Raw genomic sequence first — 72089 nt, 5'->3', positions numbered from 1 at the left:
TGCTAGCTGGTACTTCTAGAGGCCAAATCAAACTGCCTTGCTGGCTGAAGCAAGACCACAGGCTGCCATGCTTTGCCTTGGCACAGTCTTGAAAAACTTAAAGGATACAGCTGATATTTTGAATTTTGCTTGTTAGAATGCTTTTACCTTAGTATTGAACTCGTAATTCTCAGGGTTTCTCCATCAACCCCCCCCCCCCCTTTTCCTTTAGTAGCCCCTGAAGACCTTTTCCCGTTCAGCAATATGGAAATAGCAGGTGCCTGAGATGCCCTGACATGAGTTCATGACTCCCTGGTTGAAAAGCAAAGCACCAGTTGTGTTGCTAAAAGACTGCCTGGGCTGTCTGTGAGGTTTTGAACAATTCCAGCTTTTGGGAGGATTACTGCTTCTGTCAGAAGAGTAACTCGGAGTATTCACGATTTTGAAGACACATTGTGCTTCATATAATGCACCTACAGCACAAACGAATAACCACAGAACAGGAAAGTCAAATCTAAGCAGAATCCTTAAAGAATGCAAAACATTACAGGGAAATTAAGAACTTTGTTATCCTGTGAAGTTGGGTATGAGAATCATCCTTCCTTTTGCTTTTTAAAAAGTCAGTAGCTCTTCCTCACATATGCAAATAATTCTCCACATATATAATGTAATTCAGGAGTATTTTTTTATTTTATTATACTTATTATCAAAATATTTGTATAAAACCATAATGTCTCTATTTCTTCCCATTTCTCTTATGAAGAGTTTAAGTTATGAAATGCATTATTTGTTACATTTTAATTATAGCATCACACTTCTCAAGCCTCCTAAATGGACTAATTTCAGTGAAATAAGCAGAAAAGGCAGATATATATATATTTTGATCATAATCTCTTCCTCTTTTATACAACTCTTCAGCCAATGACGCAAAACTAATTCTGGAAAATTAGAAATTCTCACAGCAATGCTGTAAAATAGATAAGTTACATTATCCTTATCTGAAAAATGGAAAAACAGCGACATGCCCTGTGTGACTAGCCGAAGACAGAGATTTCACAGCAAAACCAGAAACAACTTTTGAATCCCAAGGGGGCTGTACTTTCTCCCATCAAACATCTTAAACCTGTTTTCTGCCAAATAATCCTAGCAGAAAAAAGTAGGGGACAAGGTGTATGTACTGCTAAGAAAATGTTCAACATTTTGTGTAAAATCTTGTTGGAGGTTTCATTTGTTCATGACATGATCTGTTTCCCTTAACTACTGAGAAAACAAGAAAATATAGCAAGGCAAAACTATGATTCAACATGAATATTTGTTAATTTTATTTCTCTCCCTATGACTGAGCATTAGTATTTACTAATTTTATTTATCTCGCTTATTTGGGAGCTCTTTCCCCCTCCACTCTAAGCTCTCTCTGTAGCAAGTGACTGAACCACCCAGGACCCTCAAGAGAGCACTGGGGTGTTGTATCAGCAGGAGTAAGTCATGACAGAGCTGGCGCACCTCTTGCTGAGGACCTGAGCTAAAGCCTAATGAGGTCAATAGGAATCTCAGTTACATATACCCTTTGCAGAACCCTAGCTCAAGGGATAGGCACAACTGAAAACATGAAAATAAAGCTTTAACAGGTGTAAGCAGGGCATGGACTTAGGAGAGTCACTCACTAAAGAAGGAAATTTCACTCCAAGGAGAATCCTACTATTTTGATAATCCTTTCTAACTCAAGGGAAAAAACCAAACCTCTTAGCATTTCCTAAAAATTTGCATTCATACAAATAATGTGATGAAATTGGAATGAGCCATCTGAAATTTTTTTCAAGCACAATTGGCAAACAAAGTGTATTTTTTTCCCAAGGCACTTTACCGAAGGAAGCATTCACTGGCCTTTTATCCTTTAAAGTCTGGTATTTACAAGTGAAGCTGCTGGCTGTCTAATTGCAGCTCACAAAAACATCACACAATCTCATCTAATCTCTCTTGGTCGTTGCTATATTTAGTTTTCTGTGGGATAATTTACATATACCTGAACTGAATTCTAACTCAGGTTAGAGGGAAGAAGAAAAGAAAAAGACTAAAAAAATCTCTAATGTGATTTGCATGCAAAATTTTTCTAAACAAAAAGGTAAAGAAAACACTGCTCTGTGCGGATACAAGAATATCTATCCCTACACTACATAGAAAATGTCAACAGACAGGAGCCAGTGCCACTGCCTTCTAAAACAAGTGATAACTTTTCCTTTTATACTTTGAGTGGGAACAAATCCCATTCACATCAAAACTATCATACATATGTAAAGGGCTTTAAGTCAGGGCAGATGAATTTCGCAGACCTGTCCAATCTTCTGGTCCATGTGAAAGCCTCACTCAGATGGCCTCCAGCGCAAGCTCTCCCTGGATGCTGCCTTGCACCTTTGCAGCACCATGTCCTGGCTTGTCTCTGGCTTTGGCCAGTAGAAAGCCCAAGCTCTGGTTATCCAGTGTTGAGAACCAAAGTTGTGAAAGAAAACTCACTGCTGGTAATGGCTGTATACAAAGCAAGAAACAGTCCCCAATGGGTAAATGCAGGGATCAGTTCACCCCTTCATTGGCAGGAATTACTTTTATTGACCAAGATCACATCTTAAACTCGATGAATGAAGAAAAGCCTTCTGAACTTGGACCTTTCTCTGTATGGATGGAAGAAGATTACTGTCCCTGATTAAAATATTTCCCCGTCCTTAGAGTTCCTGCCAAGCACCCCACCAGTCTGGGGAAATGCACATGGTGGGAGAAGAGGGAGATGACATGGCAGGGAAAGGAAAGTGGTGGTACGTAAAGGGAGTATGGGCCTTATGGTATTTTCCTGTGGGACAAATATCACACTCCAGCAGAACATGCCTGTGTGTGGGAAAGCTGGTGGGGAAGAGAATTTCACTTTCAAATTCCCCCGAGCAATTGAAAGACAGATGAACAGAAATAGCAAGTGGAAACCAAGAATCTGACTTCCGCTCAGTTTTGCAATAAAAGATTTTATAGTGGAATCAACAGAGATGTATATCAGAATTAAGAATCTAGCTCTGAATGAATGCTTTTTGCTTTTCAGGAATCAAATGCAGTTCATTAGTATTAATAACCTAATAACCTTTTAAAACTAGTTGATTTTTCCTGGGTATCTCTTTCACAGCAGATGAACTTGGTTCCATTTGCAGAGTCAACACATGCTGGTGATACATGTGGAATGCACATTCGAAACAGGATTTTACAAAACAGCAGTCATGTGTGCTTGACTTTTCTTTCAGAATGTATGTTATTGGTTTGCTTCCTGGCTGTCTGTGTGATATTTTTAGATTTTCTAACTATCCATTAAAAATCTAGACAAGCCCTGGGTCCTTTTGTCTTTCAGGTGCTGTTTTCTTCCTGGTAATCTTAATCTGATTATTATTTACTCATGTTTATCTCTTTAACAGTAAATTCTGGTTTATGGGAGTTTATTTGCTAATAGAAATTAGGTGATGTATGGTTATAAGGCACAATAGGCTGGGAGATTAAATATGCCACACGAAGAATTATTGCAGCATCTCTATTTCCTGTAAGTTCATCTTTGACCATTAGTGTTACTGTAATTAATATTTTTAAAGATTCTGCTCTATTTGCATGTACTACTGCCATAGGGCAGCATTTAAAAGCAAGCTTTCTATTATTTTTTCCAACACAGTTATGATGCACTGATGTGAGAGCTATGAAAATTACTGTTCAGCATGTTGTCAGTGTTCTACTTCACAACACTTCAACATCTACCTATCCTCATTTTGCTGGCCTTCAACTCTTTCCCCAATAACATACATCCTAATTCTTTCAGCGGAAGTTCCTGACCCACCAGCCACTTTAACTTTATTTTTCTTATAAAGACTAAACCTGAACTCTCTTAGAATGGTCTCTAGTGCCATATGTTGTTCAAGACTTCTGTGACGGTACTTGAAATGGAAGTACGAATGCAAAATATGGAGACACTTCTCAAAGTACTTCTCTGAGATAATAGTTCCCTCAGAGAACATTGTGTTTAATAACTGCATTTTGAAATGATTTGGTATACTTTTTCAGGAAATGCAGAAGGGCTAGTGCAGCTTTATTGCATAGGAGCTCACTCTGTTGACCATAATAGGAGTTCCAATTTATGGGCAAAAATGCTCTTAATGACACATATGATTTCAACATACACATTTGCTTTTGATTAAACTGTGTAACACATTGGTACACCCATGTAGAACTGACATTTGTCTTTATGAATCTCATGTAAAATGACACTTTGAGTCATGCATAAGGAATTTACAAGAAGAACATGACAAAACAATGTCCTTTTTGTGAATAGAGCCCATATTGTAAGCTTTTATTGCTTTACCAGTAATACATAATTAAATATGTCTACAAAGTCTGGCTTTGATCCTGGGGCTTTCTTCCCTGGGTTTAAGCTAGATACAGTTCCTGTATCCATGATATGACTACATAGTAGGTAAGGTTCATGTCCAGCCCATACTTTTAAAATCAAGTCTCTTGTGAGTTCATTGTTCTCTAAACGTAATTTCAAAGAACAGTTTAAAGCTACAATAACATTAAGATTTAAAGTCAAAAGGTCTAAGAAGAGATTAAGAGTGGAACATGATCGCAGGTGGACAGCAGCAGATGGGATGCATCTTAAAGAGCAGTTCACAGTTGCTGAAAGGCGGTATGTACCACGCGGCATGTTCCTGCACAGCCAGGCTGAGCTACCTGTTCAGAACCAGCAAAACAGCTTTGCTCCAGGGGCTCCTCCGCTGGCACAAGAGATGAAGCTCATCCCCAGTGAGGTTATGGAAAACCTGAACAGGGGAAAAGAATTTGGAATTCTGTAGAAATAGAATGGAGGATTCATTAAAAAGTAATTCATTCATGAATCTTCACCCTTTCCATGTCATTGCTTGGCCAAATTCTTCTTAGACTGAAAAATTATTAACAGCTGACACTTATTTTGGTTTTAGCTTGTCCTGAGCAATCTCTTGACTGAGAAATTCCGTGGGGCAAATTAGAACAATTTTGACGGAAGGCAACTAACTCCATCTTTCCACAGTGAGAAGTGGTTTGATTTTCAGAAGTATTCAGCTTCTGGAGTTCCTTCATAAAACTTCTGAAGGTAATAAATATCCATTTATTTTCTTGACCAAATTTAGTCTCCAGTACCTCTATTATATTTTGCTTCATAGTATTTACTTTCCAAGACTGATTGGATTGATTCTAACTATTTGATTCAGACTTCTTGAGCAATTAATGTCACTAATTAATTTTCAGGTATCTGTGTATGAAACCTGATCCTCCCATGTACACTGACTGCAGGTATTTTGCTATATTTACTCCAAATTCCCTGTTTTGCAAACATTCCTAGTAGGACAGTCAAGAGAGCAAACAGAAGAGAGGATGTGAATGCTGCCAAGAAGAATTTGCCCAAGTACTGGAACATCTGCAAAATCCCCCTCCTGCCCCATATTTTCAAGGCTGCAGTGTCTTACTTCTGACCTCAGAGACAGCCAGACTCTGTATGGCAAGGTGGGGAATAGGAAAGGTGATGGCGGCAAAACTGAGTAAGAGAGACATTTGCGTCACATGTATGGAAACTGAGACATTTCTGTATCATTGTAGAGCTTGTTTTTCTCTGTTGGTTGGATGGGTGGGAAGAACCAGAGGCTGGGGAATTCAGAAATACCATCACAGGCAAAATGCTGAGTGTTCATGGTCTGTTTTTTCTTATGGAGAGAGTGTGAGTGCTCTTAAGGAGGATCTCGGACTCTGCAGAGCAGCAGGCTTCTTGCAGAGAACCTTTACCAGCACTGCCTCTTTGTACTCCAGGAAATTTGAGCATTTGATGAAGTTAGTAAAACTTTCATTTGTTTTTATATTCAGGGTTCAATGTTCAGTTTATATTCCATGTTCAGGGCTGGTTGCTAATTTCCTCCGGAGAGACAACCCACAGCACCAGGTCTATTCATCTACGGCAAAAGCTGGAGCCTAAAATGGTGCTGAAGGCTAAGCTTGCCGGGAACCTGATGGCAGAAGAGGAAACACAAATGAACAACTGAAAATTAATTCATGACTCCAGGAAAACACCTGAATTTGCACAGTTACAGCCATCAGACTGTCTGCATATGAGTTTTGATCTTCATTTTAAGTACTGCAAATAGTACTGTGTACAGCTAAGGTTTCCAACACCTCCTAGAAGACCTCATTGTCCATTGTCCCTGCTATTCAGACTTACACTGTTCACACCAAATGCTTGTGTATCTGCCTTCGACCAATGTTTGGAAATTTTAGCACCAGAAGTTAAGCTATTACATTAATGAAAAATATGTTGTTTTCCCCAAAGTAAAAAATAAAAACCCCAATCTTAAATCTTCTTTTTGGACGAACAACTTAAGACTAGCAGAGGAGTTGTCCTTAAGTCAGGGATGTGCTTTTTTCCAGTTTGTCCAATAAATAAGCCTCTTATTTCACACATCCTGAGTGGCAATGTGTAAATAAATTCTCTAAAGATCTACCTGCCGTGAACATGCTCCACCTCCCCACAGCAGACCTGCTCCCTGCACTGCATCTATACATTTTTAGAGGGGGTTTGAATATACTTTCCCCTTCCATTGCAATTGTCTGTAGCTGTAACCGTGAATCATGCGGACCCAGGCCATGGGACTGAGAGCTGGGACAATGTTTCTCTTGAATTCCCAAGTTCCCAGTCTCTGTGCAGACAGTATGGGACAGAAAGGATGAGGACATGGGAATGCCTATGGAGGACGTTGTGTGCGAGAAGGAAAGTTTGAAGTAGGTTTGCTTGTGATGCCAAGAAGATCCAAGTTTAAAAAAAAAAAAAAGTGAAATCTTCATGTTTTCTCTCAAATGGTTGTCCTGACAACCCATTCAGATTATAATGCTCAATTTCTTACTTTTACTGTTTTTTCTTTCCATCTACATCAGATCTTCTAGGTATAGCCAGAGCAACCTACCATGGCACATAGTGTTCCCTCCTGACTGCATTTCTATGCTTATTCTGTGTTCATGTTCTTCTTACTTGTGCTTTATTTTATTGGATTTGCAGTGCTTTTAACTTTGTTAGCTCCTCAAAACAGGTATATTCTATTTATTACTCTTTTACTTAATGAACAAAATCCCTTATGTTGCTGATATAATGGGAAAACATCAACAACTTACAATGTTTTGACATGATAAGAAAAGCAGAACAAGCCATGTGACCATTCTATTTTTAATAAATCCCCTTTTACATAGTTTCCTAATTCTATAGGAAGCTGCTATTGGGGTCATTCCCTCTAGTCCCCTGAGCAACCAGATTATTTGTATGTTGCAATACCACCTTTTTTCCAGTGTGCAGTTTCCTTTTCCAACATTTTGCTTCAGTTTCACTTGGCCTGGATGCAAAATGTTCTGATGTCTGCTTCTCTCTTTTAATCCTTCCAGTCTCAATTATACTGATAAACTTGTCAATTTACATGAAAACTGTGGCAGTCTTCAGATCTGGCATTTCTTTTGCTAGGTGAGTATTTCTCAGGGTCCAAGGGATGCTGAGCTACACTTGCACCCCTCCTTCACTTCATCTGGAGAACTGCTTGCCTCTGTGGTCACGCTTCTCCCTTGGAGTTTAGGCACCATTGACACAAGTACTTTTTCTTTCTTCTATATCAAAGCTATTACAGGACTTTTCTCATTTCATAGACTTGGGAGTTTCTCATAACTCTTGGTTCTCAGGTTTTGCGGGAAGGAGGCTGGATGCTGGAAGTTATCAGTGAATTTAGGGCTGACTTCTAATGTGTTTGTATGTAGGTCATTTATTCCCATTACTTTTAATTAAAGCTATGTTTCCTCTTCTTAATATCTTACCATATTATGTACATACAGTGGCCATGAAAAATAAAATGTGATAGGCTAATGTTTGTCTGGGAACAGGAAAAGCAATAGACTATTCAACTGAGAGATGTATTGTGTAGTGAAAAGTACAAGATTTAATACTAGCAGTATAAAAGAAGCTCCACATAAAGTTGTCTCCTTCCTTATAGAAATATGAGTCTACAAACAGCCTGTGTGACATCTTAACATTAGCAACTGAAATGCGTGTACAAAGCATGAAGGTTAAATACTTACACTTCCAAAGACACTATCATTTTCTCATAGGACAGAGGACATTTTTTACTGTGTTAGTAGCTGGCACTTAAAATTAAGGAGAGTTTAAGAAATATGGAGAAAAAAATCAGTTAGGTATTTCTGCAGGAATATTTATTTTGTAAAGATTGCAAATGTACCTGTGATTTATCCTAGATAACTCACACTGGAACTAATAGTTAAGCCTTGATCTGGTATTTTTTGATAGAAAAAAAGAACTCTTCAGCTTAGTTTGAGTTTGGGTATTTCAAAGTGGGTATTTGCAAACTCAGAAAAAAAGACCTTTTCATTAATCCATCATTTTGGAAACAGTCACACTAACCCACAACCACATACAAATACAAAAATCCTAATGGGACTATTTTCTTACTAAGCCTGTAATAGTTTACATTCACCTAATGGCCTGGGGTTATAAGCAAACTACTCAATTAGAGAATTTAGGCTGGTTGCCCACATATTTTAGAGCAAATTATCCCTTCACAAATGCAGAACCCCCTATATAAAACGCCTAAACAGTATTTCCTGTTAAAAAAGCAAAAATACTACTCCCTAAATTCCCACCTTAAGCCTACTAAGTATTTCTCTTTATGCTAGTATAGCCATTTTATGGAGAAATATTTGTTTTTGCCTCACATACCTCAATCTAGACCCTTTTGCTGGAATGTTTTTAACCTTCTAAGCAGCTAAAAAATGCTAATGCAAATTTTTTTTTTCTCAGAGTAAGATTTTAAAAAGTGGTTTCCCACTCTCCTTATTGGTGATACTGGAACACAGAGGTCTTCTGAAGGCCTAGCATTTTGAAGCTTCAGGGATAACAAATCTTCCTCTTCTAAGGGCACTCTGAATTATCTTTTAGTGCTTACTATTTCTTCTACTGCTTCTTTCATTTAAAAGAGAGGTTGATGTTTTCAACCTATAAACACCCATTAAAAGTTCCTCACCCTATAATGCCAAGCTGCTGCTCCTAATTGTATGCAGCTGGGTGGATCATTGAATTCTCATTTCAAAGACAAAGATTTTAAAAATACAGTGAACCAGATACCAAATCCTCATAACACACCCGCTTCTGAAACGGAGATGTGTGGTTTTGACTCTGTACAGGGGATGAATGTCTCCCTCAGAGTGTTTGATCATAACAGGGCAAGTCCAGCTCAGGCCCAACGTGGGTTATCAGTGTCATGGGTCCAATGGCACCAGTGTGTTTTGAGGCTGTGGATGGAGGGTTTCTCACCTCTGTTTCTCCCATTCTGCTGTCTGCTTTCATGGGCAGGTGAAAGGACTTTCTGGGAGAAGCAATATGAGCTGAAGGAACTGTTGGTTGGTGGATCTGCAAGTGGTTGAGACACAGACCCCTTCGCAAATGAAAATATTTTATATGTGTGCCAGAGTGCTGTCACAATTACGACAGCCCTTTCTCTTGCTTGAGATCTGGGGTAAAGTATGAGGGTGCTGCTAGCTCTTGCCTTCATGGTCTTTTTGGAAGCTTATGAACGCTTTTTCCATGATTTTGGTCAAGGCAGAAGCTTTGTCCTCTAGCACAAGAGCGAGTAGATGGCCTTGTGCAAAATTCTGCTGAAGCCAAAGAGCTGGCTGTGTTCATCTGAAGACAGAATTTAGCTCAAAATGTGACAATGTATGTAGTGTGATTTAAATTAATAACTGAAAAGCCTTTTAGTAAAGCAATGAGATAGTGAGGAAATGTGAATACCCAAGGAAGACTTTAGAGCAGATGAGACTACCATTTTTACATGCTTAATATTTTCAGTTCTAACTGCCTCCCCTCAATGCTTTATGTAGTCCACTCATCCTTAAAAGTCAGAATCTGTGGGATTTCTTCCCTATGGCACCAATACAAGCTGACACTTTTGAAGGGATGGGTGTTGTAAAATTAGATGAACAGAACAATATCCTGGACCAATGCACAGCTCAGATAATACAGCAGCAATGACAAATAAAAAAAAAAAAAAAAGTTGTCTTGCAACTCCGCTAGTCTGCAAAAATTGCGAAGAGCAAGAGTAGAAAGAACAGATTAAAATTGCCAAGTAATGAAGGAGATTTGTGTTGCAGAAGTATCAGAGGGAATCAGGTCTCAGTCCTGCATTATGTGTGAACCTCTACAACTGTGCAGAACCCTAACAAAGTTTTGGGGAAGCATGCAGGTAAACTATCCCACTTAGACTCTGATGAAGGATTAGGGTCTAATTTCATCCAATGCTCAAAGAATAGAGAAGATGTAAATTCTAAATTTGTTAAAGAACAAAATATGACATCAGTGGAATAAAAGCAGTTAAGCACAGTGTGAAGAAGCAAATAATTATTTTAGATATATATGAATTAATTTAACAAATAGATGTCAATGCACATACTTTTGAAAGCAATGCTAAAGAAGTGTTTTCAGGAGAGCTTTAAAATCAGCAGACTGCAGGTGCTATTCCAGGAGTAGGCTGTTCCTGCTTTTAGGGAAATCAACAGCAGTTCTACCAGTAGGGAATCATATACTCAAGAAAATCCTTAACATCACCAGAAAAAACAAAAGGCAAATATTCTTTGTTTTCTCAAATGTGCTCATTAAGCAGGATTTCTTCTATTAAGATGGAATTTCCTTATTAAAAAGTATGGTAAATCACTTGCACAGCTAAGAATAATATTAAAGGAATATGCAAGTATTTCAGGACTCAGGATCAGACTAGAAATTCTGGAGCAAACTGGGTAAAAACAAAATGCCCAATCTCTCTGTGTGATAGAATTTGATTAAGGTTTATTGGCTTTTTACTACAATTTCCAATTTGACAGGCCCTACTAAAGCTAAAATTGAATTTCATATACAAAGCTTATGTGGTTATGTTTGTTATTAGCATTGTCTTCCCCAGAGATATTTGGATTTTGTTTAACTGAAAAATAAACAAGTTAAATGCTGAATTGCCTGGCTAAGACACTTATATGATGTGGTCTTTTCCTTTCATTATACAGATTGTGAGTTTTGGGATACATGCTTAGGAGTTTGTGGTTACTTTACTTTAAATCTAATACTATGGACTTATAATGTTTTTGTTCAATGTTCTGGTCTTTTGATATAAAGTTCTGTGTCCTGGCCAATTTATGGCCAGACCTATCCAATAAACAAGTTTGTAGGAATGCATTTATAGATTGTTAGAAATATGTGTGGTGCCTGCACTTTTCTCAGCAATAATGTAATGATTTACTTTTACTGTTAATTTTTAGTTATATTACAACAAAAAGGGAAAATAATTTGCATACATCAGAAGTTATTTTCCTAAAAATTAGGAAAAATAGGAAGATCCATAGGTAAGGGTTAAAAAAATACCTATCAAGTATGGATGGATTCCTCTGCTCTTGGATGCCAAGCCCAAGACATTTTAAAGAGACTTGATTTTCAAAGGTTAGACAATTAGTACTTTCTGAAAATCAGATCCCTTGCAGTATCTCACCTGAACTCACAAAACCTTTCTGAACGTTTTCTTGGTAAATCAAAGAGTGAGCAAAGAAAGCCAAATAGGAAAGCTTATGATTTGTCAATACATACATCAGATAGGTATAATTCAGTACATTGCTTTACAGAATAGGAGGTGGATAGTTGCACCGTGGAAGCTTCCAGGAATCCCACGACCCAATTTGCTAGCCATTAGTCATTCAAGCATAAAACAGAGACAGTGCCAAACTGTTTACATCTTAAATATAGGGAAAGAAACAAACGGCAAGTGGGCCACCAATAAGACAATATTGTTTTATTAGCAATGTGCCAAATACTGTTATTTTTCACTGATCTTCTCAGTGCACTATGGTATTAGATCCTTTGTGAAAATGAAGAGAGGTGGTGATGTTTTGAAGAACAAATTGCTAAGACAGGCAGCTAGCAAAATGAGAAAAAGTAAGTTGTCATTGTATATTAAGTTAAGATGTTCGGGATTAGCATCCATCCATCTTAAAGTGAAGATAATTAAATGAATCTGTAAAATTACTATCCTTCATAAAGAACTAAAATTTCCAACAAGCACAAAATGTATTGTAGTATTTTTTTCTGGTTTTCTGGCATGAAAGAACTGATCTAGTATTGATAAATGTATATTACTTAATAAAATAACTCAGACATAACAAAAATATATATTTTGCCCTAAAGCAAAACTCCTAGACTTCACTACATGCTATTTCTGTTTCCTGGTAACCTCCTTTATTCTCAGTAGGACTCAATTTGATGTGCTACTTGTGCTGGAAATTGAGCCTTTCTTAGCACATTTTATTCTGGTTTGTTTTGCTTAAAGAATTGAAGTTATATTTCAGATTTTTCTCTTCCCCCACATCCCATCTGCACTTTACCTTTGACTCATTACGGCTTTATTATTGGCCTTACTATTCACTGGTTGATTGGTTGATTACGGGTCAGTTTATGGCTGGAACATGAAGAGTACCCCAAAAATGTGCAGCAGAAATCCAACTCACTGCTCCAAAATGGCAGTTCCCAAATGTGTTTTTAAAATTCAAGACACATTAATTTTTCCTAAGTACCCCTGCGTAGCCAAAGCAGGCTTGGAATGACCTTGAATCCTATCATTTGAGGTTGTCGGAGTGACTACAGTAGAAATTCTGCTTTTTGTCCATCTTCTATATGTATTTAATGAAATAGCATTATTTTAAGGAAAAGAATATTTTTTGACATCCTTCTAACATAATTAATTCAAGGTCTGCTTCAGACATTTGCCAGTATGACACTACGAGAAAATCATGTTGCCTGGGAGTTTTGCATGTGAATGGACTGAATTCAGATCTTAAATTATCTAAACCTGAAGCAGTAATAGCTGTAGTAAAGGATACTCAGTAGCTGAAATATGTTATGAAATTCTGAATGCTTTTGAATTTCACATTCTTTGAAAAAGTTATTTGAAAATCACGTGTGTGAAAAGACTAACAGAGGTTATACCATTAAATGTGAACACAAAGCAACTGTTGTTCATTGTCCTTCAGCTTGCAAGATATATATTTGCTTTCAAGGGGAGCTCTAATACTTGTCATCTTTAACTGAATGAAATCACAGATACTTTTACATGTGGATTTTATTATATGAATTGGTTTATAAGCCTGCTATTTAACATGATTATATGAATTACGAACTGTGATTTTATTTCTTTTATAATCTTTGTGGAGCTTGCCATATTTTTACATGTCTATGTCTGGCATTATGCACCTTTGAAACTGTGCCAAAAATATTTATTGTCCTATTTCTGGCATTCTGGGACTCCACGGTTCCGTTTGGTTTCCAACCAGAACAAAGCTTATTAGCAGAATCAGTTCTCATACTTTGCTGAAAACAATTTTATATGTAAATTTAATACTTCATTAAAGTAAGCTCTTGTAACAATCAGGAGTACGTATGAAATGGACTTAACGTAGGTAATGCTCTATCTACCATTTTGAGCAGTTACCAAAAGCAAAATATGTGTACTAATTAGAACTTTCCTTCTCATTGCCTGTCTCCTCCAGCTTGACTAATAAGAAAGCACTAAAATGCAGTCAGGTTGAATAGAAATGGGATACCATTCCCGCCCCTGTCTGTGCTCTGCACACACATGCAGCACCCTGGAAGGGAGGCTCGCTGCAGTAAGAACAGCACACTCTCATTCGCCCCTTGAATCACATTTACTTGGTTCCAAATTCCATTATTCTTAATCAAGTAAAAATCCTCTTAAGGTCAACAGGAGTTTCATTCAAATTACTTCATAATTTGGCCTTCATTTTGTTGGGTTAGTTCCCACTTTGCCCAGTAGGCACAACCATATTAAAAAGGCATTCTTTATTTTATTTAGCTTCAAGGAAATAGATGTTAATAAAATTTAAGGATGTACTTATGTGTTTATTAAAGAGAAGGAATCCTGTTGAATCAGAACCCTAATTTGTTTAAAGGGCAAACTGCTCCAGGAAGCAAAAATAATATAGCTGACTTAGGTATTAGCACAGCTCAAATACTTTCAGTGAGAATAATCATGCTTTCATTTGGAGACTAGGGAAAATTGATTTAGTATGGTTTTTTACAGAACATTGAGTTATTGTTTACACAGTCATTTTTCTAACTATAAACATATATTACTCATTATAACCATTAAAGAGTCAGAAGCTTGAAGTCATGCCCATCAGGGAAGGGAATGTACTTATATGTGTATAATAACTGCTTCTAAAACTTCATACATTATTTGAAGCATAACTTATCTCAAATAGAGGCAAAACCATCTTTTTGCTTCTCATGTGACAATTTCACACTAGGCTTCTTCTGTTTGTTCATGAGATCTTAATGATAGAACAAACACATACATTTCAGTGTTTTATGAGAAATCACTTTCCTGATTCATTGTGCCATGAAAATAATCCAAAGTTTATCCATGTTCCTAAACATACTGTCAGAGATTTATAGTACTCAAATGAAGATGAGACTGCCATTCCTGCTTTAAACTTCATGGTTTTTCACATATGGAAAAGTTCACACTCTAGGCTATCAACAAAGAGGTTTAAGTCACTAAGAGGTTTTTTGATTTAAAGCTTTTAAGTGTTTACATTTTTTGCCACAGAACAATAATCAGCAAAATAATAATAGTAATAATTGTACTACTAATAATAGTTATATAGTAATAGGGATAGCAACAGTGACAGTGATAGTGAAAGCAATGGCAACAGCAAAAGCAATAGTAAGTAATAGTAATAATAGTATTAGCAATAATAATAATTATTATCAAAAGCAAAGGTCTTAATCACAACAAGAACAATTTATGTAATGGAAAAGTTGATCTTGGCTTTTTATAGAAAAAGATTTTTATATCAGCCATTCCCCTGAAATGATACCTTTTTACCTGATGGTTTATATATTTCTTTTTCAGGTAATAATTTATCAGGAAGAGTCAGATGCAAAGGACTTCATGAAAGTGCCAGAGCACTGAAATGTCCTGCGTAATAAAATACCGAAAAGCTCAGGGAATAAGAGTTAACTGTAAGAATACAGATATCTGACACTGCAAATATTACAGCTGGATCAGAACATCAAAAGAAGCATATAGTATTGCATGTAAAAAATTAAATCAAAGCTACAATATCTTCCTCAGTGCTGCTGTTGCAGTGCTCATTTCTGAAGCGCATCATGCCAAAATATGGCATTAAAGTCACCCCACCTCAGGAATGCCACATCTTTTGTGTGCTCTGAAATGATTATAATGTCATGAATTAAGCACAATTTATTTGGTTAAACCATTTTTAAGCCTTTCTTGCAGCTTCGAGGTTATATCTGCCTCTTGGCTTCAAGCCTGAACTTTCTAGCTCACCAGTTCCCTCTACGAGGGCTCTGCCAGTCCCTTGGAATCTGAAAAAATTTCTCTGGATCTTTTCCCAGTCCCAGTCCTAACTGAAATTTGCAACAAGACAGTCTGGAGTCATTGCAACCAGTCATGTCAGTTAAGAGTAAAGTGCAGGTTTGATGTAACTTTTACTACAGATATGCCCACACAAGGAAGTTATTAATTACATATGTGCTTTCCTCTATTGGTAAAAAATAAAATGTTCCTATATTGCTTTATCAAATACATTATTCACTTTTTTTTCTTTTAACCAAAGCTGAAATACACGGGACATTCATAAATGTGTGTTAATTACTACGTATGTGTCACTTATGAAGTGCCAGCATGCACTCATTCTGTTCAAGATGCAGAGGAAGCAGAGTCCAGGCCCTGAGAAACACAATCCATCGTTGGCTTGATTCAGTTTTGGCTTACGCTAACACCACTGGCTGCGGTACGTTCAGCTGAGGATGAGATGTAAGGATGCTGTAGCATTCCAAATGCCGACACCGAAGCCCATTCCACCGGTGGCAACAGAGTAGCTTTGCAGGTGGAGAGCAGAGCCGCAGCGAGGAGTGCCTGGACTTTGTCCCTAACAGCTCGGGCTTGCTTTAATCACTGAGGTGCCCACGGGGCGTGAGGAAGTGCCCTGAAGAGAAGCTGTGCTCTTGAGGAATCCCCTGTGGTGTACAGCAATGAGCACAGAACAGCTAACTGAAACAGTGTAAATGGGGCACAGTACCCCGGTTTTGGTCTGAGTAACGCAGCATACAGGAACACCTAATTCTCAAACCGCATTGACTAAACAGCGTGGTGAAAAAACTGGTGAGATGGCAGCACACGCAGACCATAGTCAACAGTGGTACGGGTAGTGGAGTTTGTGATCTTAAAGCTATCTACGTACCCTCCTTTGCTGCAATCACATCTCCATTTGCAATGCTTCTGTTTCAACATCTACATTCCCAGCATCTAAATGAGTTAAACTACATGGCCTCACTAGCCAGAGAAGTCCAAAAGGGTCTGCTCTAAAAGAAAGCTGAACATACTTTGGAAACCTAATTAAAAACCTCAAGTAAACACAAATTAGTAAAACTAAGCTTCTCTTAACCAGATAACATTTTCCTAAGGAGGTACAGGACCATATATTTATTTAGAAAAATAAATCAGACCACTAGGCTACATATATTCCTAACATATATGAGTGTTATGAATGTTACCACAGGAAAACTCTTCTTCAAGGCAAAACAGTCTTAGGGTGTGAGACCAAAACATTTTAAAAAAAGTTTATTACCAATTGTTCAGTGTTCTGCATATAAAGGGACCAAAAGTGCTAAATGCTATCTATGATGTTGGGGAAAATTCTGGAGAGGTACGCTGCTGTTAGAATGGTTACACAGAATCAGGTTAAACACCAATCCCCTTGATAATGAAGGATTTTGAAAGGAATTTATTTATAGTTTTAAATACTCTGTAGGGGGCAGTTTTGAACCAGATTAATGAAAATTTTAGGCTGACTGATTCAAAGTTATGTTTTTATCCTCACCAGCTACATGGGCACCATTTCTTCTTTCAGGTAGATCTTGGCTCTGAAGCAAACAGGTAGCTGCATGCTATCATATAACATCACAAAGCTGAGAGACTTACCTGCATGTGAAGTTCAATACTAGTAGTTAATAATACCTTTTTGAAACTACCAGTTAAATAGATTCAAAATTGTATAGCAGTGATTAGAACTTCATGGAGGAGCCTTGCATAAAAATCAGTTCTATAACAAGGCCCAAGGACATGAGTACAGCCTGGGATCTCCCTCACAATTCTGGTTCAGCCCTGAATCAGGTCTGGATTTTGTGGTAACTTGAAAAAGTTTATGACATTTCTGGAAAAAAAAGGGGAGAAGATTCTTGGAGATGCCCGTATTAGCTATAGCATTTAAAAAAGCCTTTAAATATGTTATCATCATTTGGGTTTAAGTGCATACTATGCTAAACCATGGAAGAAGATGTTGGTATGCTTAAAAATACTAGCTTAAAGATGAGGATTTAAATCAGCTTCTCTCCAGCAACACACCACTTCCAAGTATCAAAACCAGGGGTGGACTATAGCTGTATTTCACCTGAAACCAAAAAGGAAGACATCCTCTCAGCAGAGGGATAGTTGTTGCTATAAGGATTTAAGCAGATGTGGCTCTAGAGTGCAGGCTGAAGTGAAGGAAAGACAGTCACCAAGTCTTCCACTTGGAAAGGAAGGAACAGTCTAGGTCTCAAGGAGGAAAATAAAGCTGTAGATGTAGGTGTTGTGGTTTAACCCAGCAGGCAGCTAAACACCACACAGCTGTTCACTCACTTCCCCCCTCCCCAGTGGGATGGGGGAGAGAATCAGAAAAAAAAGAAAAAAAAAGTAAAATTTGTGGGTTGAGATACAGACAGTTTAATGGGACAGAAGAGGAAGGGAAAATGTTAATAATAATAATAATAATAATAATAATAATAATAATGATAATGATAAAAGAATATACAAAACAAGTGATGCACAATGCAATTGCTCACCACCCGTTGACTGATGCTCAGCCAGTACCCAAGCAGTGGTTCCTGCTCTGGCTAACTCCCGCCAGTTTACATACTGAGCATGACGTCATATGGTATGGAATATCCCTTTGGCCAGTTTGGGTCAGCTGTCCTGGCTGTGCCCCCCTCCCAGCTTCTTACTGGCAGAGCATGAGAAGCTGAAAAGTCCTTGACTAGTGTAAGCACTACTTAGCAACAACTAAAACATCAGTGTGTTATCAGCATTATTCTCATACTAAATCCAAAACACAGCACTATGCCAGCTACTGGGGAAAAAAAAAAAAAAACAACAACCCTCTATCCCAGCCAAAACCAGGACAATATCCACCCCTTATTCTATACCATCTACATCATGCCCAGGTCCCACACTTTCCAATACATCCCAATTAATCACCACCACTTTTCCTGTCTTTTGATATATACACATAGATATCATTCCCTTTCTCTATGGGTCATCCCCCTAAAATGTCCATTGAGTTCATTCAGTCCATGACTTTGGGCTCTATCTGTCATAACAGTCCTTCAGGGCAGGAGAGATGGTATGTGGTGTTGGATTGTTGCATGCTGAAGCCAGTTCTTGTTCCATCACCACTGCACTTTGCTCGGTTTCATCAAAGTTCATTCTTTATTAACGTGGGTGATTCATAGAATCATAGCATCATTTAGGTTGGAAAACACCTTTAAGATCATCAAGTCCAACCATTAACCAAACACTACCAAGTCCACCACTAAACCAATTAAGGGGAGAGTAATAATTAATTTCATGTTTCCTGGCTTGGTGGCTGGATTATTTTTTCATGAAAGTAAAACTAGGAATCATTAAGGTTGGAAAGGACCTCTAAGATCATCAGTGCAACCATCAACCCAGCACCACCATGCTTACTAAACCATATTCCAAAGTGCCACATCTACATGTTTTTTGAACACTTCCAGGGATGGTGACTCCACCACCTCTCTGGGCAGCCTGTTCCAATGCCTGACCACTCCTTCCATGAAGAAATTTTTCCTAATATCCAATCTAAGCCTCCCCTGATGCAATGTGAGGCCATTTCCTCTTGTCCTATCGCTAACTACTTGGGAGAAGAGACCAACATGCACCTCACTACAACCTCCTTTCAGATAATTGTAGAGGGTGATAAGGATCCCCTCAACCTCCTCTTCTCCAGACTAAACAATCCCAGTTCCCTCAGCTGCTCCTCATAAGTCTTGTTCTCTAGACCCTTCACCAGCTTCGTTGCCCTTCTCTGGACACACTCCAGCAACTCAAGGTCTTTCTTGTACTCAGGGGCCCAAAACTGGACACAGTTTTGACGTGCAGCCTCACCAGTGCCGAGTACAGGGGGACGATCTCTTCCCTGCTCCTGCTGGCCACACTATTCCTGATAAAAGCCAGGATGCTGTTGGCCTTCTTGGCCACCTGGGCACACTGCTCGCTCACGTTCAGCCAGCTGTCAACCAACACCACCAGGTCATTTTCAGCCAGGCAGCTTTCCAGCCACTCTTCCCCAAGCCTGTAGCGTTGCATGGGGTTGTTTTGACCGAAGTGCAGGACCCGGTACTTGGCCTTGTTGAACCTCATACAGTTGCCTTGGCCCATCGATCCAGCCTGTCCAGATCCCTCTGCAGGGCCATCCTACCCTCGAGCAGATCGACACTCCCACCCAACTTGGTGTCATCTGCAAACTTACTGAGGGCGCACCTCAATCCCCTCATCCAGGTCGTTGACAAATATATTAAACAAGACTGGCCCCAAAACTGAGCCCTGGGGAACACCACTTGTCATGGTTGCCAACTAGATTTAACTCCATTCACCACAACTCTCTGGGCTCGGCCACCCAGCCAGTTTTTTACCCAGTGAAGAGTACACCTGCCTAGGCCATGAGCTGCCAGCTTCCTTAGGAGAATGCTGTGGGAGACGGTGTCAAAGGCTTTACTAAAATCCAGGTAGATGACATCCACAGCCTTTCCCTCATCCATTACGCAGGTCACCAGGTCATAGATGGAGATCAGGTCGGTCAAGCAGGACCTGCCTTTCATGAACCCACGTTGGCTGGGCCTGATCCCCTGGTTGACCTGTTGAGCATACTCAAGATGAACCGCTCCATAATCTTCCCTGGCACTGAGGTCAGGCTGACAGGCCTGTAGTTCCCTGGATCCTCCTTCCAGCCCTTCTTGTAGATGGGTGTCACATTGGCAAGGCTCCAGTCGTCTGGGACCTCCCCTTAATGTGGCATATAGCAACCACAGAAGTGATGACATACAGTATTATATAGCAATGAACATCATACAATTCAGTTCATTGGCTATTTTCACCCAGAATCAAATCCCCTTGAGGTAAACATCAGGCTTCCCATCCTTTCGCATTACCCACCAAGTGCACCCAGGTCCCTGAGCAAAAGCAATCCCATGAAGGGGTTTGCCTTTGCCTGAGGCAGGAATAACCCAGACTGTCTTTCCCAGCATATTTTTTATGTGCACTACAGGGACTTTATCCCCTTCCACAGTACATAAAAGTTTTGACTGGGCAGGGCCAGCTCGATTGGCAGATCCCCTAGTGTTGACTAACCAGGTGGCTTTTGTTAAATGTATATCCCAATGTGTGAACATCCCAGCACTCACTGGTCTCAGTGTAGTCTTTAACAGTCCATTGCATCGTTCGATTTTCCTGGAGGCTGGTGCATGATAGGGGATGGGAGATACCCACTCAATGCCATGCTCTTTGGCCCAGGTGTCTATCAGACTGTTTTGGAAATGAGTCCCATTGTCTGACTCAATTCTTTCTGGGGTGCCATGTGGCTATAAGACTTGCTTTTCAAGGCCCAGGATAGTGTTCCAGGTGGTGGCATGAGGCATGGGATATGTTTCCAGCCATCCGGTGGTTGCTTCTACCATGGTGAGCACATAGCGCTTGCCTTGGCAGGTTTGTGGGAGTGTGATATAATCAATCTGCCACGCCTCTCCATATTAATATTTCAGCCATTGTCCTCCATACCAGAAAGGCCTTAACCGCTTGGCTTGTTTGATTGCAGCACATATTTCACATTCATGGATAACCTGTGCAATAGTGTCCATGGTCAAGTCCACCCCTCGATCACAAGCCCGTCTATATGTTGCATCTCTTCCTTGATGGCCTGAGGTGTCATGGGCCCACTGAGCTATAAATAATTCACCCTTATGTTGCCAGTCCAGCTCCACCTGAGCCACTTCAATCTTAGCAGCCTGATCCACCTGCTGGTTGGTGTTCTTCAGTGGCCCGACTCTTGGGTACATAGGCATCTACATGATGTACTTTTACAACCAGGTTCTGTACCCAGGCAGCAATATGTTGCCACAATGTGGCAGCCCAGATGGGTTTGCCCCTGTGCTGCCAGTTGCTCTGCTTCCATTGCTGTAACCACCCCCACAGGGCATTTGCAGCCATCCACGAGAGTATAAAGGACTGGCCATTCGCCAACCAGCTGGCTTTCACCTCTGCAAACTGACTTGATCAACCTTTTCCTTCAGCAGTTTCTGCAACTTGTTGTATAGGACTCCATACAGCAGCCTTCCACCTCTGATACTTTCCCACAATACAACAGGACCCATCAGTGAACAGGGCATGTTGCTTCTCATTTTCTGGTAGTTTATTATACAGTGGGGCCTCCTCAGCATGTGTTACCTCTTCCTCGAGTGATATTCTGAAAGCTGGCCTTCTGACCAGTCCATGATCAATTTCAAGATTCCTAAGCAACTGGGATTTCCTATTCAAGCCTGCTGTGTGATCAGTGCGACCCACTTACTCAATGTAGCATCAGTTGCACGATGTGTACAGGGGATCCTCCCTTTGAACATCCAGCCCAGCACTGCCAGTCAGGGTGCCAGGAGGAGCTGTGCACTTCTGAAGCAGCTTGAACCCTTTCATATGCTGCCAATATCTTCTTCTCAGTTGGAGTATAGCAGGACTCGTATCCTCTGTATCCCCCACTCCAAAACCTAGGGGTCAACCTCGAGTCTCCCCTGGTGGTTTCTGCCAGAGGCTCCAGATAGGGCCATTCTCCCCAGCTGCAGTGCAGAGCACATTTTTAACATCTCGTCCTGCCTGGACTGGTCCGAGGGCTACTGCATGAACTATTTCTTGTTTAATTTGTTCAAAGGCTTGTCGTTGCTCAAGGCCCCATTTGAAACCGCTCTCCTTCCAGGTCACTTGATAGAGAGGGCTTACAGTCAGACTGTAATTTGCAGTATGCATTCTCCAAGAACCCACAATGCCTAAGAAAGCTTATGTTTCCTTTTTGCTAGGTGGTGGAGACGTGGCTGTTATTTTGTTGATTACATCCATTGGGATCTGACAACATCTATCTTACCATTTTATTCCTAAAAACTGGATCGCTGGTGCAGGTCCCTTGACCTTACTTTGTTTTATGGCAAAACCGGCCTTCAGAAGGATTTGGACTATTTTCTTCCCTTTCTCAAACATTTCTTCTGCTGTGCTGCCCCATACAATGACATCATCAATGTATTGCAGGTGTTCCAGAGCTTCATCCTGTTCCAGTGCAGTCTGGATCAGTCCATGGCAAATGGTAGGGCTGAGTACAATCTCATGACCAATAATTTTATTATACCATCAGCCAGGGTTACACAGTACAGCAAAGCCATAACTTTAATCCAACTCTCAGAGGTGATAAACAGCACCAGAGGGAGTGCATACGGCAAATAAGGTGTTACATAGCACAACTCTGAGAACAAGCACAACAACTCTGAGAGCAAATAAATCAACATTGCGACCAGTGACTATTAAACTAATATAATGAATGCTTATCACAAATTTGTTTTAACACACTCAGGTCAGATCTGTCGTTATCTTGAACCCTTCAGGCCCCACACTGGGTGCCAAAAAGGACTCTTGTGGTTTAACCTGGCAGGCAGCTAAACACCACACAGCTGTTCGCTCACTCCCCGCCTCCTCAGTGCGACAGAAGAAAGAATCAGGAAAAAAAACTTCTTTACTTACTTACTTTGTCAAATTTGTTGGTTGAGATACAGACAGTTTAATGGGACAGAAAAGGAAGGGATGATGATGATGATGATAATAATAATAATAATATACAAAACAAGTGATGCACAATGCAATTGCTCACCACCCGTTGACTGACGCTCAGCCAGTACCCAAGCAGTGGTTCCTGCCCTGGCCAACTCCCCCCAGTTTATATACTGAGCATGACGTCATATAGTGTGGAATAGCCCTTTGGGCAGTTTGGGTCAGCTGTCCTGGCTGTGCCCCCTCCCAGCTTCTTGCTGGCAGGGCATGAGAAGCTGAAAAGTTCTTGACTAGTGTAAGCATTACTCACCAACAACTAAAACATCAGTGTGTTATCAACATTCTTCTCCTACTAAATCCAAACACAGCACTATGCCAGCTACTAGGAAAAAAAAAATAACTTTATCCCGGCCGAAATGAGGACAGCAGGTTACAGTTTTGACCTCTGTAACTGATAGCAGAGCATTTCTAGTATAGTTAGTGGCTCTGCATTGACTGCCATTATTTTGCTTTTGCCTTGAATGAACTTACTTGAAGCCCATTCTGGACTGTAATTTGCTGCTAAAGTTGTTGCTTAGCTGATACTGGAACTAGCTAATAATGTAGCAAGATTCACTCTCAACACTGGCAGAAACTAAAATAATTAATTTTCCAATGTCAAAACTAAGAATGAATGCCTGGCAGATGATCGGACTCAGCAGTTCTACTACTTAAAGCTTGAGGATGATTGTGTTGCCTGAAAAGGTGGCGGGATATCTTGTTTGTCCTTGCCTGGCCTAAAAGCCTTGCTTAGTCTGTTTGGATTTGAATTATTTAAAAAATTGATGTACTGGATCTGGCTGGGATGGAGTTGACTTTCTTCATAGCAGCCCATATGCTGCTGTGTTTTGGATTTTGTGACTAAATCAGCACTGATAACACAGCAATGTTTTGGCCATTGCTGAACAGTACTTGCACAGTGTCAAGGCTTTCTCTTTTTCATGCTATGCTGCCTTAGTAGGCAGGGGGTGGGCAAGAAGTTGGGAGGGGAAACAGCCAGCACAGCAGACCCAAACTGGCCAAAGGGGTATTCCATACCATGTAACATCATGCTCAGCAATAAAACTGGGGTAACAGAATAAGAAGGTGGGGGGTTTTGTCTTCCAGGGTAGACAATTGCTCCAAGACTGGCTGGGCATCAGTCTGCTTGTGTGAGGTGGTGAGTTATTTCCCTTGCAATACTTTTTTTTCTTTCCTTCACTTACTAAACTCTCTTTTAACCCAACCCATGAGCTTTCTTACTTTTACTCTTCCCAGGCTCTCCCCCATCCCGCTGAGGGGGAGTGAGCAGAAGGCTGTGTGGGTGTTTCTCTGCTGGCCAGGGTCAACCCACCATGATTGGAAAAACCCCAACATTTATAGGCTGTGTTATGGTGCATTGTTACATACGACAAGTTCAACAACGTGGAGTCAGCTGAAGGTATACAGCTTCTGCATAGGAATTTCTACTTCAGGGAACCCTGAAGGACTTTCTTCCACATCTGTGCACACACTCCCACTTGTGTGGCCGTAGTGGTGAAACATCTGAGCAGGGCACTGAAGACCTTGTGGGAAAGACAGTGCAAACAGAGCAAGTATTGTCTGTTCCTCAGTCCTCTTGGCATGGGACAAGTGATGACGGGTGCCAGCCAAGAACGAACTCCATGTAAGAAACCTGATAAGAGCACCAAGAGTGAGGGCGCGGTTATTATAGCAATGTAAATTAGTGCAGAGAGCTGCATCTCTCCAAATAAGTTCAACGGCTGCCTACTGGAATGAAGGAGACAGTGAGAGCGGTCGTCGTCTGTGGCCGAGGAGGCTGCAGCGCCTGCCGCCGAGAAAAGGCATCCGGCACAGCGCCTGTCAGCACCTGCTTCGCTGCCAGAGGCTGAACACGAGAGCGTCAGGAGGCTGCTGCAGGCCTTCACACCACAGTTTGACCCTCATGTTCCTAGGTTTTAGCGTTAGAACACTCTTTTTTCTGTAAACCAGAGAGAGCCGCAGGAGGACGGGCTCGGCCTCCTCAGCCCCGCGGTGGCGGCGGACCGGCGGTGGCCCGCCTCCGACACCCGCCCGCTTCAACGCGGCTCGGCACAGCCCCCCAGGGCACCGCGCCAGCGCCGGGACGCGGCGGGCTCGGAGGCGCAGCGGGAACTGCCCCACGGCCGCCCCACGGCCCCTGCCCCACCGCCCGCCGCGCCCCGGCCACCGCCCGCCGCCTCACACAGCGGCCCGGCCCCGCCCCAGCCACCGCCCACCGCCCACCGCCCACCGCCCACCGCCTCACACAGCGGCCCGGCCCCGCCCCCGTTCCAGCGCGCCCCGCGGCAGGCGAGGCGCTGATTGGCGGTTGGGGCCGCGCGGGGCCTGATGGGAGCCGAGCGCCGCGCCGGCGGCCGGGTCCCTCCTTCGGCGGGCGGCGGCGGGATGCGCGGCCCGGCCCGCGGCAGGTGCGTGATGGCGGGGGAGGAGCGGCCTGCCCCGGCCCCGAGCGACTCCGCGGTAGGGACTGGCTCCGCCGCGGGCGGGGCGGCGGCAGAGGGGCGCCCGGCGCTGCCCGCGACCCGGCTCGGGCCCCGCGCCCCCGGGGGCCGAAGCGGAGCAGCGCGGCGGCCGGTGCCCCCGCCCTCCCCCGCCTCGCTGCGGGCAGCCGGGCGGCGCCTGGGGAGCGGGGCGGCGGCGGGCCGGGGCGCAGCCTCGGAAGAGGAAGCCACCGGGGCCGGGGAGGGGGCGGCGGCCGCCGTCCCCGGCCGCCCGGAAGCAGGGTGGCGGCGGAGCCGTGAGGTTTTCCCGGCTGACGGGGCGGCTGGCAGGAAAGGCAGGCTCCGGGAGCCGACGCTGACCTCTGCCGCCGTGCTGCCGGCCGGCGGGCTCGCTCCCCGGGCCGCTGGCGGCCGCTCTCTCGGGCTTCAAAACAAGGCTGGGCTTCGAAAAAGGCGCCTGACACCACCCCCCCACCCCCCCACCCCCCCCCCCCCGCTCCATCGCTCTGGAGTCTCTGTGTGGGAACTAATTTGCCTTTTTAATTAAGGCTTTACAAAGCATAGGGCCTCAACAGGATGCTTCCAAACCGAAACGGCTGAAAATGAAGTTTAAATTGAACAAAATTCAGTGTCTTGTTTTACCCGAGAGGTTCTAGGGCAGGCTAGCAGTAGGCGATGGGTGATGCTCCTGGTTTTGTTTTGCTTGTGTCCTTGTCCACGGCGCTCATAGCTGGAGAAGCTTTTTATGGTCACTGGGGGAGTTTCTGAGGTCAGTAAATTGTGAGAGAATATGAATTTCGGGTGGAAGCTTTGTGAGCAGAAGTGGAGGTTCAATTTGAAATGTAGAACTTGTGTTCTTTGTAATGGTAAATGTCTGAAAATATTTATATAAAATGAAGTCACTAAGTTTACAAAAAAAACTCACTTAAAGAGCATTCCCCCTTCCTTCAGGGGAAAGGTCTATATGTCTGTATGCAAAGCCTTGATTTCAAGTTTCTAACTTCCTTTCTTCTTTTAATATGACTTGTCCTGATGTTATTTAGTCTTGAATTTCAGCATGCTAGTTATTAAAATCTATTTTGGAGACTTTGATTTTTTTTTTTTTTTGTTTGGGAGACCTTTTAATCTTAAAACATCAACAACAAGCTTGAAGAAATTTGGGACTGACTTGATAAAAGTGTAATGAGATCATCAAAGTATTTTCTCCATCTGGATGAATAGGTTGGTGGATGACTTCTGTAACTGTACATGATTTATCCATTTTTCAAAAGAGGAACTTTCTGCTCTGGTAGTCTTACTGTGGCACTTTTGCTTTGTTTTTTACTAATTAAATTGCATATTTTTTGGGTAGAGGAGATGCTATCAGGAAATCCATATTTTTTTTGAGAGTTGGGTAATAAAATTGGTAATAGTGTTTTCTTAAGCTTCTGCATTAAGTGTTTTTTAATGCTTCTGTTATCTATTTTAAGGCTAGGGCTAGGAAATATTGCAACCATCTTATTTGTGTATTAAACCAGTGATAATATTTGTGGAAATAAGTCCAGTTGCAGCAGTGCTCAGTGAGTGGAAAGGACAGCTCTGTGCTAAAGAAGTCCAGTCTTCAGAAGGAAAAAGTGCTGTGCAATAATTTGATGGTTAGAACATGGGAAGGAAGGAGACTTGTGGAAGGAGGACTCTTAACCATGAACAGTAGGCTATTAGTGGTAGGTATGTGAAGTGGCAGGTGAGGAGGAATGAGGAGAGTTTGAAGCAGTTGAAGACAACTTGTGTTGTCATGTCAAAGGAGGGAGGGAAGGAAAACATCTGAGGCACTCTACAGAAACCATAGAAAATTCTCAATCTCCTAAGGATTTGGGTTTTGGTGTATTACTGACTTGCAGAGCAGCATATGTAAAGCCTGTTAGTGTCATAGTTCATGTGAAATTATGCGCATGGTGACACTTGTCAAGCCTGTTTCTCTTCCAAGTGTTTGCCAGATAGTTTAAAAAACATATGTAAAGATCGCACTGTGAATGTGTTTTTGACAAAGGTTGGTGTCACCAATAGCTCATGGATAACCTATGCCCAAAAGATACTCTTAACGCTTCTACTGCAGAGGTTCTCAAACTATGACCTGAAAGAAAATGGCACACAAGAAGGCTGCATGAGCATCTCTGTGTCTCTATGTGTCCACAGCTGAGAGCTACTGTTGCACCTAACAGCAGTGGCAATGCTAGAGAAGCAAACTAAGCTAGATTTGGGAACCTTGTGCTAAGTTTACAAACGTCTTAATTGGCTATTTGATGTAGCTTTCCTGTTGTTTTGCAATAAGATACTATCTGTCTCTGTAGAAATATTTGTGAAGAAAGTGTCTGCTCAAATCTACTGCAATACCTGTCCTGCAAAAACTCACCTGTAACTGCAAAGTGACAATTGTATAAAATTCTCAGTGTTAGATTGCGTATTTGAAAAATAAAAATATTGCTGCTGTTTTACTGAGGTGAGTTACTGTAGTAGTAGTGATTATTTTGAGAATTTACTCAAGAGTCGAAGGGGTAATTGTGCTTTTTCTGTAGCTTACCCCTTTGTGCTAGTAATTTGGCAGTAGCAGAGCTCATTTGTCCATCTGTTCTAGCTTCATTTTGGTGGCGTTTCAAATACGTGTTTCCTTATCTTTAAGGATTGGCTTTTGAAATCTTAGGGCCTACAGCTTTGGATTCTGAAGTCCTTGGCTTTCTTAAAAGGTGAAGAGGTTACCATACTACAGTAGCATTCGTGCTAGTGAGCAATGTGTATCCTATATTATATTTATTTGTTCTGACAGCCTCGGACAATTTGGAAACAAATTTGGATTGAGATTAGGTTTCTTCATCTTTCAATTTTTGGCCAAAGGTAACTTAATAAACAAGGTAATAATCACTTACATTTCTGCCTAACTGGATCAGTGCTTTGTTTTAAGTCTTTCTGTTTCATTCCAGAGTTAAAAAGGTTTGAGCCCTAGTTGGGATTGGCCATTAGTTTACTGTTGGGGTTGCTAGGAACTGATTGTTTTTTCAATCACTGGGTTAAAATCTTGTAAATTAAGTGACTGGAGAGAAATTCTGCTATCCTAAGGTTAAAGTTAATTGATTCCAACTACCTGCTGATAGAAAGCTGCTCTGCTTTTGTTTCATGAACCTAAACCCAGGTCATCAAATTAGTGCTGTTCATAGGTTCCAAGTTTGTGTAGGGTGAGGTGAGCTACTTTTGCACCTTTGGAATTGCTTTAGGGCCATTTGATGTGCCGGTGACTGCACTGTGCGTTGTGTGCAAGGAAGACCTGCCAATGTAGTGCTTTCCCAGAGCAAATGAAATCTCTTTGAAATGGATTATTTGACATTATACAAAGGAAGAATGATAGTGCTGTCCAGTACGTTCTTGTTGGTGAGAACATGGAAAGGAAGAAGATTTACTGGAGATGAACTTTCTCATGAATAGTAGGATATTAATGTAGGATGCCTGCAGTGACAGCTGAAAAGTAACATTGAGAGTTATGCTTATGAGCAGCAGAGGAAATAATTGGAAATCAGTTTCTTAAATAATCCTGCTTAATAATAAGTTTTTAAAATTGTTTTTTGGCTGGAGGATTTTGGTTGCTTTTTTAGCAGTTATTTTGTACCTCTACTTTTGAGGACTCCCCTTTGGTTAAATATTTCCAAAGTAAAAATAAGTTTGGCCACATCAAGGCTGATCAACTGACTTAGAAGATGGCCTATGAAACAGAGGACTGGATTTTAAAATAACATATAGGTAGATAACTAGGCAATGGCTTTATGCAATATTTTGATTCCTTTAGATACTGGAATAAATTTGTGAATCTTGGACTATGCTGTTAGATTGCTCCTAAGTGCTTAATGCTTCACTTCTAGCTGTGAATTCTTGTAGAAGATTGATAGCTCTGCCAACATTTGTCCACAGCAGAAGATGGGTGGATTAATTTCAAGATGGAGGGTAAGTAAAATCGTGTAACAATATAGTAATCTTTAGTCTAGAAGATGGGAGTATGCAGGACATGTTTCTTAATGCCTGTTGGTTGACTGTTAATGTTGGTTGAATGTTAGTGCTAAACTTTTCCCATTAATATGGCACTTAAAAGTCCAGTAGTGAGAAATAATGACCAAAAATATTCTCTGCCAAATCCCTAAACTGTGAAACTGTGTGGCTGTCCTCTATTTCCTTTGCAGTACCAGGCCGGGCACTGGTTTGGTTAACTTATAAAAATACAGTTTTAACTCTTTCTGTAAATCTAAATAGTTTTGTCGTGCTTCATCGGGACAGATACAGCAGCATCTGTGATTTGAAAGACTGGTGGCTGTTTTAGGTCAAAATGGATACATTCAGAATATCATTCTATGTCTGTTTTAACAAATATTTTGGTAGCTACTTATAGGTATACAAGTCTTTCTTCCTAACTGTTTTTATTGGCTTGTATGTTATTGAATGGTGTACTGAGTTTATGAGGAAGAGGCATGAGGTTTTTGACTACTCTACTGGCAGGTGTGAGTGGTTTGAGTCTAGGTTTGCCTTTGCATATTATCAGTTGATTTCAGAGCCTCCCATGCAAAACTCCTTTAAAGGCAAAAGGTGAAATGTCAGTTTTGCATAATAGAAAGAAACTTGCTTTCATGGTGATGCAGTGTGTGCTGTGGTTTTTGAATTTGTGGCTTGAAGGATGGGGGAAGATAGTGCCTTTATACTTCTTAGAAATTAGGAAATATTCCTGGAAGGTGGATTCCAAGTTGCTCCTAAGGGGAATTTTACTGGAGATGGTAACACTTATTTGCAGTTGCTTATTTAGAGCTTATTTAGAGTCTGTGTCTTTGTGTGGAATGAATAGTAATAAAAAGTTCAAGTTCTCAGGTTAGGGCTTCCTGTATATATTCTCTTTGTTTTGCGTATTCCCTCCTCTCATCAATTCACTCCTTGTTTCCACACATCCATTATGGCTGTACATGTGTTACAGGCTTTCATCTTTTGTGGTGTAGGAGAAGAGCCTTCAGTTAATAGCAATACCAACTGTAAACCAGTGATTCACTACAGTCCCTTCTATTTGTCACTATAAAGTAGGAAAAGTTCTTACCTTTATGTAAAATAGATAATATATTAATCTATTACTAATATGTCTTTTGTTAGAAAACTGTTAGTGTACAGTAACCCTCAAAATATTGACTTTTTTAGTGATATTAACATCTTTGTTCTTTCCCTTGTAAGCAGGCAAAGCCTTCCACTGTAGAAGTATTAGAAAAAATTGATAAGGTATGTGTTTGCTTTTTGGTGTTTTGTTTGATTGTTGTTTAGAAATATGCATCCTTTTTGCTGGCCATGTATTTCTTTCACATTGGGTAAAATACTATCATGGAATTTTAAATTATTTCGATAATTATTCCAGTTGGATGTGCTAGAGATTCTGAGTTTCAGATGGACTGCTACCTTTTTTCCCCTTGCTATTAGTCATTTAAAAAAAAGTACTGTAAAATAGATAGTGAGAAACTACAGTTAAAATATTTATTTAGGGAACCTGAAATGGGAATGAATGTGAAGTTGGCTTGATTACACAATTTAATTATAACTGATGGTTGAACTCCCATGTAATGGAAATGTCACTAACACAAAGTTCTATTCATCAGGCTCATTAGAAAAGCTTCAATGTATGGTTTTAAGTATAAGTGTTGTAACTGTAGTGGTAGTAAGTAAGGTCAGGGGCAGAATAACTGAATAGATGGTTCAGTAATCAATTGTGATTTTTAGCCAGAATTTGACAGATGTCTGTGCTCTATGGGGAAATTAACTGTTTTGAAATATGCTGCTGATATTTTTTTGTTTTCCTTTTAATGAAAATGTGAGTACTCCTGTTGTCATTTAAAATGCAGTCAAAATGGTAACATAGCAGAGCATTGCTTGATCACTTACTAATATGCCAAAAGCATTTTTCAGATGTTCAGGATTTCCCTCTTAATGTGAGGGAAATACTGAAATGAAAACGTGAAATGACAGAAAGGTTTCAGCGATTTCCCATGTTAGTAGAAAAGTATTAGAAATGTTTAAAATTCCACAGGTGCCTGATAAAAGTTTTAGGATGTGAAGTATGGTTGGTAGTGATTTATGTGATTGTAAAGACTGCCATTCATAAGATACTAGGATTTTCCACTTACCCCACATATACTAGCGCATTACAAATAGGAAAAAGTGCTGATTTCTAATATTTCTTCCCAATAGCAATGTGTTACTGCTAATACAGTGCAAGTGGCCCATATCATAACTTTAATAGTGTGATGTATTTATGCTATGAAAGTTATCTTTGGGCAAATATTGTCATTTATCAAAAAGCAGCTTGACTTTTCTAATCAAGTAGCAAATTGGTATGGCTAATTTTAGCAAACACTTAAAGGCAGCTTAGTAAAACCACTGACTAATTTCACTATAAGGTTGAACCCTGTTTATTTACAGGAAATACAGACATTAGAAGAATTTAGAGAAAAAAATCAGAGGCTACAGAAACTATGGGTTGGAAGGCTGCTCCTCTACTCTTCACTTCTTTACCTTATCACCTGCTTAATTGTATATTTATGGTATCTTCCTGATGAATGGACAGCAAGGTTGTTTATGACACTTCCATTTTTTGCATTTCCATTCATGTAAGTACATTTTCTTCTTTTTTTTTTTTTCTTCTCCTAACTGCTGCCTCTTTGATAAAAGGAGACGGAAAATACATCCTGGCAGGGGTTTGGGTTTTCTTTTGGCAATCCTTGAGTTGTCATAACTTGCTGAATTTTTTCTTTTAAAATAAATCAAAATAGGCAGATGCTTTCTTTGAGGGAAATGTCTCTCATGGGTCTGGGTTTAGTGTAGAACTAAGTCTTGCCATCAAAAGATGTTAGTGTCCAAAGTTACTTGGCTTATCAAAATTATACTAGGGCTAGAGAAAGACCTGTATCTGAACAGCTGCAAGGCAGTGTAATATAAGTAGAAGAGCATTATCTTGGGTTTTATTTCTACTGCTATTTGGAAAAGTAACGCTACTGTATGAATGCAACCTAAGGTATGTCGCCTGTATGTAAAATGCAGCGTATAAAATTGGGGAAAAAAAATACAAGAGTGAATGAAGAAACTTAGGTATTGGGTGACTTAACACAGAAGTGACTTGAAAGGTCATCAGCCTAAATACATTGAGGACTAGTTTTACATAATTAGCTGTTTTTCTGGAAAGTTATTGACTGTTTTCTTCAACCAGAAAATACCCTAACATCACTGGATGTGAATAGGAGAAAGCATTGTCTACTTTTTTGTTTCACTGAGCTGATTGGCTGCTCATCCTCACGAGTGGCTTTTGTTTTTGAAGAAAACTGCTTTTCTAAAAATAACAAAATGGACTCCCACCTCACTAAAGAGCTGCTTCCCTGCTTCTCCTTCCCCCAGACTATCAAGGAGGAGAAGCAGCCTAGTGAGCATCTTTCTTATTGATGGGGAGCACAGTGCATTTACTAATATGCTGAAACAAACATTGTAAATACTGTCTGTGTTTGTGCAGCATCTTTGTATGAAAATGACTTGTCAGTGCCCTAGCTTTAGACTTGAAAGGCAGTCAAATGTAAATATTTAAGGCTTTGCAAGCTTGATTAGTGTGGGTCAGCATAACATGACATGCAAAAAAAAATACTTGAAGATGCTTTTTGTACGTCATACTGTGTTATGCATAATGTACAAATGTGCTGCTGTTAAGGAATCCTGTGGAGAAAATACATGAGCAGCAATGTCTTGACTGGAAAGGATTAATATAGAAATTAAAGCCCAAATTAATATTTGGCAGCAATATGAATTGATTTTGTTCTTAAGGACAAGGATTTAGAAGTCTTTGTTGTTAGTATGCAAGGCTTGCTCATGCTAACAGGGAAGGCTTGTAGAAGAGGAAGTATTACCAGCCTCCCTTCACTTAGGTGTGTTAGGATTAGTGTAGAAATGAAAACTTATTACTGAAGGTGATAGCTTCTAGCATTGTGGTGTGAATTTTCACATTGGATTTTTATTCTCTAGTTTGTCCTCCAATTCTTGCTGCTTTCTATTTTTTGAATGGTGGGTTTCTATAAAATTCCGAATTGGATATCAGCTTACTAACATTTAGAATTAGACTGTTGGTCTCTTATGACTTGCAACTGTTTATCTGATTTTTCTGTTAAGCTATTCCCCTTCAGCTTTTTTTGGCAGATATGAATGGCAAGCAACTGCCAGCTTGTCTTTGTTCTCGGTCAAGAGGTGACTCCAAGCTGAATGCCTGGTGCCACCCAGTAATAGCTCTAGAGATTTTTCATCCCTAATCAAACTGGAATATGTCTGCCTTTTCCAGCTTGCAGTCAGTCACCAACTTATTTCTGCCTTAGGTCATTCCCTCAGGGTCTCAGCAAGTTACTGATGCTGGTAGAGCAAGTTAAGTTCTAGGAATATATTGCATCATTAATTTTAAATATATATTGAAATATCTGAAAAGTTGAAGAAATATATTACCATGTTAGAAGGATGCTGCTCTTGAATGTAATTCAAATGAAAATAATTTCTGTTTCATCTTGCATGTTCTGATTTTCAGAGAAATATGTTTTTATTTTGTAAAGTTGGTCTGAAATGGTCTGCTATTAAACTTTCACCTCAAAGCTCTTAAAGAGGAAATTTTTTTTATTTCATGAAGTCCTACCATATATCTATTAGCTTAGAACACAACTTCAGGTAGAAGACTATTAAGCATACAGTAAAAAAGAAAGAATGCTTTTGCCTGTGTAACATAGTCTTTAAGGCAATTCAAACCCTGTAAAACATTTATTTCTTTTGATACTTTATGAAGAGACACATCTTGCATTGTATAAGCGGGCAAAGCCATCTGTATTCTTAGAGTAGTTATTATGGCACACCTTTGAACAAGGAATAGAGTTAAACTTCATTCTCTGTTTCTCTGACCTTGAATAGGTTACTCTCAGATTCTAGTTGTCTTGTCTAACTTACCTAACTCAGGTTGTGTTGTTAATACATGAAAGCATTTTGAACTGGGCAGCCATTACATAAATGCAAAAGATGTTCTTATGAATTAAGTTGAAACTCTTAGAAATCTTCCAGCCTTTTGCCTGCTTTCATACACTAGCTGTTATTCAGAGAACCTTTCTAGCCTTTAAGATTTTTTTTTTTCCCTTAAGTGAAACACTGCTACTTTAGGCTTTATATAGTGCATGGCACTAGGAGGGTTTGGGTAAGATGCTTGGAAAGGCTTGAAGTATGCGATTTACCACTTAGCTTAGGCCAAATAACTTGCCAGGAAAAGTGTCAACTTAATAATTATAAGCAATTCTAAGCTTTAAAACAAATGAGGTCCTGATGGTTGCAGAGAGACCTTTCAAATGTAAAAATGATCATAGATCAGTTTAACTTTATCTTGAGCACAGATAAACTGCCTCATTGTTTGAGCTAAGTCAGCTGAAACAGTACAGAAACTGAGTGGATTCAGAGCTCTGTAAAATCACCAGGAGTCAGGCCAGTTAACTCAGCTTGGGAGACCATTTGTACAATAGCTGTATCTCATGGTTTTCATTGGTATTGAATTCTTCCCACAAATCTCCCGGGTCTTAATTTTGGGCCTTAGCTGGTAAGCTTGGTTTTCTGGGTAACATGCCTCATAAATCTATCAAATAAGAAGTGATGACTAAGTAATTTTCAGCTAGCTGCACGTACCTTGATTTTAAAAAGTTCCCACTGAACATTTTAGCAAGCGATTATGTTGCTTGCTGCTGCTTCCTTAGTATTTCTACCTATAGTAATACTTGGTTAAATTTTAAGACAGGACCATTTTATTTAGATCAATGTTGATGTCTTGTTGACAGGATACTAATTTAATTTTCTGTATAAATATTGTTTGAAGATATTTGTTCTTTGTGTTTGCAAAGTTAAATCTCATCTGGTAAGTCTTCTGCATTAACTATCCTGTTTGCTAAATGACTTTAGAAGTGGTTGCTTTAATATATTTTAATTAATATAATTCTTCTTTCTGTTTTAAAGAATCTGGTTTGTAAGAACACTGCTCATTTTTTTCTTTTCCAGAAGGACAGAAAGGAATAGTAAGTATTTTTTCTGTCTTTTTTGTTTTTTTTAAGAATATGGAGCTAGTTGGGAATGATACTTGCTATGAAAATGTAAATATTTTGGATAATTTTGCTTCCAGGAAAAGATGAGTAGCCTTTTGGTTGATGTTGACATGGGTAGTATTAGCTAAACTGTTGTTTCTACCACACAGTTATTGAAAGAACAGGAAGGAAAATGCTTAATATTTCACTTCACTTACAAAATTGTGGTAACTTTCTCCTGTCTTTGTGTGCTTCAAAGTATAATGGAATAAAATGCAGTGTAGAAGTAGGAGTGAGGGAAAGGAAATATAAACAATGGTAGTTCCCTTAATACTTGCATCTTGCAAGTATTCCAGCAGTCTTAATCTGTTATTCTTATGTATGAGAGAAGATATTTATAGCAGATGTGTTTAATTTATTTGACAAGATAGCTTTTCTCTCCCAAGTTCTGCAAAGCATGCTTATGTTTTCCTGAGTGGAAAACAGATAAGCAGGTGTTTTTGTGCTGGTTTGAGAGCTAAGGAAAATTGGGAGTCATGTAACAACAACAAAAAAAAAAAAGTAATGCAGGTGTTCAAATATACGTAAAAAGCTGTTAAAGAACATGCAGATTCATTCTAATGCAGAATTTAAAAACTGAATCTGTGGCACTTGTCTGCAGTAGTTAGAATTAATTTGAGACTGGCTTTGAAAGCAGTCCAGCCTGTAACAATATCTCATGGTGATGTGAGCAATAATACAGGAAAACCTCAATGCTGCACTATGTTTTATGACTTGCAGAACAACATGATGTATTTAATTTGTGACAGCTTGTGAGTTAAACATCACTTCTGGAATTTTTCTTAAACTTAATGTTTGCATTTGATATGCAAGCATAGGACATACATTTTTATGTAGAAATAAAATTGTCCGCATATTCTGTGGTGCTGTGTGATTCATTTCTAAGGTGAATATATGTTTGCATTTCATGGCTGGATAAGAAAAAAAGTATGTATGTTTTCCTAGTTTGCTTAAATGTCTTTATAGCTGTTTTTAGCAAACAAGCAAGTTTAGTGCTTTTGTTGAACCTGTGTATAAAGGGTTTTAGTAGATGTTAGAACATGCCAAAAGGAATTATTTCTGCATTGTTCCAGAGATCGAGTAAAAATGAAGTATTTTACCTCAAAGATAAAGTCCTGTATTTGGAAAAGAGAAATGAAATGCACCGTGCAAGAGTTACAGCAGTAAAGCAGGAGAAAATGTAGCTGAGAGAGTAAACTGGTGACTGAGTGGCTTAAAGCTATCCTTTTATTCTGGAATAAGTTAATATAGCACATTGAGTCACTGGAGGTGATTATTTAATACTATAAAGCTCTATGCTGGATAACCAGCATACACCAGTTTTGGCAACCAGGCTCTGAATGAGGAAAATGGGCTCAAGCTGCGCCAGGGGAGGTTTAGATTGGATATTAGGAAAAATTTCTTCACGGAAAGGGTAGTCAGGCATTGGAACAGGCTGCCCAGAGTGGTGGTGGAGTCACCATCCCTGGAAGCGTTCAAAAAAACCAGGTAGACATGGCACTCTGCAACATGGTTTAGTGGACATGGTGGTGCTGGGTTGATGGTTGGACTGATGATCTTAGAGGTCCTTTCCAACCTTAATGATTCCTAGTTTTTACTTTCATTAAAAATAATCCAGCCACCAAGCCAGGAAACATGAAATTGCTACTCTCCCCTTAATTGGTTTAGTGGTGGACTTGGTAGTGTTTGGTTAATGGTTGGACTTGATGATCTTAAAGGTGTTTTCCAACCTAAATGATTCTGTGAAAATTCCTTGTGAAACAACTAGGAAAGGTGATACAGAGATTACGGAATTTCAGTTTTTAAGACTGGTCAGGCAAACAACTGTTGAGGAAGACTTGGGCTGATCTGTCCCAAAGTGTGGGGAAGATAAATAAGGCATCTTGCAGATATTGACTTCACTAGTGTGAATTTTTTTCTGTAAGTTTAATTATGATGTGATATATTGGTTTCTTGAGAGTACTTTCCAGTAATTGCCATTTGGCCACCTTTGAAAGGGCAGGTGTTTCATGAGGTTCTTGTTGAACACAGGAGGTAAAGTGATACAAAACAAGTGCCCACACTTTAAACTGACTGCATTGCTTTGTGGGAGGCTATGCTTGAAGACGTTCTAGGCATTTCTGTACCAAAAGCAGCTTCTGTTTCTTGAGTAACTGTTAACAGCTGACTGTATCGTGCCTTTGTTTGGCTGCGTGATACCGTACTACATTGCAGTGCACTTCAAGGTGTTAATCTGTGCGGAGCTACATGAGAGGCTGTGTTCTAACCTCTCTCCACCAAATTTTACATTTATGTATCTTATTAATTTGAAGATGCACAATTCCTGAAATTGTCTATCTTCTGTGGTCCAGCCCAGTGCTAAATGTGGTCTCGTTCCATGTCCTGTTTGTCTTAACAAATAAGGGAAAGTTGCAGTTACCCTTTCATTGCATAAACTTTCAAATAGGTACATGTCCAGTTTTAGTATTTTGTACATTTAATAAAGTGGTTTATCCTACCAAAATGGGTTTCTACACTCTGGAAAAGTTAAGTAATGATGTGTTTCCTTAATTTCAAGTAATAGTAGTGTTCTTGAAGTAAGTTTAAAAAGTGTGTATAGTATACTTAAGTACATGTAAATAAAGATACAAAAAAAAAAGTGTATTTAGTTTGGTGGGTTTTGTTCTTGTTTCTTGTAGTTCTATGAAGCTTTTTCTTTTTTTGAAAACTGAAAAATGGGTAAAAATAGCATATCTTACAGGAAGTGAACTACTGGTGTCCAGTAGGGCTGAGAAGAGGAAAAAGTTATAAAGTTTTTTGTTAAACTCTCCTTGCTGTGAAGGAGGTAGTAGAAAACGGGTTTATCAAGAGAATATTTTCTGTTTTGGGCGATGGTTTATTACAGCGAGTCTTCTATGAGTGTAAAGCTGCAAGCATTGACTTAAAGGAAAATCCCACATGCATTTAACTTTTCTTATTTCCCTTCCTTTTAGAGAGGTTAGGTGCTGTGCCTACTAGTTGTAACAGTCTCTTAACATTTAGTAGTAAAATGACCTTCTAGTAGCTTTTCTTACAAAACTGGGGCGTTTGCTGTAGTCTTAAAGTATTGAAAGGGTGAAACAGATTGAGATTTGAAGCTCAGAATTGACCTGGCATTTGAAACTAGCATGTGTTAAGAGGCTTACGTGAATACTGAAGCCAGTAAATCTGGTACTCAAATAGATATATTAAGACTTAGACCTCGAGCTTTTTTCTCTAGTTTGACTCATGAGATTAAGTGTATTTGGTCCATTGTTGTACCGGTTTTAATGTAGGTCAAAGGAGGGCACTGGGTAGAATTGGTTTGCTTAATGAGGAAATGGTACATAAAACTTTTTAATAGTTATAACTGTAAAGTGATAACTAGGCTATAATTTATAAGCAATTCCAGGATTTAAAATGATTTATTTTCACATAAAAGCTTTAGTTATTTTACACAAAGTTTACTAATGTGTGGTTGCTTAGTGGTCAGTGCATAACTTTTCCTGATCTCACAGGGCAAAGTCAATGTTCAGAGTGTGCTGAAATTATCTCTTATTTATATTTGAAAATTAATGTATGATGTCCTTCTTTCAGATGATGCGCTGGAAGATTTAAAATCTCAAAAGAAAAAAATAGTAAGTAAAACTTAAAGAAAAGCTAGTACTTACAGTCCACTAAAATGTTTTTGCATCTCTACAAGTTGAGTTTGATTGTAATGTATAGATGAAGAGTGGAGGGAAGGAGATGAAACTATCACTGTTCCTCTGTTTTCATACATTTTCTAGTACCACACAAGGTTTTCCTTACCCCCAAATTAAAAAGGACTGCTTGCATATGAGAATAAATTGTCTCCTTGTAGTGTAACTTAACACTGTTTTAGTGTTGCTAAATCTGTGTAAAGTGATTCTATTTTGTCAGAAAACAAAAATGTATGCTTTAACTTATTGCTGACTACTTCTTTTACTTCAGAATTACAAAGAGTGTTAGATGTTGCACTGATTGAAGAACACAGAATGCAGCTGTATCTTACTATCTCACTTAATGTCTTGTTCATAAATAGCAAAAAGGACTTCCATCTTGTCTGGATTCACTTTTTCATCAAGTAATGGATTATTGTTTATATCTTAAATGCATCACTGCTTATTTCCCATCCTCCTCCATCTTATTTTTGTACTACAGATTTCTTTCATTACATTTTTTCCTCAAAAAAATTACCTTGTCATGTATCAATCCTATCAGTTGTCTTGAGGTGATCTATTTTGTGATGATGATGTGTGGATGAGTTAACAGTACAAAACTGGTGTATGCCAGATATTTCCTTCAACTGGATCAACACTTAATCTCAGCAAGACAAATTTAGGATGGAAAAGTTTCCAAGTCTTGGATAACTCATACTCTTTGCAAAGTTTGTAACACTGAAAGCTGTTTCCTCTCTGCTTAATCGTTCCATAAGGAGGTTCTGTTTACTTATGTTGTTGGCTTCATCTCCTGCCTTGCAAGGCAAAACTTTAAGTCACCATCACCAAAACACAAAAAACCCCCAACCAACCAAACACCCCCCCGCTCCCCCAGCCCCAACAAAATGGCCCCCTTCCCTCAAAAAACTTCAAAAGTTGTATTATGAGGCTTTATTGTTAATGAGTTTCCCAGAATGTTCACCTCATGCCTTCTGGATTTTTGCCATGGTAGCTAAATTAATAGAAACCCCACAACAAAGCTGCCAAAAAGGAGTCAGGTTAAGAGTCTGATACTATATGGCCTTTACAGGGGAAGCAGATTTTACTGATCCTCCACTCTGGGGTTTTTTTTATGATATTTAAAATGTAGATGTAAAAGTGATAACCTGTAACCTAATTATGTCATTGTCCTTTGGTGAAGAGGGTTTGCTAACATTTTTATCTGCTAATCTTTATATTAAGGAATCTATTAAATAGAAGTGTCCTTTGGTTGGAGAAGCTTACATTTGCTGAGAATGAAATAAATGAGCATGTCAAGTATGTTTTTAATTTTATGAAGACTGCTTAACTGAAATTAGTTAATCTCTCCAATTTACATAGTTGTTGGGTAGCTTTGGAGGGAAAGTTCTTGGAACAGAAAAAGCACAGTGGAGAAAACAACTTTTGGAGTCTTAAATGTAAAGTCTTCATTTTGGTTTAAGTTTATTCTTCTGTAATCATGAAAATACTCATATTTATTCTAGAAGAGCTAGTAATGCTGAGTGTGTGTGAGAAGCACTTCTTTAGAGAAAAGGCATTGAATAAAAGATTAGTCAGGGAAAAGCAGGTTTATAAAGGGGAGTGTTTTACTTTGGGAATTGATGCTGTTAAAACAAGTTGTAAATGTGTATTTTGTATATGCAAAAAAATGAAAACATATTGTAGAAGAGCAGGCAGTAGTTAAAAACTAAACAACTGCACAAATACTTTGTGAACAATATAGAAATTATAGTGTATCTATGGAGAGTTTAAACCTGGAAATAAAAATTGCCATTAGTATATATGCATGTCAAGCTTTAATGATTGAAAGACAAACATCTAAATAAGATTAGTAAAACAGAGTTCTGGGAAGTCTGATAACCTATAACTCAGGTATTTTTCAATCTGAGGGGCATAAAAAGTCCATGATTACCTCCTGATCTCGTGTGTGTCTGGTTCCTAGCAAGGAACCAGAAACAGAAGACTTATCGCAACCTCTTGAATAGGCATGGTGTTGGTATTTTTTTACTTGGAAGATTGACTTGGGTGTTTCATCATAATTTATAGGTATTCAATTAAACATTAGAATTAGATCATCATCTGTGAAACCTAGCATGTTGAACTAAGCTGAAAGTAGATACAGGTGATGGGACAGAATATAATTCGTGTATTAGATAAAAACACTCACAAAATTGCATTCTGTAATAATTTGGTTTTGGTAATACTCAGATTTGGTTTTGTTTTGGATTAACTTCTTTAGGACTCTCTGTAGCTATGAATAACTGTAGCAACACCAAATTTTTATTAAAACAAAACAAACCTTTACCAAGTAAAATAATTGGAGTAAGAAGATTTTTTTTTTCCCTGGTGGATTCTGATTTGCTACTGAGTTTGCCGATAGGATTAGTTACTAAGATATCTACATTGTGATCCTCAAAGTAGCTGGGATAAGTAAATCATGTATTTCGTGTTTATTTGTAATGCAACTTGTTGTCTAGGCACTGTCAGCCTGCCACAACAGCTACAGTTTTTCACTTCATTGCAGCTCAGCTACCCAGTTGCTGGAGCAATCTTATATTGAAGACAATTGTCCTTTTGAAAAATGTTACAGTACCTGTGTTTTACAGGCATGTGGTCCATCTTTTCCCTAGTGACATTACTTACGTGCTGAAGGGTACCTATAACAGAGTAAGCTCTTCATCTACTAGATATAATGCCCTGGTGGCCTTGCAATGAGCTGCTTGGTAGAACTTCTGTTCAAAAGGCTTCAGTCTTTGGTGGCATAATCACATGGATATTCATGTGGGTAAAATTCCTGACAAACGCAAATATAGATGCTTCATCTGGAAATGCCATTTATATTGTCTATCCTGTACTTCGACTCAAAGTTTGTGTAATACTTATTTTCCACAGAACTGACTCTCTACACTACTTTTTCCTAGTGAATGCTTTAAAACACATGGAATGTTTCCTTAGGGATTGGGTGTAGGGATTAAGTTCGTTAGCTATAATTAAGGCACTACTTCAAGATACAACTTTTTTCCTTTCCTTGATTGTAAGGGATACTCTGGTTGTGTGTGTGATTGTGTAGCTGTAATTTTGGCCTTAGAGTCCTCAGTTAATGAGGATGTCAGCCCTTAAGCCTGGATGTGTATAGATGAGCAAGTTCAGAGGGTTAAGTGTATTAAAGCAAGGGGACAGGGCATGTATTAAGCTGCTACAAGTGGGAATTAGTGGAGACTTTACCTGGAGGAGCAGTCTTAAAGATGGGATGGGATAGTTCTTAGCCTGAGGGCAGAGTTGCAAAGATAGTATAGCAATTACTTTGCTAATGTTAGAATTAAACTTTGCTGAAGTTTGCTCAGCTATTCTGTTGTAGTAGGCTGAGTGTAATATTAGACTTGGACAGATTTCCTAGCCATTTCAGGTAAGAATTTAGAAAGCTGCATCTGTTAATTTTCAAGAAAAAAAAAAGAAATTTGATTTCAAGGCTGCCTTGGAGTTATGTTAATAATGGGAAAAAAATGCAGCATATGAATTTTGTTCTTTAAAATAACTACTGTGTAATGAACTTATACGTTCAGTCTTCCAGGCATAGAAAACTGTAGATATTTTGATAACCTGCAGTATATGACAAAAAGTTGGCTGTTGTATAAGCCCAGTCTTGTCTACCCAATATATGCTACAGTACTGCAAACATGCAACTGGAAGCTCAAAATATGGTTAAAACCCGTATTTACTGATGAATGATCAAATGAGGTATTTCTTTCATGCAGTGTTCACACAAAACAGTTACTTTGGTTGTTTTACTGTTTGCATGTATCTGTCCAAAGTACACTTGATTATTGTGGCTTAAATTATTTATTTCCTATTTTAGGGGAACTTTTGCTGTGTGTACTGGCATATCTTACATGGTAGACTGCAATAAACCTTGTGGCTTTGTGTGAACATAAAGGAATACCTCTCCATAGTTGGGTTTGACATACCAAGTAATTCAATTTAAGAACACACGTGGTAGCATGGCGAATAAGTAGTTTGCACCATGCCAGTACTTCAGGCTTCCAGTTTCTAAGGCACATTTACAAGAAGCTTAAAATACATTACTTGTATTACTTTTCAATGTAGGCAACTGATGTCATTGCCACAGGAATTCTGTTTGGTTGCCAGTTGGAAAGGAGGCCATCTATGCAATTATTCGTAGGAGAGAATGCGGCACGTGACTCTGCTTCTTTATTAAGATGTGGTTAATTCCATGAAATAAATTTGAAAAATCCATGATTAGGCTGGTATTAACTTTCATAGAGACTTCACTTGTGATCTTGGTTACTCAGCATTTAAGCTTGATTAATAATAGACTATGAGTTAGCCCTTGGCAGAAAACAGAAAATGTTTTTGTGGGAAAAGTTTTGGATCTCAGAGAAGAGTATATTACGGAAAAAGAGCAGGAGGTGTGGAGCAATTTGCTGTGCGAGTGAGCCAGTGCTCAGCACTAGGTTAACCTTTCCAAGGTTATGCTTCAGGATGGTGGATAATCTATAAGTCAGTATGCTGATTTGCATTTATAAATGAGCTTGCTGTGGCAGTGCACAGGCCAGTTTCTTCCGATACGCAAATGTAGAGATAGTATTTCAATTTTACACAGGCCCTTATTTGCTTCTAGTAATATACTTATTTGCTCAAAGAGTAAGTAAACTTTGACCTGTTTGATTCCTTATTTGGTATTGTCAGCCAAATTTCAATTGATTTTAGAAAACTATATCCTCGAAGTGAGAAACCATGAGAACTGTGAGTGTGCTTATGGAAGTCTAGACAATTTCTGTACACTTTCAAGAAATTTGTAAAGAGTCAGTTGTGAAACTGAATTCTTGTTCAGATTCAGCTTTACTAGAATTAAAAAGCTATATATGAATTTCAAAATATGAACAGTAACTTGTTCAATTATCAAATAACTATGTAATGTGAAGAATAACTTTGACATCTGAATCTTGTGATGAGAGCTAAATTTTTCCATTTCAAAATAATGTTACTGGTTTTGCAAAACTTTTCTATCCAGAAATAACTACCATCCTATCTAAGACTGCTATAGCAAGAAGTGTGTTAGATAAGGAAAGTGTCAAGTGACGGTGGAGCATTCTGTTTTTTCTCTTCCTAAAGGTCACTTTGTCCTGCAGAAGGTTATTGCTCATTTTCCTGTGTGGCTACAAAGACAATTGCATGTGTTACATGTTCATTGATGTAAAGTGACTCAGGGTTTCTTATTTTGATTTGGGGGCCAGATATTGACACTGACTGTTAAAACTTCCTCACTTTGCAGCTTCACCTTGCTAACCTTACCCCTTCGTATGAAGGTCTGCCTTATGGTTTTCACTTTTATGAGCAATAAATACTTCATTTTTCCTATTAGACCCTTAGTTCTGATCTTACTGCACTGTGTGGCATTTGCTTTATGAAGTTAGTGGGTTAACTCCAAAGTCCTGCTGAAATACAAGTTTAGGAAATTGATTTTTACTTCCCTCTTCGTTCCCTCTTGTTCAGCAGTCCTTAATTAACAGCCTGGATAGTATTCCTTGCCTTAAACTTCTGGTAGTGTGTGTAGGAGTACATGTTAAATGGATACTGTGTATCTATTAAATTGAGTGAATTTTATTTAGCTTCTGAGGCCTATTTGTAATTCTCAGGTCTGTCTAAAGGTAAAATCCCTACAAGGTCTGTATACACAGAATGGCTGAAACTTTAGTTTCTCACTAGCTAAATAATGGCATAAAAGTCATGTTAACCTGTACCATTTGTTATTTTAGCAGTGATAAATGAGTCTGAGAGAACTTAATTTTTTGACCACTGACCTTTTCAGTTTTGCAGTTTATGCCAACAGCAAACTTAAGAACAAACAAACCCCCCACTTTTAGCTGAACGTGGCCATTAGTCAGCATATCTAGGAGAAAAGGTCTGCTTAAGATACTGTGAAATGCATTATAATTTCTGTACATATTAGCTATTTGTCATAACTTCAGCTATCTCTGTTTTAAAGTTAAGCTTCTGATGTCGGCTGTTAACCCCTAAAATGATACTTTACTAGTGATTACTTTTTTAATTAAGCCCATGTATTAGCTATAAAGCCACTTGAGTGCGTTGTAAATAAAATAGTGTAATAATGAAGTGCTTTAATTACACTCCCTAAAGTATGCATAGTTCTCAGTAAATTTTTTATTTAAATTCTTAACATGTTCCCTTTTTTTCTGAAAAGCAGTTTGAATCGCTGTAAAGATGGAGATCCAGCCTTTAAAGTCATTTGAGCAAATTCCATGGCTGTTCTCTAGTTAGAGTTTTCACAGCATTTGCAGCAAGCTAATTGCTTCTGCTAATAAATAATCTAAAATCGATGCTGACAGCAGTTAATTGGCACAGAGACTTTATTCTGTAAAGCACTTGGCTAATGACCTTCCTTAAATTAATAGCATTAAGTGCTATGAGGAAATAAATCTAAGGAATTGCCTGTCATTCGCTTGTCATGTCTAATAACTTCCAATAATGATGGCTGATAGATTTTTGCACATTCCATTATTGAAGTTGGTGCATGTAATTATTCTCCTCATTATATGTAAACAATTAGCAATATTTGGTGTTTCCTTGCAATAAAGCTGTTAAATACAAGTAGCCTATTAGAGTCTAGAAACTATTTTTGAAAGCAAAATTTCATTTCCATTGAATACAGCAAATCTGTAGATATCTGAACATGCTACTGATTCAATGGACTGAGCTTCACCTTTTGGTAACATTAATAAGTTGCTTGTAAATGGGAGGATATGGGGGGGGGAAATACTTAGAATTTTGTATTGATGTGTGGAACCTTTTGTTTCCAGCTTGAGGAAGTAATGGAGAAGGAAACGTACAAGACTGCTAAATTAATCCTGGAAAGGTTTGATCCAGAATCAAGTGCAAAGGTAAGAGTCTTGGTATTGATACTGATTTAATATGAAAGGTACTATGGAGCTGAAAATTCAGATAACATTATTTATAATTAATTGGCAGGAGGCTGAACTGCCGTCTGCTGGAACATCTGCAACCCCAAGACCTGGACAAGGTAATAGCCCTGTAAAATGGCTGCTCTTTAGCACAGATACTTGTCTTTCATAGCAATTTCCACTCTAGAAGTCTCTCCATGATCCAATTTGTAGATCAATTGACCTTTATTTAGGGTTAATAGACTGTTTATATTAGACTATGCCCATTACTGTTCTGTATTTTTCAGACAAGGGATCTATTACTAAAGGCTGATGCTCTTCTAGACAGCAGGATGTTTAATGCTGCTTGATGCTAAAGCAGAGAGAAAGTGAACTTCCGGTGGCATACCTGCAATTTTTCTAGAATACTAAGGTGCTTTCAAATCTTATGTAATGTTCATTGACTTAGCTTTTCAATTCTGTTTCTATTTCTGACTATTTAGACCTTTCCTAATGCAGTGCTTAAACTACTTCATGTGGTGAATGGAGAGATTCCACAAAGCTAGTGCAGAAATCGGATATTTTCTAGGTGTAAAAAATGGACAGTTCTTTACTAGTTTATGATGTTCCATTTAAAGGTGCTATTGAATAAAATAATAAAAGAAATAGAAAAAACTTGCATGTGTTTCAAGGAAGCCTTGTTTCTAGATGGCACACACAGGTTTCAAGACTGAAAAGATCTCCTCCACACTCTCTCAGTAGAATGTTTGCATTAAAAATGTGGACTATAAATTTAAAGGAAGTTATTTATATGAACAAACTACTGTTAACTTTTCTTAAAGTTGAGTGTAATATGCTGTAGTTAAACTGAAAATGCTAGTATTAACACAGTATTACAATACAATGTGCCCTTTATAATGAAGATACAAAGATCTGTCTCAAAGCATGAGTACCAATTTGCTGTAATAACCTGCAGGGGCTGGTGCTCAGGATATGCACATCAGATTCTGCAGTTTAATTTTCCATAAAATAAATGGATTGCTTTAGTGCATATATTAGAATTGCCAACTTTGGTTACTCACAAGAATTAGAAACAAACTTTTATTTGTCTCATTTTTTGCTCTTGGAGTGCTGGTTTTGATGGGTGCAGAGCACCTGGATTTACTAATGAAGGTGTTTATAAGCTGCATGGTCAAATCCACTGTTTTTTTTGTTCTTGCTTAGCTTGAAATTGTCATGAAAATGTTTTTAGCCCATCCTTACTTGTTGACATTGACAGTGAGTAGTTGCAGTGCAGTACATTAGCAGCAAAGCTGTTATGTCTTCCAGTGTCCTAGGCATAACAGCTTTTTCTCAAGTTTGCTCCTTACCTGTCTCTCCCATCGCTGCCTTTCTGTGGCATTCATAGTGTTTTTAAGGCTGAAGGGCCATTCTGACACCTTGTTCTGTTCTCTGTCTTAATACAGCTCATGGGTGGCTGCCAAGAACTTTGTACCTGTAATGTTTAGGTAGTCTGGGTTTTTTGTGGGGTGTCTTCCTCTCCCGCCTTAAACTCTTTATGTTAATCCTTCTCCTTGAGATATGTTAGAAATTACTCTGGAAGTAGGGTGACAGGTCTTTGTAGAATGCAAGTAATGCTGACCAGGGGATGAAACTGCCTGAAAATGTGTGTTTCTATGTAGAGATCTGGAGATAACTAGCTATAAATTAAATAGACAATGAGAAGTCTTTTGTCACCATGGCTTTATTAAGAGATACCACCAGCATTTCTGAAACTCCTAAGGAGTTACAGGTTTGCTGTCTTCCCCTCTGCCCAGGCTGTGTAAGTAGTGATGGTGACAATTGAGTTGCTCAGTCTCTATTAGTTAACTAGTCTTGTGTATGTTTGGGTTTACAAAGCACAGTGTGTATGCTTTTGATCTAGGGTTCTGAGTTAGTCAAAAGCAGGTTAGTTGGGTCCAGCATATGGTGTGTTATGTTGATTTTGACTTGACTGTTAACAGAAGGGCTATGAGGGAGATGTTCTGAGAGAGTTAGAAGTATTTCTCAGAGCCAGCCACTATAGGCTGTCATCTACATTAGTAAGTGTGGTATAATAGAAGTAGATTTGTAATGTTAAAAAGTTGTTGCTGAGGAGTTTGCCCACACTATATATGTTTAGGGGTTTTTGTTTGGGGCTAGCTGTAAACTGGTTTCACGGACCTGGTGGAGGGCATCTTTCAGTTTAGTTTTGTTTGAGAAGAATGTAAGTGCCGCTCTCTGAGACTGTTGTGGTGTGAACCAGAGACCTCTAAGTGGGGACACAATTGAGAAGATGTAAAGTACGCTTCAGATTCAAACATTATTCAACTTCTTTGGGTGTATGCACATTAAAGTAAGCAATTATCCTGAATAAAAGTGCAGTTCAGCCTTGGAAAGGATTTTGGGAAATACATTTTGTAAGTTATCATGGTTTGCAGTTGGATTCAGTGATCTTAAAGGGTCTCTTCCAACCTAAACGATTCTATGATTCCATATAATTTTGTTCATATACAGCACAACTTCCTTTTTTTTTCTCTTTTTCCAATCTGTTCTCCAACACATTGAATTTAGAGTTGGTGCTACTCTTTGTCCATGTAAAAGTGGATATTCAGACTGTTGTATTTTGTAGATGTGTTATAATTCAGGAGGGACATGCTGTGTTTGGCTTTAGTTTGTGAAATTGTGGAGACTTATTCTCCAAATAACTTGTTCTTGGTATGTGCAGTAATTACTTCAATTTTTAGCTATCAGAAAACTACTAGCTTATTGCTGTTCATACTAAATAATATCTGCCCAAAACAAATATTAGCTTCTTCTTGTGCAGTATATAACTTCCTGTAACTAGATGACACCTTAATGTGGTTGTAGTATAATTTGGTGTATGTAATATGTGGTAGAATTATAGTGATTGGAATAACAAGGTATCTGTTAACAAGTTAACATTAAAGCTTCCTTGATCTTCTGTTTGCTCACTTCGGACACAAACTAGCCAGGCAGCAGAACTCATTATCTTGAGCTCTGTAACTGAGTCTTTTTGAAAAGAGGGCAAATAATGACCAATGTGTAATCAGATTGGACAATGTTGTGTATGAGGCAGCTGATGAAAGGCTAGTTAGTTGGTATGTTTTTGACTCACCAGCTGAAATAGAAACTTGCACATCATGCTAATTAGTACAAAGACTTAATCAGCATTACATAATAGTTGGTTCTCAGAAATACTACTGGTAGTGCCCCAATTTTCCTATGTATTTAGCTCTTATGGCAGTTTTTGTGATTTTTGACATGCACTTAAATAATTCTAGTTTTAACAGATGATTCAGATGAGTCTTGAGTTTGGGACCTGAAAATCCAGAAGGAAAGGAATTTGAAAACTTAAGTGCAATTTTATGTATTCAGAAATGTTTTGAGGGGTAGAGTTAATGAGCATATAGTTATTCAGTACTTTGGCTGTATGAAAAAAATAAGGTAAGTATATATTGGCAGTGGAATAAATATTTATCAACAATATTCTGTTGTTGATACTTGCTCCCTTCATTGTGCTAATACAACTGTTAGCAGGACTGTATTGTCAATGAGATCACTCCATGACCTGAATTAAAAATAATGCAGTAACAGATGGTTGTAGGCTGTGGGGTGGGTACAGGCATGAGGAGGAAGAAAGAAAATTCTTGGTTGGTCTTTGCCACTAAAGCCAACAAGTTATGTGAACTAAATATTGACCTGCATTGTGCTTTAGCTCTTTAAAAATTATGTATTTTTCTCTTAAAAAAAAAATTTTTGAAGTGAGGGAGAAATAAAATAGTTATGCTTGTAAACATGAAAAATACAGCTGTCTCACCAATGGCAATATCTTAATATTCTTTGAGATCATACTGAATCAGCAGTTGTGAGTAGTAGCCCTGTAAAGCAATGTGTCTGCTTAGGTATCTGTATTGTTCAGTGCCGGTAACTGCAGAATCTGGACTCCAGTGTGCTTGAAGAATAAAAGTTCTACTTAAGTTATTTATCTGTCTTCATACAGTTGATCTGCAGATGCACAGAAATCATTCAAGGAAGAAAAAACTTTGGAAAATTGCAAAACTTCATTAAAACTACATCAGCAGTAGCTGTATACTGTGTTAGTGTTGAGACCTGACAGACATGTTATTCAGCTAACTTGTGGAATTTAAGTTATGGAAATCTGGAACTTTGCAATAGGCTTGTTATTAACACAGTACATCTCAACATAAGGCAATTTGAGAAGTATATAGATCATATCCAGTTACTGCAGAAGAATATTAGGGCTGTTATTGCAGAAGTGGACAGCAGGTTTAAAAGGAATTAGAGGAGTTCATGGGCAGCAGGGTTCATACGTGATACTAAAATGATTAGACAGGGCTGTATGCTCTAACGTCCCTGCCAAAGTGTTTACAGATCCCGGGGGTGGTATCAGAGATGCAGGCAACAGAAATAATGCAGATTTGTGTGTTGTCACTAAATAACACCCACAACCACTCTGAGATGAAATACTGGTATGGGATGTGCTATTGGTCTTGCCAGGGAGAGCACTTCTCATTTTCTCATAATGTAAGTTCTTCTGGTAACTTCTTTTACTTGAGGAGCTGCAGAGTGTTGGCAAGTTCTCTTAAGTATGAAATAAGAATAGAGTGAAAGCCAAATGAACTTTTAAGTGGAGGGGGAGGAAAAAAAGCCTTGTGAATAATCTGATATAATTTTGTGGAAACTACCAGCGAGTCTTGCATTCTTACCTCTGTAATGAGACTAAAACTACTGAAGCACATCTCTAATACTGACTGTAAAGTACTTGGGTTCAGCATCTTTGTAGGAGCAAAAATATGGGGAAAGCATCATTAAAGCAGCAGTAACTTTTTAAAAGTTTTTAAAGGAGGCTTGCCAAAAATGACCTTTCAGAAAGAACAGGCAAAAGGGGCAAAGCTCTTGCAGGTGAAATTGCTTAGGAATAATGTATTATGGGCTCAGAATAAATGTGGATATATTCATGACCTATTGAAACAGACTGAGAGCTGTTAAGCAACCAAAATTGACATGCTTAAACCACATGATATAGGAAGACAGCCTTCAAAATGTAGAAGTAACATACATATGTAGAAATTATAGTAATGATCTTTGGCAATTTTATATGTAAAACCATAATAAAGCAGGCTTCGTAATGAAAAAGAATGAAGAAAATCTTAACAGTGGATTAAAATGGCTTTTTATAGATATTCAAAATTATCTTGGAACAAGTGGAGTTAGGCTTAGTATTTGTTACTGACTTTTTAAAGATCTGTGGACCTGAGAAGAGTTGACAAATTGCATAACTTCAGCTTGATTTTTGAAAATAGTACATGACTGTAAACTGTAACACAAACTTGAATGTATGGATAAATAAATCATGGGGCAGAATCAGGATATTGTTTGTAGATGCGTCATGCCTGTTGGTGAGATGGCATGGAGAGGATGATGCAATTATTCTAGTGTAGTTAGACTTGGAAGGTTACTACTAAGGTCTCTCACAAAAAGCTCTCAAAGACATGTCAATGGTGAGGTTCATCATAAATGAATTCTTGATTAAAATAAAACTTTGAACACAGGAGCAGTTTTCAGAATTGAAACAAGTCACCAAGGAAACCTTAAAGGAATTTCTGCAACTACCTCAGCAGCTTATCCTGGTTTCCAGATTCTGAACAGTTTAAATAGTGAGGGGACAAACTTTATGTGCTAAAACCAAGTTAAAATACAGAATCTTCATACTCATTGGGTGATTTAACTTGCATGGTAAAGTTGTATGAAGTAATGCATTCATCCACATGAAGTGTGGCAGGGGAAAACCAGTGATTTGTTCTGCTCTGTAGAAAACTGAACTAGGTGGATTTTTAGTGAGACTTTGTGCAGTTGTAGTCTTCTAACTGATGATAGCAAAGAGTCTTTTATATTCTCTTCTGGTGTATATTAATCCTATTTATATGTACAGATAAGTAGGCAAGAACATAGCTGATGTATGTTGCAATTTTCTGGCAGTTGATGTTGGCGATTTTCCAACAGAACTTTTATATTTCATCTAGTATGTCAGTGATAGCAACTCCTTCTTAGCTTGTGTAAGCTGATGCTGCATGCTCCCCACCTCCTCCAGCCCATACAGAAGCTTAGCATGGTAGTATTGTACTTTAGGGGACAGGGATCATTCCTTCAGACTTCAGCACACCCATCTCACCATGGCTGGTTGCCAGTGGACTTGTAAACTGCCTGCTAAGGATTTAAACTCTTCTAGCGTGACGCAGTCAGCAGATAAAATCTCTCTAATCTTGAAACTCAGGGACATGAATTTAAAGTCCAACTCTAATGTTAAATTCCACTTGTTATGAAGGAAGACAAGCAAGCTTGTTCAAACTAATGTGGGTGCTAGGCACTAACTCTGTAGGATGCTGTAGCCTTAGATGCAGGCATTCTTGGGGTGTACCTTCTAGAGACTAAGCTGTCACTTGTTAACCATGTTAATGTCCGCAGCCCTAAAGTGAGGGTTACATTTCAATTTGATTTGTTGCAATGGTGTATTTCAAAGGCTCCCTAGAGGTGATTAGGTATAGATGGGATGAGAAATAGATGATAGTGACTGCTGTTCATGAGCACTGTTCCTGGCTTGTTTTGGGGAACAAACTTGAATATAAATATAATGGAACTTAGGGTTTGCATGAATAATATAATATCCAAACCTTAATATGTTACTAGGATGATATTCCCAGTGGTGTTAATGAGAACTCTGCCTTCAGGTAAAAACTGAGGAAACCTATTAAGTTTTTTGTAATGGTGATTTTTGTAGTAACTCTGATAGTGGAGTGAGAAGAGGTAAAAGTAAGGACATGTTCCAGCAGAGCCCGTTCTTGCTTCGTGACAGTCCAAGCACGTGGCTTGTTGCTAAGGTTCCTGAAAAAAGTGAATGAAACTATATGATTTGAATGAAACATTACGTTTTCTTCTGGCTTTAGAATTGTTTCATTTATGTAATCTGAAAATTTTTGAATAACTCTGGGCACTTAGCCTGGATATTTTAGACATTGACTGAACAGTTTTTGGTCCCATGGAAAGCTAAATTCTTGGAAGCATGTTTAAACCATAAAGAACACACAGTTCTGTCTGTACATTGTGGTTTGAATCTAGCTATTCATATCTCAAACATTCTGCCTTAGAGAACAGAATTGTAAGGTAGTTATCTGCTAATTTTCTTCTATAAGAATTTTGCCCTAAGTATTTAACAGTTAATGATTATTGCTATTAAAATACAGTATTCTGTGTGGGGTTTATTTCTGTGGCATGCTCAGCCAGGCAGCTGGTGATCTTTAGTTATAGACCTTTCTGGTTTTGTTTCACTCTGTAATTTGCTGATGGGAATAACAATATTAATGTACTTTTACTAATCTCTTGCTTATAATGCTAGATGTTAAATTCAGTATGCACATGTTCTTGTCAGAAATTCGTCAGAGGACCACAGCTCAAAGAAGTGCTTCTACGACCCCGCCTCCGACTCCTAAACAAGGCTCTCCAAAATCACTGGTTCCAGCATCTCCTAATCTGCAGAGGGACACATCAGCTCTGAGTGGACACCCAGAAAGAACTGTTGTGCCAACCTTGCAGTCAAATGTTTTACCAAGACGCCCTGGATCCCCTGCTAGTTCAGTGCCTGGAATGGGTAAACAGAGCACTTAATGTTATTTACAGTTTATATTGTTTTCTCTGGTTACCAATAAAATAGGCCATTTTCAGACAGTATGGAAATGGCATTTCATTTGGAAATAGCAGAGCAGTTATCTGATTAAGCAGGAGTTCCATATTCAATTAGCCATAACTCTTTACAGCTGGCACCTTTTGATGCTGAAACCTATTGCCTGAGCTCATTTAACTGTTATGGCTTCTTTGTTTAAATGGCAATAAAACTTTGCAGTATTCTGTAGTCAACAATATAGCATACCTTTTTATGTTCTTAGTTTAGAAGAGCTCTACACTTATATAAATCAGGTACGGAGGAGAACACTTTCAGAATACATTCATGTTTCTCACTAAACCCTGCGCATATTTTTTTTTAGCATGCATCTTGACATTTATTTAAATTTTTACTCTAGGAGGTATAGTCATGCAATCTATACTCATAGATTAAAGTGTAAGATACCAAATACACCAGAAAAGTTGTCTGTTGTAGCTGAATTCTTCTAAAATCACATTGTTATTCTGGTAAAAGAGTCCAAAGTTTAGCAATAGGTTGAAATCTGGTAGAAATGAGTGCTGCTTAAAACTTTGTTTCATATCCTGAAAATGCTTTTCCCTTGACTTCTGGCTTGGTGTTCAGATGGGATGGACTTGATTAAATAGAACATGAACTAAGTTCCATAGGAGGGATAGCAAAATTTGAGAGTTTTGGGCAGAGGCATTGTTCTCATTCTCCTCATGGATGGTAAAGCTGTGTATGGGTGAGTGCCAGGTCTTTCTTTGTTGCAGGATGTCTGGCAAGTTGGATCACAGGCAAGGAAGGAGATGAAATGCTGCCTTTAAAACAGAAGGGATGCAACTTGCCAAGAATCTTTTGAGCACCACTGTAATACGGAGTAGTTCTTTGCTCTTTATACAGTGATCAGGAATACTTTTTTCTTCCCTGTGTTCCTGATTTTTAACTTTAAATTACTTAAGTCTTAGAAACTGTACGTCCTCACTTACGAACTTCCATGATACAATCTGAAAGTAGGATAATATATTGACACCCAGTCTCTTAATGGAAGATCTTGGGCGGATGAATGTTTAAAAAGCCTGTTTGTATTGTTTAGTGTAGGGGAATAAACTTACCATGAAAAGTTCTGGTCTCTCACTTCTCAGCAGAGTCCATTAAGCCTAATTTTTTGTTAGTAATTGTTTATCTGTATGATGAAACTGCTAAATTTGTTTTTATCCCTGAAGTGAACTGTAAAGGCAAGTTATTAGTAAGTCTTGATTATCTTGAAGTAACAGAAATCAGCTCCTTGCACCAGGAAAATCGGTCATTTGGTTACAAACCATGTTTACTGAAACCTGCTTAGTGAAAATTTTTTAATGAGTTTAAAATCACATGCTCTTTCTTGTTTAAGAAGCCAGCTATATAATAAAATAATATCAGCTTTATAATAGTTTTATTCTTAGGGGAAGATTCAGGCACATTGAATAATGTGGATGAAATTCAGCCTTTACTGCAGAAATGGTTTAGAGGAAGAAGGAAAAAAAAAAAGGACTTGTTTGAAAGGATAATTGCCAAGCCTGTTCATTAAAATATTTAATGTAGTTTTGTGATAATGCTTTATAGGCACATTTTTTTTTCAATAATAACTGGTATTTTGACCAAATGTGCCCTAGATAGCAATGGAAGCCACTGCAGTTGTCAGTTAATGTGGAAGCCCTGTTTTCTCTTGAATTTCTCCAAACCTTCCAGGCATATAAAATCTCAGTCATGTAGCTGTAGTGAAAAGTACGTAAATTCAGTATCTATAAGAGTAATATCATTGCATCTGAGTTTATGCATGGCTTGCAACAAATATGAATAGCCTTAATTATCTCTACTTTAGAGAAGATTAATAATTCATTTTCATTATACTATATTTTGTAGAGGAGAATCAATTTAACGTGTATTACCACAGAGCTCCCATATGTTTGAAAATTAATAACCAGCAGGTAGTTGAGAGTTTGCCAAGCTTTCCAGAAATGACCGGTCTTTCTACAATGATTGCTTTTGATGTTTTTATTAATTACTGGTGTCCATAACAGCATGAGAACTAAGATGGTTGGTTTGAGTTATTAGTAGGCAGGTAATTGAAGTTGTTCTTGGACCATCTTGTGATGTTTCATTCTTGGTAACTTTATTTAATTTTTACCTGTTTTGTTAACTTCTAGAGAACTTTTCATATATTGGTGATATACAAGTCATATGAAAATTTGGTCTTTTGAATATAGGGCTAAATACGTGTTTGAGTGTTAGCCAGGTATTCACAAAATTATTCTAATGTTATAATTTTACTGCAGATTATATCAGTGCTCCAGATCTTTCCTTCACACCTATGTCGGACACTGTCCATTCACTTTTCTAATGGAAGTATTGGGTCTTTCAGGTTTTTGTGAAGCTTTAGGAAATGCATTTTGCCTGAACTCTTCTTTGGACAGCTTTTTCAGAATCTATCAAATGAAGCATTTGGTCCAGTTCATGTTGTACTGAATTTGTTCTGCCTTGCTGCTGTGAGGGTTTTCTTAATCTGGGTTTCTGCTTGCTGAGAGAATACAGGAATAACCTGGGAATGCATTCACTGATTGATATGTCCTGAATTCAGTTCTCTTGTTTGTGAAAATTAGGGTTATTTTGAAAACATTTGTGTTGAGCATGAAACTTTTTTGTGCTTATTGAAGGGTTGTAAATTGCAGTATTTTCTGATCAAATTTTATTGTGCTTGTAAAGATTAGGATGGTCCATTTAGGTCAATTATCCAGTATTGATGAGAGGTGTTTTGTAAGGCTGTGCTCTTAGAAATACTGCGACCTTAATGGCAAGATTAGTCTCATTCTGCCACAAATGACTGGTTTTCCTTTGTTGCTCCAATCTGTGAAGGTTAAAAGGTAGAAGGCTTGAGATGGTAATTGCTGGCAGTTACATTTAATGCTGTATTTAAACTTAAAGCCCAACTTGGATCAGCTTATCAAATAGTAAGACTTGCTGTGTTGTCTTTGCCTGTGTATACTCTACTTAAGAGGTACATGTTACTTCTGTGTGTATGTTTATGAAAGAGTATCAGTTGTGTTGGAAGCTATGACTGCGTGTCCTGGTGCTGTACCCAGCTAAGGTGCTTCAAGAAAGCTAAATCTGCCTTCTGAGAAGCTTGAAGTCCACTGTTTTTTGCATGGTATTCTTCAATTAAATGTCCTTCTGAATTAGTTCAGTTTGCTAACAAACTCTGCTCTCATGGTAGTCCTTTCTTTGGATTTTTTTTTTAAATCCTTTTTGCACCTTCAGACAGTGGGTTTAGTTTGTTTTACCAGTTAGCTGCTGCTTTCTTTACTGGGCATTGTGGGGGATTCTGTGATTCTGTATCTTCCCAAGAAAAATACTGGAATTGAAAAGAGAATTGAAGGCTGAACCTCTGGTCAGTAAAAGCCTTTCTTTTAAGCCATGCCTCCTGTATATTAGTTTTTACTGGATATAGCTAGAATAGCTACAAGCCAGAACTCTTCCCTGAGAAAACACTGGTTGCTTTTTGTGCCTTGAGAATTTTACTTCTATGAATTAAATATACTTAGTTCTTGCATGGCTTCAGACTACCATATGTTCATCTTAGTACAAAACCTGCTAATACTAGTTGAATTTGTTTTCTAACCTTCTTAACTATCTTGAGCTTGAATAGGACTTCTGCATTATTGCAAGTAATTTTGCTGTTGGGTTAAACTGAGTCTTATCTGTCAGGTTTCATAATTTTGTCTTCAGGTGGCTTGAAGTTGACCATTTTGTCCCAGTTTCAGAGTTCTGGAAGGACTGGTTTGTTGTCCTACTCAAATGTCCTTTTTTGTGGCCTTTGAATGTAATTTTAAAGGTCCTATGGAAATACATTTTAAGTCTCTCCCCTGCCACTGCAAGTGCTCACGTAGTTATCTCGCATTCAAGACTATCTGTCTGGTATCTGTTTGTGGAAAGTACTTTCACTTAATACCTCCGGTGCTTGTGTAAAATGTCTCTTGGCCAGAAGCATGGCCTTGGGAAGAAGTTTCAGGTACTTGGTTATTTGAATGGTCACATCTGAATGACTCAGACTTAAGTTTCTGACCAAATTGTGTTTTGCTCATTATGCCTAGTATCTTCTGTTTTAAGGCTGTAAAGGAAAGTAGACATAAGAACTCAAAGCTACATAAATGGAAATTGGCAGCTTGCAGTGGTCTTGTACAGTAGACCAGATGTTTTAAGACTTTGTGGAAAGACAAGTTTGTGCCACTGGACTACTTTAGCTGCCATATGTAAACAGAGGTGAAAAAGGTGGTACCAGCTATTGCGGTTACCTGTTCTTAATGGAATTTTACTTTGATAGTAGTTTGTTAAACACATGGGATATGAAAAGTGATATCTTTAATAGTGACCTTCTGGCTTCTTTGACTAAGCATAAATCTGAAAGTATCCAACTTTCCATTAAACATGGGATTACCAAAATGCCAAATGGCTAGATGGGTTTAATATGTAGACTGAATGCACACTGAGGGCATGCTTTTGCAGTATACTAACCCACAGAAACCAGTGGGTGCTTCTTTAGTAACATCTTTAGTTCTTCTACTGTTGTAATTGATTTTACCAGATTTATTGGTGTAAACTTGGTGTTGAATATGCAGAGTTGTGAGTATATGAAGAAAACTCAAATAAGGAGTTTTTCTTTGCTTAAAAAGCCTCTGTTTGTGAGTAATCATTAAATACTATTGATGCCTTAAGTTCTTTAGAAATTATAAATTTAATTACATATCCAGGGTGTAAAAGTAGACTGATTTAGTAAGATTATAAGCTAAAGGAGCAGAAGAGGAGCTTTCAACTGTTGTGGTTTTAAAAATCTTACAGCTTTCCTAGTGGACTAAGAAATATGTCCATGTGTATTAAGTAGGTGCAATTATTTTATTACACTAGCACGCACAGTGAAATACCAGATTATATACAATAATATAGTTGAAAATAATTTTGACATAGTTCATGTCTTCCTAGGTCTTCATCCTCCAGGCCCTCCTTTAGCAAGACCAATTCTTCCTCGAGAAAGAGGAGTTGTGGATAGAGTTATTGAATATTTGGTTGGCGATGGTCCTCAAAACAGGTAAGATGTTGCTAAAGGAAATACCTAAACACTTAAGAGATAGGAAGCTTCCTAACCTTTTTTTAAGTCAGATGCATCAAGGTTAAAAGAGTTGCAAATTAATTTGTCTGAAATTTTCATAACGAATGGCCCTTTCTCAGTGTTTCACCTGAAATCTTTGTGAGAAAAATGGTAACATTTTGACAAAATTAACCTCTGCTTTGGATGGTAGTAGCCCTGTGATACAAAGAGAAAAATCTATGCTCAAGTGGGTGAATGAATTACATTTTGAACTAAAAAAAAAAAAATACTTGATTATCTTAGCACTTCAGCTTTATTACCATTATGAATGCTTTCAGATTACCTTCAGAACTGTCCAGACATATCAGAACTTCCATGTTAACCATGGTCACTTTTTATATTTCATTAGAATACAGTCAATATGAACTTAATTTGGATGTTATTTTTTGACAATGATGATATTAAAAAATATGTTGAACCATGAGGTTTAAATTGTAGCTAAGAATATTTTACTGTTTTTAAACCAACTTTAAAAACTATTATTTAATATTTAATATACAGATTCAGTTTGCTTTAAAGGATAATTATTTCACTGTGGAAATTCTTAGAGTAAGTATCTAAGCTATTAGTCAATCTAAGGTAAAATGCATCTCACTTCAGTGTGTTATTACTTAAAGGTATGTAATTATATATTATTCACGTTTTCTAGGTACGCCCTTGTATGTCAGCAATGTTTTTCTCACAATGGTATGGCTTTGAAGGAGGAGTTTGAATACATAGGTAAGAGCTAATCTGTGGTAGGCTCTCCAGTAGTTGGCTTGTGTTTCATAAATAACATGCATCATACTTCGTTTTGGTTGCAGTTAAGTACTTAACTGACACTGTGAAATGCCACTTCATACAGGAACAGTTTTATGGTAACATTACTCTGTACCTTAAGATTCACTTCAAGACTTAGAGAAGTACTTTATTGCAACCTTCAGGCCAAGGATTTTATGTGTATAAAAATATTCAGTAGAAATAAGCCTCCTCCAATACATCCCTGAGAATTGCTACTGGCTATGTATGGTTCTCAGAAGGGTTTTATATTGAGAAACAATCTGACATTAAAGTGTGCCTCTTTTACCAGAACTTAAACAAAATTTTGCTTTGGCAAGAAGATCTTGGGGAGGTACTGAGAAAGGAGTGGGAACAAGCCCCAGGGGGCTATATGTGAATTTATGGCTGACAATAACTTAAGACAGACACAGCTCTTTATTGAACACAGATGTTTTATTTTGCCTCCTTTCTAGCACAAGTGTAAGCCTGATGCTTAAGAAATGACGGAATCTTAGATAAATCTTCAATTTCATTTTGATTTGCTTAATTTTATGAGTAAATATACAGCATTGTAAGAATAAGTTGAACGTTTCCTCTGGAACCAAAGATACGTAGTCGATATGTCATCTTAGCTCAAGTGAGCTCACAATTCAACTGTGCCAGAAATTGCCACTTTTCCCCCTTGTCTTGGGAGAGTGGGGAAATATTCATTTAACTATTAAGTGGTATTCAGTAATTCTCCAGAACAAAACTGCCTTTTCTTAACTAAGCACCAGTCGAGCAGAGTGCTCCTCAAAAGCAGACAGACATACATTGCAGAATCCATAGCATCCCCTTACTCAAAGGGTGAGGAAAGTGGCATCATAAGGGGGGGAAAAATATCATCTGCCAACTAAATTCTTTTGTAGGAAAGAATAGAAGAACACCATGTGGCAACGTCTTGTGGTACTGAATTGCATTATTTTGTTCACTGTGGTCAAATCTTTCACAGTGGTGGGCAGTACTTGTAAGTGCAGCAGAGCTGAAAGCAAACAGGTTTTTAGGAAGCAAACATATGCTGAAGTTAAAAATGGAGCTATATGGAACAGCTTGTGTAAATTTGATGGCAGTACTCTCAGGTACTGATAGTCACTTATTTAACACTCTGTTTTTAGTATTTTGGACAGTCAGAATATAGTGTAGGAATAAAGGTGAAATGTAAAATTAATTAGGCTACTTATTGAGTGTGCTTTTGTGTAGCGTTTAGGTGTGCCTACTGCTTTTTCCTGAATCCTGCAAGAAAAACTAGACCTCAGGCTCCACGACTTCCAGACTTCAGTTTTGAAAAAAAGCAATCTGCAGAATTGCAATCTGAAACTGAGCCTCTAGAACCTAGAGAGAGGAAGCCCCAGGAGACTCAACAGACAGAAGGTATGTGCTAATCTCATGAAGTCTGCTCTTTTTTTAATGTCTAATGAAATCTCTCTTTGTCATTTAGCGTGCTGTCTAGATGAGGTTTTATAAGGATAAGAACAACTGAAAAACTCAGAACACTGGAACAGGCTTCCTAGTGAGGTGTTTGATGCCCCAAGCCTCTCAGTGTTTAAGAAGCATTTGGACAATGCCCTTAACATGCTTTAACTTTTGGTCAGCCCTGAACTGGTCAGGCAGTTGGACTAGATGATTGTTGTTAGTTCCTTCCAAGTGAAATAGCCTATTCTATTCTAACTTCGTAGTGGATGCAGTTTGGGTTTTTTTCTTTTTTAATTCTTCTTGTACCTGCTTCTAGCTTATCTTGTTGATGCTGTTGTCTTCTGTCCTGTACCCTAAAATTTCTTCATATTAGGCAACGTGTCTCATGCAAATCATGGCATAATAAAATTTTTCACTCTAATGTTACTGATAGATAGAAAATACCACCGTAGATTACAGAAATAGTTAAGAAGGGAGTATGTCCCGAAGTGGTTAACTTTCACTGTGTTCAGCAGGTCATTTGATTGAGGTGTGTTGGAATTTCTGCCTTTGTTCCTTTTGCTGTTTTCCTCAGGGCAGGAAAATCTAGTAAAACTGCCTTGTTTAAAATCAGGGAGTTCAAAGACAAATTGTCAGTTTTAATTTAACGTAGTTCCTTTTGAGACGTTTTATAGTCTGCAGATACAGTAGGCATCTGGTGTACAGCCAACAGGAAGATGCAGTGTTTTAAAAGGCTCCAGAAATTACAATTTCAAACCAGGGAATCTCCAGTTAGATGTGCTGTTGAGTACTTGATGGGATTTTATGTTAGCTTCCCGCCATTACCCCTGTTTAAACTATCAAATAGTGTACAACCCAGAGATTCAGGCTAGAAACACACCAACTGTGGTAAACTGTCAGAGTGTAATGGAGAGAATGTTTCTGCTTGATTATCTTTAACAGGGAGTAGAAAATGGCATTGGCCTTTACTTTCTGGCATGAGAAGGCTCCATGATACTGGTAGGGAAGTCAGATCAAACTGTAGCCATCTCTGGGTGTGGTCTGATGTGGGTGCGTTACAGGGAAAACTGGTTTTCTTTTCCTGTGCCATAGTGCACTCTTACTTCGTTAAAAGTACTACTACTAGCATGAAAGTAAGACCGAAATCAGATGCATGAAGCTAAGATGATGCAAATGTCATCTTTGCCCTCAAATGATCTGATCATCTTTTCAGTGAGTGGAGGGTAGTTTAGTATCTTCTTGGCTACTTTTAAGATTGGAAGAGTCTTATAGAAAAGACATAATTTGTTACTGGGGTCTTCAAAACTCTGCTTATTTTCCTCTGTGTGAATCAGATGGGGAAGCCCTTCAGCTCTTGGAGGTGTGTGCTTTGAGGGCTTCTGAGTATTATCCATAACTGTAGGTTCTTAGAGGTTTTGGGAGAGGGGAGTGCTAATTAAGCTGATATTGTCATTGAAGGAAATGTTTATCAAGCTATGCCTTTAATGGGTCTGAGCTGCTGAGTTAGTTTATAGATGTTGTAAAAAATGTAAAACCTTAAGAATTAGTGTGAGATTTTCATTAGGTGCTTGAGATGTAGGAGTGAAAATTCTGCAAGATAACTTTTGCTTTTTTGAAAGCAGAATTTTGTCAGGTATTTCGGGATAAAACATAGGATGGTTTTATTGTAGTAAATGTGATTTTACCAATTTATCTTTAACACTGAAAGTTACTTGGTTTTTGTTGGTGTGGTCTTGTATTAATGTGCTTCTTTATTTAAAAACAACAACAAAAGAAACCACTGTGGGGTTTGTTCCCTAGTTCTCTTTTCCTGCAAGTAGTGTATGGTGAAACTTTTCAAAAGAGGCATAGGAAATAAGTAACTGGTATGTTGACTTTTGGTTTTACCTAGCTAAAATATATGATCTTTTCTGAATATTTAATCTCCAAAATGATAGAAACCATTCTGTTTTGATAATTAGTAAGCAGCCAGAAATAGAGTATGTGTTAATATTGTACATACCTAATATCTGAGAAATGTCTTCTTGATGTAGACAAGGCCAGTGCTACCCTATCAGTTTGTCACTGTGCATTAACTGTCTGTGACGTGCCACAAAGTAATCTCCTATGAATGAGAGAATTTCATTTTCAGTAAATCACTTTTTCCATCAGAACACTAATTTGAAACATAACTGATTACAGGCAGTTGGGCTTTATTAATAAATGAACATATTCCTTGATTGTAAGTTTAAGGTATGAAGCTATCATTGAGGTATAGCTCTGGGAAGGCTTTTGTTCACTACAGTAATATAGCTGCTGTCATAGCAAGAATAGAGAATATCTTCATTTACAGATGTAGACAAACATTAACATCAGGAAACCAACTTCACCGCAATGTTGACAACACAGGGAGATCCAACTCTTATCTGTAACTCATTTAAACTGTAGCTGTATATCCCACAGAAACTGCAAGCTAATGTAGTACAGAAGTGCTATAAATATTTTTTCACCAGTCAGCTACTTTTACTAATGAGTAGAGCATGAAACTGAATCTTTTTTCAGTTGTGTGCTCATGCAGTGACAAGTGTGTTACATGCAACTCCTGTGGATAAGAGATCTGAAGAATGGTTATGGGGAGTGCTGTTGGCACTGAACCTTGGATATTTTTAATCCTCTGGAAATACAGAGTCGTCAGCTGTCAATCTGATGCAGATTACTGGCACAAATGTAATGCTTCCCTGTTCAGCAGAGTAACTTGGGAAATTTTAGTACCAGAATGAAGCAATATACTTCAGTTCTTTTCTTACCTTTTTCTTAAGTGGCTTGATCTTGAATATTTTTCGTCAAAAGGCTGGTTGGTTCTCTTATGTACTTCTCTTAGAAGTATTAATGTTTCGATCATATTGAAAAAGCCAACAGGAACCCCTTTTATCCTCTTGATTAATTTTGCCTTGCCTGTATTTGGTACTGTTATGCTGCGTTCTTGATCCAGGTTTAGCATTTAGCAATGTTTTGAAGGTTGAAACAAAATTTGACTGCTTCAGTGTTTTATGGTGAATATCTGGTGCTGGTGTTCAGGGGTCTTCATTAGATGCCTTTGAACTTCAGATTTCACCATGGTGGTCAGCACTTTATGGAGACAGCTTCCTGTGTTGTCTCCGGATTTTTATGGAATTCCTTGACCATCTTGGTGAAATATTTTATGATGATTTAATGCTCTGTCACTTTTAAAGATTCTTGGAATACAGCAACTGCTAGTATATTTGAAAGGACTTCCATTTAAAAGGCAGAGGCAGAAAGTTGGTTTGTTCAACAGAAGGGTTCACAGTAATGCTGTCCTCCAGAAATTTAAGCGTGTGCTTATTTGAGTTCTACCAAAAGTAGAGCTTGGCTTTGGGCAAGTGTTATAAAAGGAGCAGAAACTTTATCTAGGAATAAAACTGGTTGAGGACAAAGGGCTGAGAAATAAGCTTGAATACTTGTTCTGAGCAGAATGGTCCAACTTTTAGTGGTTTGTGTGTGTTGTGGTGTGGGGTTTTTTGTGTGGTTTGTTTTTTTTTAATGGACTGGAGGCATTTTCTTTTTTCAGAGGTTTGGCTTGCCCTTTTACCAAATATGCTCTGCTTTCATAGCTCAATGTAAGCCTGCTATATTTTTTGTAAGCCGTTATTTCTTTTCAAAGATGTGAGTTTCTGCCTGCTGTGATCTTTCCTTAGTTCAGCTAATACGGCTAGAATTCAATGATTTCTCAAGCAGACATGGGTCAACTCACCTTGAGCTTAATGACTTGCGAACAAGTTCTTTTGGTTTAAAAATGTATTACGTTTCCAGTCTACCACAGTTCAGTTTTGCTGAACAACATAGCTTGCCATTTTGGTAGGATGTAAAGGGTACAGGGAATCAAATGCTATGCTATTATTGGGCTTCTTTTTCAAAGGCTTCAAAATAGCTTTCTGTGATTCAAAGCCATGAACACAGACCACTGTGAAGCACATGTTCCTTAAAGATATTTCAGACATGTGGCACTGTGTGAAAGTCTGTCCTAATGGGGAGCTGCAGTGGTGAAGAAAACTTGTCCCAAAGGTCTTGAAAGTACAAATAGTGTAGCCATATTTTTAGTGCAATTATTTTATACTGTTTCTTGTGAATTCCTGCATAACAGAAATACATCTTCTACTTAATAGTGATGCAGTACTGTGATTTCACTGGTTATGCAGTAAAATATCCTATGCAATAGGAGGAGGGGTAGCTGACTACTGACAATGTGAAGTACATGTGCTTTCCAAGCACTAAGCATTAAGCAGGAGTGTTGGAAAAAGCAACTGCTGTAGCCAGAAGCAGGTTTTTTAAAGTTGCATTGATGCAGTTCTTAAATTTGCCTCAGGCCAGCACACGGCTGTTTGCTGTTGAGATGATGTATGTGTAGCTACATTCTTCAGTTAAATCATGGATTAGGTATTAAGTATCAAGGACACTAATTTTCTTTTGTAATCTTTTTAAGTTTACAGTCAGAGCTTTCTCTTGTTAACTACTGCTCTTACAATAACTTAAATCATGCAATATTGAGATCAGGTTGACTTTAGGCAAGCTTTCCATTAATCGGTGTATTTAAAATGGAATCACTGTATATATTTAATTAAGGTTGGTCATGTTTATAGTTAGTAGCATGACTTACTGTGATTGCCCTGAGTACTCATTTAAAGGACCTACTCTTTACTTTGTTATAACTTTGTCAGACTTAATTATTAGACCAAAATTTTCCATGTAAGTTTGTTTTAACCGCATATTCTGGAGAATTTCAGGAGTTTCACCAAGTTTAATCAAGAATAAGGTGAAGGGAAAGGTCATACAATACCTGACAACTTTTTCTTAGAGAAGCAGTGTCTCCATATCTTTTAGTAGAATATAAAAATGAAAGCAGCATCATTCTCCTGTTCCTTTGAATATAGATAATTAGAACATACGCTTGATCAGGTTTTCTCCTTTTCTTTAGAAGCTTCTGCTTGCTTCTACTAGTGGCTGATTTTCCCTGGGGCTGTCCATAAACACATTGTAGATGCTCGGCATCCTTCTGATCAGACTGAATGAATAGTCTCTTTACCTCCATTGGATAAGAACAGTTCTGTAGAGTGCTAAGCATCATTCAGTTGAGGACTGCAGGACTGAAACTGTAAATAAGTAATGGTTGGGCTATGCTACAAATGAGTTGAGAGGGCATGGAGTTGTCTCTTCCTCACATCCTATACTTTCTTTGACTTGAGCCTGAACAGCAGCAATATAGAAGGAATGTAACTCAAGTGTGAAGGGGTTGTAGCAGGAAAAGGCACAAACTTATTCATAGAATTTGAGGCTGAAGAAAAAAATGCAGAGATGAGACAGAAAGAAAACTGACAGTTGGGAGATAAAGATTGAGCACAGGCTGGGATGGGATCAAGATGGAAATTGAAGAGCAGGAAGGGAGGGTGGGATAGTCTGGAAAGAAACTTGGAACATTAATTTGCCTGGGCAGAAATAGGAGGATTGACCATCTGACAGATGGCTCCAGAGACATTTTGGAACAAGAAGCCAAGGCAGGTGTTGAACAGCCTGTGATTGAGAAAGCAGGGAAGGAAACCGAATCAGGAGGTAAGTTGGCTGCAAACTTGCTAAGATGGAAGATCAAGTCAGAAGAAGAAATGGAGAAGCTGTGCTGCACTGAGCAGTCTGAAGTGGAGCCTGGAACTAGCTAGATGGAGCTGTGTGTGGGCAGAGGGGTCTTGAGTTCTTGGTGACAGATGGCAGTTGTACCAGATCTGCTGGACAAGGGTGTGCAGCAGCTACTTTAGTCAGTCATGACCTGAGAAGCCAGAGCAATGGTTTTAAAACTTTCAGCCCTGCTTGAATTCTGTGAATATCAGCCTGAAGCAGTCTGATTACTTTCAGACACCCAACATGTTTTGATAACTACGAAATTACAAACATTTGATAAGGTTAACATTTTTGAGCTGTAAGATTGCATTGGTTTTGCAAACTGTTTGCCTTCACAGTATGCATTAATGCTGTATAGTATTGACTAACACTAGTCAATAAATAAACTGCCATCAACAGTATCATATCGGTACCTTATGTGTCATTTAGTGCAATGCTTAGTGTTCAGCTTTTCAGTGCTTATGCTTACTTCAAAATGTGACTCATTTCTCATATGCTACTGAAATCCTGTTATGAAGCTAGAATTTACTTCAGAAGTAGTACTTGCGGTAAATATTTTTGACTGATCTTTGAAATATGCCTGTTATCAAATAAACTCCCATCCCACATTGAGAGTAAAGATACTCCTGTGTATCCTTCCTACACTCCTGTGGGAAGATTGAGAATACATAGTAATTTTCATTGGCTGTTTTGAGATGTTGAGAACTATATTATTCTAATAATTTTTTTCTGGTTATCTGCCTCCTTATATTTAAAGTAGTTTTCAGCAAATAGAATGCTTAAGTTCTGTGTACAGATTGAACTCTTACAGAAAATGCTATACAGTTGGTAAAACTTCCATTACCAAGCACGAAGAAGCTGAATTACCATCATGTCTTATTTCTGACACTGTCTCACATTAATGAACAAGCTTAGAAAGATTCGGAGGGGGATGAACATATATAAGTAATACATAATACTTTCATAGTGGGATCTGAACTCTTTTCCATAGTATTTTCTTTTTTCTTAAATTTTACAGGTTTTACCTGTGACCCTCCTGTTAGAAAAATAAATAGTTTTTAGCAGTTGAGAACTTCATGCAGTGACTAGTCAAAACCTGTGTGTGATTGCAAAATGTTGTTTTGTTTGGTTTTTAAGGATATTAGCACCTCTTCATTTCTGGAAGTGGTTTTTCATCATTTTTCTTTTCACAGAATCTGAAGAGGACATGGCCCAGGTTGCTGAGACAAATGAGACGGATGATAAAGCACCAAGTCCTGAGCAGCTAAATGATAAGCTTGCTGAGGAAGTTGAAAAAGAAGCAGAAAACATTTCAACAACTGAAGACTCTATTTCAGAGTCTATTTCAGCTGAACAAAGTGAAGAATCTTTAATGAAAGCAGAATAAAGTACTTCAAGTGCCTTCTGTAGCTAGTTTTTAGCTTTGTTCATGCCTGTTGTTACTATTCAGGTGAGCTTTTTTTAATGGTACAACTTAAAAATCTCGCTTGAGCTTAAACTGCCTCAACTGCCACTGTATGTCAAAGCTATGTGTAAAAGTGGGTATTGTAAATTAAGCATGTGTCTCTAAGTTAACACACAGAATGTATAGTTGGTTGAAGTCTAACAGTTGTAGCTGTAGTTCAGTTTGCATATTTAAAAACTTAAAAGTATAAGCTTTGCTAAGGGTGACCTGAAATTTGACATCCCTTTAGCTGTCACACATAGAGTGTTTATTGGCAGCAACTGACCTAGTAAGTTCGGTCTAGTGAACTTAAGATATGTTTTAATACTTCCCCGTTAAAATCAATTGAGTACATTTTAAATACACAGATGTTTACAAGCTAAAGTGTCATCTGACATTTGACTTAAGCATATGGAAGTGTCATTGCGGTGGTGTTAATGTTATTCTTTGTCTAACTTTTTTTGACAGAATTCAGTTAAATGGCACTCAGATAAGTGGTATCTCCTTTGGTATTTGCATTGCAGATGAGCCAGAGGCACATACATACAAAACTGTTTTGTGTTTACATAAAATATAGAAAGTCTCTGCACTTGATTGTACTTGAATACAAAGCACTATTTATACCTGTACAATAATGACAAGATATAAGTGAATTTTGTGCCTTTGTGTATTTTGTTAAAGGAAAATAAAGATATCTAGCAGCAATACTTGCTTTGTGATTCCAAAAACTGAAGAGAATTTCTGTTCTGCTGTATGCAGATATTCTACAGTTACTTTGTGGAAGTTCAGAAGGATTATGACACCTTGAAAGGATCATGTCTGTATGTAGCTAAGGTGGCTTTGATAGAGTAGAAATAGATCCCTGATCAATAGGGGAAGTGCATGTACCTTTGCCAAAAGACTTTCCTAACTGTATCTAAAATCTGTTGATACTGCTGTTAAAATTACAATGGATATTTGCTGCTGGATTACTGAAACTGTACTTTTTTTATTGTATAGCTTTTCAAGCTAAGGACACCTGTTATACACTTCCTGTTAAATAAAACAGTTGGGAACCTGGACTAGAATTTTTCTGGTGCCTGGAAGTGAGGTACCTGAATCAATCAGATTTTTTTTTTAGAAATAGATGCTGACAGTGTGTAACTTGATTGATTTAGTAGTAGTTCTGATAAAAGTTTTATTGTGTGTGATGTTCTCTGTATCTCGCTATATGAAGGAAAGGGGAAACTTCAAAAACATTTTTTATCCATCATTTTGGTCCCAAAGTGAACTCGTTTTACAGTGTAAAGGCAGCAAAAAGCTAAATCTTAGTAGCTCAAAAGCCTTCTACAAGAAAAACATGTTTCTAAATGTGACCTTTGTATCCATGTTTTTATGAGACATAATTATTATGTGAACAGCAATGATTAATTTTCTTTTCCAAATATATGCTTTATTTTCTGATTCTTTGGGGTTAGTTTAGAAGCTCAACTCTTATATCAGTCAGAATCAAGTTTGGTCTGTATTTAGATAAATGAGGACATTTTTTTCTGGTTCACTAACTAAATTGAAATTCATATTTTAATTAGTAGTCTTCATAGACAGAATGTAGGCATGTAATTAAAGGAGTACTTGTTTACATAAATATAGCCAAATGCCTACAACAATTAGTAAAAACAGGTAAGCATGTTGTGTGTGACTGTCTTAGTTGGGAATACAAAGAAAACTGTTCCTTTTCCAAACATGTCTTAGGGTATGAGAAAAGTACAGGGTACAAAGTGATAGGGGAATGCATTCTTTAATATTTTAAGAGAATGTATTTTATATTTCAGAACTTCTTTAAAATGGTAATAATTTTGCATCAAAGGTGACAAAGCTTACTCATTGTGTAAGACTTTCAGGTGTTAATCCCTACATTGTATTTTGTACCTCACTAATTTATCTGTTTAAAGGCTGATTTCTTTGCAGGAAAAAAAAGTCACAGAGTATTTCAGTAATTCAGCACAGTAAGTTGTTGGATGTACTTACATGACAAGCACTAAAACCAAGTAAAATTTGATGTTATGATCCCTCATATGGCATATGAATGTGTGAATTAGAGTCACTTCAGAAGTTAAGATTACTATAGGTGCGCGTATTTTTTCCTTTTAAAAATTTGTATCTCAAGTGTCAGGCTTTTTGTAGAGTAATTTTAGGTCCTTCCCATGACAAGCAACCACTGAGCTGTAATGCATATAATACCTATTGGATTGACTGAGAAAAAGAATCTGTTGATACTGGAGCTATATATTAATTTTTTTCATTAGCCTGGAAGATGACTATTTTCAGATGTCCTGCTTTTGTCAAGGAAACTGATGCTTCTTAGGTTGGGAATCTGAATTTTTTTTGAAAAGGAGACTCACCATCTGGTATCAGGTGGGGGGGACAGGAAAACATTATTTCTCCCAATGTGCTTAAATGTGACATTAGCAACTTGCCACAGAAATGATTGATACTTTCTGTTTAATATGTCACTGAAGGATCAAGTAGACACAGTCAACCTTATGCGAAAACAAATACTTGTTAAAATGTGAAAACCTAGCTTTATGAGACCTAAGACTACCTAGAATTTTTGAGGAGGGAAAGAATAAGTTTTAAGTGTGTGATAGAGTTCTCCTGAAAGGCTTTCATGCCAAAAAAAAGTGTCAAGCAGTTGTTCCCATGAATTGCTTCAGAAGGCTTGAAAAAGATGTTAAGGATGTCCAGGTATTTTGGTAGAGAATGATCTATTTTTAACTTTCTGATTTTTCAGGGTTTTAAAGCAGCTATAGTAAATGAGCGTAGAGGGTTAGTTAATCCGTAAGTGAATTCAGGCTCAGGGAGATACATATGATAGTAATAGACTCTGGGCTTTCCTCAATTTACAGTAAGCATTCATGTTACTTCTGCCAAGCGTGTGTGCCCCAGTCCTCATACAAAGGAGAGAAGAGGATTCTGTTTCTGCAGCAGTTGCTTCTTGGCTTCTGTCCACTGCAAGTGTGGCAATAGTAAAAGATGCCTGTCCAACAGGAATTGGATCGAAATCCAAAAATACCTGTCAGTGAAGAGCAGTAGCCGCACTTAGTTATGTCTTTGTAACCACAAAAACTTGAGAGGAGTATGTAGAGCAAAAAGGTAGAACAATTGTCAGTGATATTTAATCCAGTTGCAGACTGACTCTCAAAAGATGAGAAGATGGAAGAATAGGGGGAAAATACAACAAATGCTATGGTTCCATGTTTTGTTGTCTTCTGACTTCTTAGTATGTACTTGAATCTTAATTTTTCCAGAAGTACTTACAAGCCTGGTTCTGAAAATCTCACTTGAGAGATGTTGTACAAGCCCCCTGTCTTCCTATGGCCTGGACGAAAGCAAAATTGAGCGAGGTAGTAAAGTAATACCTGGCAAGCTTGTTGGTGCTATGTTTTTATTGCTTCTGAAATATTGTGAGTAATTGCAGAGATTTTTTTTTTAAATG

The 72089-nt window shown here is 38.2% G+C and overlaps 1 protein-coding gene across 1 annotated transcript; it reads left to right on the top strand.

Moving 5' to 3' along the window:
- Positions 1 to 25505: 25505 nt before the first annotated feature.
- On the top strand, positions 25506 to 69338 carry LNPK (lunapark, ER junction formation factor). Its single transcript, XM_075710625.1, has 13 exons — positions 25506 to 25528; positions 29449 to 29530; positions 30791 to 30835; positions 32027 to 32214; positions 35612 to 35670; positions 39331 to 39371; positions 46292 to 46372; positions 46461 to 46512; positions 53862 to 54080; positions 59127 to 59232; positions 59942 to 60012; positions 61291 to 61461; positions 68364 to 69338. The coding sequence occupies exons 2-13, from the start codon at positions 29504 to 29506 to the stop codon at positions 68555 to 68557; spliced, it is 1254 nt and encodes a 417-aa protein (XP_075566740.1). The 5' UTR covers positions 25506 to 25528; positions 29449 to 29503; the 3' UTR covers positions 68558 to 69338.
- The last annotated feature ends 2751 nt before the right edge of the window (positions 69339 to 72089 follow it).

This window comes from Pelecanus crispus, chromosome 5, assembly GCF_030463565.1.
Source record: "Pelecanus crispus isolate bPelCri1 chromosome 5, bPelCri1.pri, whole genome shotgun sequence".
Lineage (NCBI taxonomy): Eukaryota > Metazoa > Chordata > Aves > Pelecaniformes > Pelecanidae > Pelecanus > Pelecanus crispus.
Note: the sequence above shows the minus strand (reverse complement) of the source record. Positions and strands in the feature narration are given on the sequence as shown.

Coding starts and splice junctions, on each gene's coding strand:
- LNPK (XM_075710625.1), top strand. CDS start 29,504: ATGGGTGGATTAATTTCAAGATGGAGG. Junction 35,671..39,330: donor CAGAAGGACAGAAAGGAATA/GTAAGTATTTTT, acceptor TCCTTCTTTCAG/ATGATGCGCTGGAAGATTTA. Junction 46,373..46,460: donor ATCCAGAATCAAGTGCAAAG/GTAAGAGTCTTG, acceptor ATTAATTGGCAG/GAGGCTGAACTGCCGTCTGC.